Source organism: Trachemys scripta, chromosome 1, assembly GCF_013100865.1.
Source record: "Trachemys scripta elegans isolate TJP31775 chromosome 1, CAS_Tse_1.0, whole genome shotgun sequence".
Classification (NCBI taxonomy): Eukaryota; Metazoa; Chordata; order Testudines; family Emydidae; genus Trachemys; species Trachemys scripta.
Window position 1 is genome coordinate 88,932,169 of NC_048298.1, and position 53,046 is coordinate 88,985,214.

Genomic DNA, 53,046 nt, shown 5'->3' on the forward strand with positions numbered 1-53,046 from the left:
AGCCTCTAGGAGAGATGAATTAACTACATGGACAGCAGGCGCTGAGTGGGACTGGCAGCCGGGACCCCGGCTGGCAAGGGGCCAGCAGCTAGAACCCCAGACCGGCAGTGGGCTGAGTGGGGCCGGCGGCCGGGACCCCAGACCAGCAGTGGGCTGAGCGGCTCAGCCTGCTGCTGCTCAGCCCGCTGCTGGTCTGGGGTCCCGGCCCTACTCACAGAGTGAGTACCTACCTTCTCCCTGGTTTTAGCCCATTTTCTTCCTCTCTCTCTGCACTGAGCTGAGGGTGGGAGTGCACTGAGCACAGGGCTAGGGGTGAAGGAGCAGGCTGGGGGTTGGAGTGCTGGGTCTGGCCAGGAGCTAGAATGAAGGCGGAGGCTCAGGGTTGGGGCAGGAGGTTGGGGTGTGGAGCGCTTACCTGGGCAGCTCCCATTTGGTGCGAGGGGTGCAGGTGGGAATATGTGTGTGTGGGGGGTGCAGGAGCTCCCATTTGGTGCTCAAGATGGGGATGGGGATATGGGGGGTGCAAAAGTCTGGGCATGGGGTGTGTGGGGGCTGGGTATGTGGGGGGGTGCAGGAGTCAGGGCATAGGGTGTGGGGGTGCTGGAGTCAGGGCTGGGATTGTGGGGGGTGCAGGGGTCAGGGCAGGGGGCTGGGGGTGTATGAGGGGGGGGTAGGGCGGGGAGCGGGGTGGTAATTGGGACTCCTGGGCTCCGGGAAGGGGCTGGTGTCTGATGCTCGGGGGAGGAGTGCTGGGAACGAGGACTCTGGATTCCTAGGTTTCCAGCTGGGCTCTAGTTGTTCGAGGGGGTGGGGGGCAGATGGAGACTAGGGCTCTTGACTCCTGGGTTCTGCCCTCAATGCCGGAGGGGAGCGGGATCCAGTGACCTGGGGTGGCGAAAGAGGCGCGACCCAGCTGTTCCCAGAGTCCAGCAGGCGGCGAGCCGCAGCCTCCAGGCTCAGGTTCGGGCTGTGGGACACAGCCTGCCCCAGTACAGAGCCGAGCTCATCCCGGCACTGGGGCGCCAACCCCGGGGCAGCCTGCCTGAGTCCAGGGAGCGGGGCCAGCTATGCTCGGGGCAGGCGGGTGGCGGAGTTGGGACCCAAGACCCTTCCCCACTTACAGGCCTCACGGGCGCTGCGACTCCTGTAGGGACGAGTCCCTCTTCTTGTTCCCGCCGGCGGGAATACTTCCCGGACACGCTAACCCGGAAACACAACCTCCTGCCCAAAGTGACAGAGGTCAGCAAAGCATGTGCAAATGCCGGCGGGAAGGGCGGAGAAGAGCGGGCCGGGCAGGATTTTTAATGGCATGCTGCTGCTGCCGGGGACCCCGGCAGGCAGCAGCGTGCCATTAAAAACTGGCTTGCTTGCCATCTTTGGCACGCATGCCATAGGTTGCCGACCCCTGGTTTAGATCATCAGAACTGGCTTTGTCTAGACCTCAGGAGCACAGCGCAATTTCCACTCTAGTTTAGCTCTGGCAACTAGAGTTCCCCCCTTGCAGTTTCAATTCTTTACTTCTTGTCCTAAAATTGTTGTACAGAATTGCCGTATGCTGTTTTAATGTGGCAGATATACTAGGTGCTGCTGTGGTTGGTGAAGTGATACTTATATAGGTCCTTCACTGTCTGTGTAATGCTATGTATGTGCAAAAATTCGTTCTTGTTACCTACAGTGCTTAACCAGAAGCATATCTAATTACTAGGGCTCCATGTTTGTCACAGAGGTCATGGAAGTCACGGATTCCATGACTTTCTGCAGCCTCCGTGACTTCTGCGGGGGCCAGTGTGGCTGATCCCAAGGCCGCCCAAGCAGCTGGCTACAGGGCCAGCTGCTCAGGTGACCCCGGGGACAGCCACACCGGTCAGCTACTGGGGCACCCCTGCAGCCAGCCGCTGCTCGGGCAGCCCCTGGCAGCTAGCGGCGGTCGGAGTAGCCACTTCCCCAGGCAGCCCCCCAGTGGCTAGTGCAGCTGGTGCTGGCGGTGGTCCTTGTGTGGCCGGTGCAGCCACTGCTGGCGGCCCTTGGCAGCTGGTGCCACAGCTGACCACGCCTCCTCAGCAGCAGCCTCCCCAGGATCTCCCTCCCCTACCCCCGGCAACAGCCCCCAGCGCACACACCCAGCAGCAACCCCCTTAAGATTTAGTCTGGGGTATTTATAGTATAAGTCATGGACAGGTCACGGGCAGTGAATTTTTATTTATTGCCCATGACCTGTCCATGACTTTTACTAAAAATACCTATGACTAAATCGTAGCCTTTAGCTTTGTTAGTATAATTCATATTCATTATAACTGTTCATCCTTTTTAAAGAAATCTAGTTTAATCATCATACTAGATAGCATATAATGTATTGGATCTGTGGAATTCACAGTTCCCAGAGGCTAAGTATTTCCTTACATTTCTTCTAAACGGACCTGCCATTCATTCCATCAGCTGACCCCTTGTTCTCACATGATGGATCAGTTCCTTATTTTTGTGCTGTCCTATTTATCTACAGTAAGAGCAATTCTTCCCCTGTTTTACGAAAGTAGTCATGTAGAAGCATTTTTAATCGGTGAAATTAGTTATTCCTGTTAGAAAAGGTTACTGAAGCAACATTTTAAATAATTTTACATATCATAAAACGAACTGCAGTTAGGACCCTTTATATTTTAAGCATAAAATTAATATGCTCTTCTATAGTACATCCACCTAAGATCAAACACTTACAAATATATAGTGAATTAAGATGACAACACACTTGAGAAGTACTATGGGTAAATTAATACTATTTTATAGATTAGGAAACTGAAGCAAAGTAGGAAAAATGTTAGGGAAGGTCAGATAAAGTCTATGGCAAAATGAGGAACAGAATTTAGATCTCCTGACTCCCAGTTCCATGCTTTAAATGAGGAGCATGATGTTCCATGAACATTTTAGTTTTAAAAGAGAAAGTTATAGCCATATACATGTCCTCAACATAATAATGAGAAACTCTAGAGTTCTTAAAGTACAGATTTAGACACAAAAATATGCCTGAAGTACAAGAATCAGATTGTGTTGAAGTAATGTTGCAAGCTTGTACGAGTTTGAGAGATCATTACACATAGGGCATCTCTTCTAAAAAGTGTAAATTTATTCAAGTTCTAGTTGGATAGAACTTGGATGGGAAGGTGGATTTCTTTCTTCCCTCATTATATCTCATTGCATAATCCCTATAATTATGGTATTTAGGCCTGAACATGTACATACACATTTTCCACTCAAAGTCTTGTATGCTAATGTTCCAGTGGCAACTGGTGATTTTCGAGAACAGGTAAACGGAAGTGTCAAGAGGTATAGTCCACTAGAGATAGTTTACATATACATTAATAAGAGTTGTATTTTATTTCACTATATCTCACACAAGGGGAGAAAAGAAACAACAAAATTTAATCTGAGAAAAAAAAATTATGATCACTTATTTCTAACAAGTCAATGCAGGTGCACAATGGTAACCACCCATTGTGGTTGCAATCTGTGCAATGGCACAGATTGCAACCCAAATAACCTCTGCATGGCAGTCCCAGAGGCCCAGGTCAAACTGCAGCCCTAGCTGGGATGTGGGGGGAGGGTGGGTGAAGTTGGTTTAGTCACAGGAGTTTAAATCTAACACACACACACTGCAGAACACCCGGGCCCAGAGAGGGGAGAACCGAGGCCAGCACAGACAGGACCTGGCTCACTAGCAGCAGGTTTGCAGTCTGCCTCCGAGGGGCTCGGCCCGACCCCTGTCCCCTCTGGGCCCCACCTCGCAGTTCACCTTGTCCTCACCTTGAGCAAAGGCCACTGCCCGGCTCCCCCGGGCGTGCGGAGGGAGCGCAGCCGGGGTGTCACCTCCCGACAGCGGAGTCCGGGCTGCCCCCGCCCTGCAGGGACCCCGCTCCCCAGTCGCTATGGGAACAGGGCCTGGGCAGGCGCGAGGGACACGCTGACCTACAGGGAGAACCAGGACGCCCCGCACTCAAACCGCCACCCCAAGCCTCCCACCTACAGCCGGCTCCCACCGCCACGGGCCGCCCAACTGCACCCGGCTCCCCACCACCGCACCCCGCTCGCCTTGCGGCACTGTCACCTGCAGGCGAGTCGCCAGGACACAGTACGGCGCCATTTTGTTCACTGACAAAGATGATGTCGCATTCTAATTACGTCACGCGCAGCCTTTAAATAATGTCCGAGAGTGGGCGTGGCCTATGCCGAAAAGGCGGGGCCAAACCCCAGAGAGGGCGGGGCTCCGGCAAGGGACTGAGCCTGTAGAAGGAGAGTGGGTGGGGTTTGCAGGTCCTGGAAGGAAAGTATCCCAAGCAGTGGGGACGCGTTATCCGGCTTAACAGAGGGGACTCTGGGGCGGTCTCAGGGGAGAAAGTCGTGGTCTAAGGGTGCTTTATGCACGCGGCTGTGGAGTGATTTAGCATTTGTCATTGGGAAGCTTGGGCAGCTTTGTGAGAAAAGATCACATAGACCCTGCCAGGACCTGGGGGTGAAAGGTCAAGGGTGAAAGGACTCAACGGTGACCACGCGACTTAACTCGCGCGGTGACGAGAAATGGCCAAACATCATCCGGACCTGATCTTCTGCCGCAAGCAGGCGGGAGTGGGTGAGACCCGGATGTCCCTGGTTCCCTCTTTCCCGTGTCCGTTGGGTGGGGGATCCCGACACTGTCCAGGGTCACCTCGGCCTCCGCGCGGGGAGGGGCGGAGCGTCCCCCACACCCGATCCCGGCGGGGAGGGAGGGGCACTTCGGCGAGCGAGTGGGGCCCGAGTGCGGGGGGCACGTTGGCAGCGGGTGGGAGGGGCACCAGTGGGGGAGGAGGGGCATGTTGGTAGCGGGGGCACGGGACACCGGGGGGAGGGGAGGACGTTGGTACTGTGGTACCAGGATGAGTCTGGGAGTCAGAGGGACCCAAGTTCTGTTTCTGGCTCTGCTACAGACTGGCTGTGTAAGCCTGGGAGGAATGTTTCTCGCTCCCACCCCCTCCCCTTTATGAAGTGCTTTCTGGCTGGGAGGTGTCCTGTCAGTGCTGTGGGTTGTTACTAACGTTGGGGTGACTCCCACAAAAACGCATCCAAAACACTTTTTAGAAACAGTCTTGTTCTCCCATTTACCCCAGTCACCTGTCCTTCTCCAGGTAGGCCAGGGCTCTTGGCCTTGTGCCTCACCTGTGTGCTCCAGCATGCATGTTGTGTTCCCATATAACCTAATGCCTCACTGTGTGATTGCCAGCTTGTGACCCACAAAGAACATAAGAGTCTGTTATTGTAATTCTATATTTGTAGATTGTTTTCTACATTAGTTGCCTCTTAAGTGGCCGGTTTTAAATACTTTTAATTGCACCTCAATTATTAGAAAAATGAATATAATATCTACTTACTCAACAGACTAGTTTGTATGCTTAAGCAGTCATAGTTGCTCACGTTAATGACCAAATATCTTTGCTCTTTACTCCTATTATCCTGGTAGTGCCAAGAGAACAAGTGGGAGAATATTTTATCATCAGAACTGCTGATTTCTTTCCAATTGTAGGGCCAAGTTCTGCCCTCAGTTAACTGTGCAATAGATGGTGTAACTGAGGACAGAAGTTGATTTGCTAAATCTATATAGTGGTGATGGGGCATGAGAGAGAAAGAGACTAGCTTGATTCTTGGATCTAGAGCTGGCTGACTCAGGAAAAAAAAAATCTTTGCTTGCAAGTGCAAATTTGAACTGTTCTTGCTGAGACAAGGGAAACATGGAAACCTGGGTGCTGTTTTTAAAGAATCATTTTTCAGCGTAGAACTGTACTTTTATGGTGAGAGGCCTAACTCTATCTGAGATCTACTCTTCCAGCCTGGTGGGTATCTATCTGCTCAGTGGTGACTGAGTCTTTGCTGTGGTGGTCACTAGGGTATACAACTCTCTATAGCTTGATACTTACTGTAGTCATCTACTAGTGAGACAAGGTGGGTGAGGTAATATATTTTATTGGACCAACTTCTGTTGGTGAGAGAGACAAGCTTTTGAGCTTACACAGAGCTCTGCTTAAGGAGAAGAAGAGCTCTCACCAACAGAAATTGGTCCAATAAAAGACATTACCTCACCCACCTGGTCTCTCTAATATCCTGGGACCAACATGGCTCCAAGAACACTGCATACATTCATCTACGGTATTATTTATTTAAATTTTTTTTTTAATCTTATAGACAAATGGTAATACTTTTTTCAATTAATTCAAATAACATCCTGAACATGACCTGAATATGCTAGTAGCCTTCAAAATCAAACATAGACTTAAAACAAAATAGTTGAAAATAATTTTGTCTCTGAAAACCTCATCCAGCTCCCATTAATGCAATGGAAAGTTTCTGCCATAGCCTGTGTATTGGGCTCTGTTATTTCCCTGCTCTTGCTAATACCTGAAGCAGTGTAGCGAATGCAGCGCTGTGCTGGAAGTGTGAATGGTGCCATTGAATGCCTCATGGGGAACACTGAACTCTATGCTCTGGTCTTGGCAAATGTATGTCTAGAAGGATGCTTACTGTTTACTATTAAAATGTATGTATTTGCTATGTTAAGGCTGCCGTTGTACTTTGTTAAATTAGTTTAGATTTTAAACAGATTTTTTAAAAAAACATTAATTCACTTTTAAATTGCAGTTCACCTATTTAAAACAAAAGTTTTATTTGAATTGTCTCTGTCAAAAATAATTTTCTTTTTTCTGCTTTACTTATTGCAGCTATTGGAAGACTGTGTGAAAAATGTAAGTATAACATCTGCTTGTGGTGTTTTTGTGAGAGCATTGTTGTGTGGTTAGAGTACACAGCTGGGATTTAGCCTGGATTTTGTTTCCAGCTGTGCCACTGATTTTTTGTGTGTGTAAGCTTGGACAAATCACTCTTTGAAATGGGAAAACCCACATGGGTGTTGTGAGGTTAAGTTGATGAATATGTGGAAAGCACTTTGAGAGGCTTACGTGGAAGATGCCATACAAGCACAAAGCATTACGGTATGTGTCATGGAAAAGTACAGGGAGAGGGTCCTATCTGTGGATAAAAAAACAGGTTTGTGGCCAGAGTTTAAGGAATTGGGGTTGTACTGATCAGTTCATGATGATCCACTTGTATTGCAAAAAGATAACTTGGTAATTTAAAAAAGAAAAAAATCCATTTTCCAAAAATGCCTGTTACATAGTTTGATAAAGGCTCAAGTCATAATTCTGAGTGTGGGAAATACACAGCAAAAATTATCTGAAGCTAGGACATGTGAAGAGACACAGAACTAAATACATTCTTCTCCTACTATAAAAGAGGAGACTTGGGAGAATGAGAGGGTATGATCGGTCCTTTCATGGGCACAGTATAAATGAAATAAGGGTGTTAGCCTGTGTCTCAGAAAATAGTGGGAAAAGGAGCAAAGGAGGGAGAAATTTAGGGCATGGCTACACTTGCAAGTTAGAGCGCATTAAAGCAGCCCCGGGCACCCTAACTCCTGACGTATCCACACTGGCAAGGCACTTAGAGCGCCTGGACTCTGCAGCTGGAGCACTCCTGGTAATCCATCTCCATGAGAAGCATAAAGCTTGCTGCGCCCTGGCTGAAATGCTGACATGATGCATTACTGCACTGTGATTGGCCTCCGGAAATGTCTCATAATCTCCTGAAGTCAAGTGGCCGCTCTTCTCATTGTTTTGAACTTGGCTGCAGACATGCAGATAGTCCCTTTCAAAGCTCCATTACTGACAGCCAGCATGCTTATCTGCTCTGGGACAAAGCAAACCATTACTGAGGAGTGTGAGTGTGTGTGTGTGTGTGTGTGTGTGAGAGGCGGGGGGAGAGGGAGGTCAGCTGCTCTCTGAACTTACAAGACAGCATGCTGACACACTCTCTGCCCCCTAAAACACTCTGTCTCTCCCCCCACATACACACAACACACTCCCTGTCACACACCACCACCCCCAATTTGAAGCACATTGCAGCCATTTGCACACTGGTATAGATCCACAATGCACTGCTCTTTGTGGCGTTGTAAGAGCTGCTAATGTGGCCATGCCCGTGTGCTTGCAGCTGACAGTGTAAACACATGGCAGCGTTTTCCCTGCTGCGGTCTCCAAAGGCTGATTTAATTCCCAACACTCTACATCTGCAAAGTGTAGCCAAGCCCTTAGTCTGACCTTAGGGAAGCGTTTTACGAGTATATGGTCAGTGGAATAGATTCCACAGGAAGTAGTTGAAGCCTCATCACTATGGAGATAAGAATCCTTAGTGGCGGTAGGGATTAGATGACTCAAGGGGACTGGTAATAGGATATGAACCTTTCAGCTCTTGGTCATTAATTTGGATATAGTCCAGGACACTACAGACTGTCACTGGCATTGATGACTATATGGCATCTGTGAAATGAATTGTTAGGTTTCATTCAATTCTTTGTGAGGTTTCCACATCACAGAAATTGTTGTGGCTGTCTACACAAATTCGCCCTCTTTTTGGCCCTCTCAGAAGTCAAGGATCATGAAGACTGAACCTCCCTTTTCATCCTTTGGAGGTAGTACTCTAGTCTCATGTTTATGTGGTGGTGTGGGAGAAGCTTGCACTGCTGCTGCCCATGTTCTACCTCTCCTGTAGTTAAAAGACTGTCTGGTGCTGTCAGTTCAGCAAATTCTCACAAGTGCTAAATTTCGTCAGAAAGTTTAACGACACAGCGGTGGGATGATGTAATGAAGAGTTTTGTAAAATGCTGGCTGAGCAGAGTGCTGGCCCTCCTCTCTGATTCTGATTGCAAAGCAAAAAGACTCGAAAATGAAGTTTTGCAAGATACTGGCTCTTCTACTTGCTCATTCACTTCAGAGAAGTAAAATGGCTTTCATGTGTCAGCGAGAAGGAATTTCCTAGCTCAGTCCCACTATTTTAGAGTGTGTGGGGGACTTGTTTGGATAGGGAGCTATCCCCTCTCGGTGGGAATGGTGGAGAAGGAAACTCTTTAGCTAAGGACTGTGCTCTATTTGTAGGTGATGGTAAATGCGTGATCTGTGACTCATATGTGCGACCCTGCACACTTGTGCGCATATGTGACGAGTGTAACTATGGGTCGTACCAAGGCCGCTGTGTGATCTGCGGAGGTCCAGGAGTCTCTGATGCCTATTACTGCAAAGAGTGCACCATCCAGGAGAAAGATGTAAGTTGGATGCAGTGCCTCAAGATTGTCTTTCTGTCTCTTGTTGAACAGATGTTGTTTTTATTTAACAGTCATGCTTATCTTTAAAGGCAGCTGTGGTCTTGTGGAATGAGCATGGAGCTGCGACTTGGGACACCTGAGCTCTAGTACCAACTCTGCCACTAGCTTGCTATGTTACCACGAGGAAGTCACTTCACCTCTCTTCCTCTCTTTTATGCATCTGGGGATAGTGGTGCTTACCCACCTTTGTAAAATGCTCTGAGATCTACAAATAAGCCCTGTGATATTTCTCTCGTGCCTTTCATCCCACAGGACTGAAAAATAGTTTACAAACTGCATGTATGTGATTCACTTCATCCATACATTGCCTGTAGCATTACCACTTAAGATGTTATCTTACTAGGTCTCACAAGCTAAGCTTTATCAGGGTCAGGTCACTAGCTTAGAAATTCTCAAATGCTGCAAAAAGCATGTGACTACTCCAGTCAACACTGAATCAATGGCCCTGTGTATGTGTGGTGCTGTAGGACATCCAGTACTGCTGGTGTTTTCCTCTGGGTTAGACAAAAAACAAAAGTCATGGGCCACTTGTAGCCATCAAAATCCCGTGGGGGGGTTCATAAGAATATGGGTTATGGCTCTGGTGTCCTGACCAAATTCCAACTCCGGTAATTGCACTCTACAGACCTAAAACTCCTTTTCCCATTTTATTTGGATATTAATTTTTTACTGCTGTGGGGTGTTATGTACTGTTGGTAAACGTATTCCAACCTAGAAGTGGCCTCTTTCTAGTGGTCCTGTTCCCTTATGTTTCTGTAGCAGGGTCCCATAGTGCTTAATGACAGTGGTGTGAGAATGATCTCTGCACACAGGAACACAGCCACCTTTGAGGTGAAACATAGCAGTATAACCATGTACAGCAACACTACATGCAGTTAGCGCAGGATGTGAATGAATGAAATGAAACAGCAGGTGGAACTTAGAGACAGAATGCAGTGATTAAAGGTGGACACCCATTTCCTGTGGAAAAGTGTCTTGCGGGTTTTTTTTTTTAAATGAACACGAATGATCAGGACCACAGTACTGCTTCTGCAGATAGAGCTCTGTGTCTGAAGCTTTAACACTCCCTTAGTTTAGTCAAATGAGTTAATCTTACTTTCCCAAATGCTCTACATTCAGCCCCAGACAGAGTCAAGAGGAAGGTACTTCCATTAGAATGTGAAGCAAGAAAGCAAAAAATGGATGAGATGGGCTGGAGGGAACATCCTTCATGTAAAGGGGAAAGGTGCCTGGTTCCTGTTTTGTGGGGGGCGCTGGTTCCACACATGCCCCATTTGGGGCTACAGGCCAGGGTCATGCCATGTCATCCTGGCAAGCTGTGGGTTTCAGGGAGGGTTTCTTTCTTGGGGATAGAAGTATGAGCATGTGCCAAATCCTTTTGGGGGGGTGGAGGAATGAACAGACACCTGTAATGAAGCTGACAGGTTTATCACAGATGCCCTAAATTGTGGGAGGGAAGGTTTGGAAGGGCCCCACCTTGGAAGTTCAAAGTGAAACCACAAGACAAGAGCTAGAGGCTGGTTGGTGTAGGCATATATGTGGGTGTGGTGGGAAGGGAGAGGAGAGAATGATTTAATTTTTTCCCCTCTTCTATCTCTGCTCTCCTGCCCATCCCACCTCTTCTTTCCTCCCCCATAACAGCAAGTTTTGGTGCCGCAGCTTGGGTGCGGTCTCGGCAGTGGATGACATCTGCCCAAAGGCTTTCTCGTCTAATCCACTCAGGATTACGCAACAACCAGGAACACGTGTGCCAATGCCCACTGGGCCCCTCAGCACAGCACAGATGCCAACTCCAGCAGCAGCATTTTGCCCTCAAGAGGCGCACAGATGCCAGGCTGAGTGACCCATGGGCAAACGTTCTCTGGCGTGCACATGCACATGTCCCATTATCAGGGAGGGTTTTGGCTCATGTTCTGATTTGTATTTAAATTTTTCCATCTCCCATAACTCACAGCTGCACCCTTGATTTATTCTCCCTAACTTGCTCCACTTACGTCTGGCTTTCCCTCCAGCTGGTAGGACTGGGATATGGAGGCCTCCCCACATACGCTTGCTATGAGTACCCTTGTACCTGCAAAATGGGCATGTGACCTTTACAGTGAATCAAGTTCTATTCTGATGTGTCTAAAGTGTGGTGAATCTGGGAGTTGCTTTGGCTGCAGGAACTGAGGGCACAAGGAATATGTGTTGACACCTAATGGAAGTAGGTTCCTCTTAACTCAGGGTGGGGAAAGTTGTTCCCCTTGCCCTCATAAGTCATGTCATAAATCAGCTTAGAAGGATCTAGACTCGGGGCACTATACATCTCTTTCATTAAAGTGATTATGTTATTCAAACTGTTCTCCATGCTCCCCTGAGGAAGAGAATGCCCTAGTTAGTGTTAGCAAGGCTTCCCTCCTCCCCTCCACTTTCTCAGTTTTGATGGCTGGAGCCAATGGAGTAGAAGGGAAGTGTGCCTGCACGGGTGTTTCCAGGAGGTGTTTTTTGGGGTGGAAGATAGTGGTCACTCTTCATGCCCCACTCGAGCCTGTTCTGCTCTAACCATGTCCTTTTCTCTCTGCATGTTTCCAGAGGGATGGCTGCCCTAAGATAGTCAATCTGGGCAGTTCCAAGACAGATCTCTTTTACGAGCGCAAGAAGTACGGCTTCAAGAAGAGGTGATTGGCCCTTGGTGCTGCTGTACCTGCTGCAGGGTTGGGGAAAGGGTCTTAAAACATCTCTGGACTTCACTGTTATTGAGAACCAATTAATCTTCTCTAAAATGTTACAAATTAAACTATGTGTGGGGGTGGGGGAAGAAACAAAATCAACTGGGGATTAGAACCTGATAATAGCTGAGAACTGCAGATGGCGAAAGCAGGCTACTGACTCTTGCCATCTCTCAAGCGTGGCTACTGTCTGCCATACGGCTCTGCAAAATGCCTGGTGGGCAAGTACTTACATTCTAAGGGGATCTGCTCTCCTATCAAGGTGTTGCACTGTTTTTACACGTCTTGCCCACTTTTGGAATCGGGGGGTCACCTGCAGTGCTCTCCTTTCCATGCTCTCCCTTTCAGTTGATAAGAAGTCTTCTCCCCTGGCCACACCCCCAAAGTCTGAGGAATGAGTTCAAATTGCCGACCCACCGAAAATCTCTATGTATTGTTATACAGGGAGACTAGCATGCTCATGACTGATGCCCTTTTCATATGAGCACAACAATTACATGTCCCTATGTTTTCTTCAACCGTTTAACCGAAGGCCCTTTCTGTAACTACCTCTGCAAAATGTAAACCAATAAAGTTTTTTTTTTTTCTTTTTCTAACAAGGATTTCTCTCTAGTTCATCCCACCCATCGTCCTCCCAGAGTTTCCTTTTATAAGGTGATTGGGACACTAAGAACTTGAGTTGCCAAACTAGAAATTAACAATGAGCCATCTGTTCTCTGATAATGGCCAGTCATGGCTATGCTGACCTCTCTGTGAGATGCTTTGGGGAAGGACCGCTGTTTGCTTTCTCACCCCAGCCATTGATAATTTTTTGTCCTGAAGCAGGAGGTTGGCTCGCTTTGTGTAACCCTTGCCTTTGCTAATGTGTCTGGATGTTGTTTCACCATGCAAACATCCAATCCCTTTCTAAAACCTCCTGAGCTGCTTGACTCTATCCTGCTGCAGGAAGTTAGAACCTTCTGTGCTGTAGCTGGAAACCAGCTATTATATTCCAGACTAATAGCCATATACTGAAAACTAGAGCCTGCTTGTTTGCTGAATACCACCAGAGGCTGTGGACTGCTCAGCACAGATCTGGGGAAGGAGATACAGCTCATGTAGAGGTTGTACACACCTTCCCCTTCCCTCCTGACCAGGAGTTTGCAATCATGTTAACTTCTAAGGAGCTGCTTTGGTGAGCAGGAGGGGCAGAGAGAAACTAAGCTGGATTTGGGGTACAGTAGAATTTCCCACTTGTGGTCTAGGGTCCCAACAAAGATGTAGTTTGGGATGCAGAGTGTTCACATCTGAGCCTGTTGGCACAGCTAGCAGTACCATCCAGGCAGGGATCGCTATAGAGAGACAAGGAATTTCCCTTCCTTTTCCCCCATACAGCTGTGCTTGCTGTTGCCTCAGCACTCCCAGTCTCGCTACTGCTGTAGGGAATCAAGGGCTTATAGTTTAAGATCAGAACTTTGATTACTGGGTATGTAGCTCCATGTTCTGGCAGCTGTGAAAGAGTTAACTGCCTTATCTAGTGGTTCTCATCCATTGGTCGAGTGGAGGGAGAGGGTTGCTTTTCTCCTTGGCCTTGTCTACACAGGCAACTTAGGAGAAGCCTTCTACTGCCACTAGTGTGTGTAGCCTAGGTCAGTGGCAGTGCCAGACCGCAAGGATGGGAGATTGCCCTAAAACTGCTAGTGTAGATGAGGCCCTCCCTTGTGAAGCAGAGCAAGAGATACAGAAGGGTAGCACTGCAGTGAAGATTCAGTCTTTCTTACGTGATTACTTGTCTTGTGTTCATTAGTTTCTAATCCCCCAGACAGGGACCCTAGAAAAGACAGGCTCTCTGAAACAGATTCTATGCGATGAGAACTGTGAGGTTAATTGCAGGGTCTTTTAAAAAAAAAAAATTAAAACTCATTGAAATGAGTAGAAAGTGCTTGCCTTGACAGCTGTGAAGATCAAAGTCCTTTCTTTAAGCCCAGAACCGGTTCAGCAAGGGCACTGGCAGGACAAGCTTCCCCCACATGCTGCCGTCCTGTTGTGCCGCAGCCCTGCCCTGGAGGGGCCTCTGGCAGGACTTCAGAAAGTAGTCCAGTCTCAAATGGCCTAATTCAGAGGTTCCCAAACTGATCTGTGGGATGGTTGGTGGGTGTCTGCAAAGAACAGTGTGGTCTTATAATGGCACTCATCACTATAGTAGTTGAACAACTAGGAGGCACACTGCTAAACTGAATTAAAGGAAGCTAAATATGCATGCCTGGTATTCCTTTTCCACATATGTCATTGCTGTAATTACCACAGGGGTGCTATGCTTCTGTAAATGGAAGAGGAGGTTTCTGCAAGAAAATCCCTGTATTTACAATCTCCACACTAGAAAAAAATGGAGAATTCCTGGCCTATTCAATATTTAGCCTCTCTGCTCACAGTGCTAATGAAGTGTTTATAGTGTTCTGGGACATGGACACATATCCTGAGTCCTCTTTCCCCACTCCCCCCTACATGCACAATGTCACCTCATTTCATATCAGTTACCAAAAAGGGATCATAACTTTTGGTTACAAATAAGCTGGGACAGGGTCATATTGGATGGGTAAATGGCTCTAAAACCCAGCCCTAGTCCCGTGAATCATTTGGTCCACTGCTTGACAGCCCCTCTGAACCTGAAATGTTGCTGCCTTTAAAAATTGGATGTTGGCAAATGTCTAGATTGTATTAGTGTGCTCTCTCTCTGAGTGTTGGCTACAGGGATCAGATTTTAACTATCTGAAATTTTACTTAATAGGAGCAGCCATGTTTTTGTTCTTTATGGTGCTTGGTGGGAACTTTTTGTTGACATGTTCAAATTAGCAAATGTTTTCATTTCTAAGGCAGGAAAGAATTTCTGATTTCCTTTGGGTTTAGTTAAGTGTCATGTGACTTGAAAGTAAAGAATGTTCCTGGTATGGAAGTGTTAATTATGCCCAATTATACCCTGACTGACCTTCCTTGGCATTAAACAACCTAGCAAAACTAGCTTTGTTCTGGCAACCTGGAGATTCCTTCCCTCTTGTGCATGTGTCTGATTCAATAGTTCTCCTTTGTCGTAATAGCCAAGTAGTCAAGAATGCATAAATGGATCCTTAGGACAGAATTCCACTCTCTCTTTCTCCCTGTGGGTGTATTCACCTCTGGATAATTAAAGGAACATAGTCAAGAGAGAAATATTTTAAGAGTCCTTATGTGCTATTAGTAACATCTTATTAAAACTAAAACAGAATTTCAGAAATGTAATTGGCTTTTTTTTACTAATGATACTGAACCTAGGCTGGTCAGTTTCATTTCCTGATGCTTGGCTGGCAGGATGATTTTGTTTGAAGCAAAGCAATGGAATGTTTAAATTCTTAATGCACTCTTTTAATTGAATTGCTGTTAAATGAAAAGTAATGGAGATATTTCTATTCATTATAGGTTTCATAATTTTCCCAATGGCCACCCATTTTCAACCTATTCTCCTTCCCCCCCCAAAAACAAACAAACAAACAAACCACATATGCTGCACATTTCTTTTGGAGGGAGGGGAGAAGAATTAGTAGCCATGCCTACTGCAGTGTAGTATCCAACACTAACTGCCACAACAGATTTTCAAGATACACTCTTGACTGAGTTCATTCAGTCGTCTTTGACTGCAGAGATGGTGGCTGGAGGGAGAGGGTTGTGAGGAAAAGGGGGTGAAGAGTAAAGGATCCATAGAAAGATCCTGGGGAACACAGAGTATCCTCATGAAAGCAGTGTTGGGGATGAATATTTTTTTGCAATAGCCACTGGGGAGAGCAATTTAACCTGAAAGAATTACAACTGTTTCAAAAGGATTTATAGTCTTTTGTAGTCTGAAGCTCTGAGATGATTCAAAAATAAGTGTAACTCCACAAGTTAAGAGGATCCAATAATGAGGTTACATATTAATCTACTATGCTACCTTTTCTGGGGGATTCTTTAGGATGAAAGGAAAATGGAAACAGATTAATTGGGCCAGACCTTTGGCCAATCTAGTCAATTACCTTTTCTCTCCTAATGGTGATGCTGGTGGTTAATTATCTAAAAGACTGGTGCATGCTCTCTTTCTCTCTCGCTGACTTATCATCCATTTGTGTTCACTCTGAACCCAACTGTCCTGAAGGCAAAGCTTGCAGAAGATGGAAGCAGGCTATTTTCAGTAGCGGTTCACATTTCTGGAGTTTATTCCCCCAAGAAATGTCTCTTACATAGATGCATCTAGAACACTTTGCAAGACACGTTTTTATTCAGAATCCTGGGCAGTAAAGGTATGTCTACATTTCAATAAAACACCCATGACTAGCCTGGGTCAATTGACTTGGGCTCACAGGACTCGAGCCCCAGGGCTATAAAATTGCAGTGTAGACATTTGGGCTTGGGCTAAAGCCTGGGTTCTCAGACCCTACTCTGCAATTTTATAGTTCCATAGCCTGAGCCCTGCAAGCTCAAGTCAACTGACCCTGGCCAGCTGTAGGTGTTTTATTGTAGTGTAGACATACCCTTAGGTTGGTAATTGGCTGTATTTTTTCCTGTTCTCAGTGCTTAAAGTTAAGGGCCTGCAGGAGCTTATTGTGTATTTGTTCTTGTTATTTGGAATTGATAACAGTTCCCAATTTAAAACATAGAAAGTGGGGCCAGTGCAATAGTGATTGGTGCCCTATAAATGCATATAAATAGCACTGCTTCTGCATCAAATCCCCTATAACATGCCTTATTGTGCAGTGCTACATTATGGAGAATATGCCTTCCTGACCCTAGCTGGTAATTGGCTTCAACCTGGAAGCAGCAGGGCCATAACTCTTAGTAATATATTCTATCATTTTCAAGAAAATAATATTCACTACATCAAGAACAAGCCCTTGTGCTGATGCTCGCTAATATCACTGCAGCGCCTCTTCTCAAGGTCTAACCCATTTTGAAAAGGGTAAATATATGGTATGTCATAGTGCAACTAGTAGATGATGCATCAATTGGAGTTCAAATAGTTTTACCAAGCTCTGCACTGCCTTCCTCCCCAGGCTGGGACTGGGGCCAGGAGCTGCCGAGGCTAGGGCAGTCTTAGGTAATCGTTTATCTTGCTTGCGCTTAAGGTGAGCCCTGCCTACTTGACCTAGATAAACCTTAAAACAATATAGCTGTTCATCTCCACAAGGAGGGCTTGGACACACAAGGCCCCATTGTAAGGCCTTCTAGAACCTTTGAATAGAAAACTACCCCTCCCAGCAGCCTCTGCTCCGTGGCTGAGACGGCCCTGCTCGCACACGCCCCCTTCAGCTGACTGGTTGACGCAACAGACCAATCCGGAGGTGCCTCCTAACCTTGCCAGCCAATGGGGAGGCTGTTGCTAACACGCCGCTGTTATTTTTAGCACAGTCTGCTCTCGTGTGCACCTTGCAGGTTGCTCGCAGTGTGTCAATGCCTGCGCCTGAAGTGGTGATGATGAAGTCAATGCGCAAGCGCGTTGGGGAAAAAATAGTCCCTGAGCTGGGCGTTGCAACCAGAGGCTTAGAGGAGGGAAATGCGTCCCAGCGAGCAGTTAAAATCACATCCCTGCCTCGAGGTGCGGGGGGGGCTGCTGGTTTAAAAGGCTCTTGGCCTCCTGGTCCCGTGTCATGGGGTGTAACACTGCGCCAACAAGGATGCTGGCTGCAGGCCTTCGCCTCAGTGCAAACAGCGCTGTGAAGCGAAGCGAGGGGAGGTGGCGGCGCGTTGCAGATCGTCCCTCCCTCGCTCCCCGTCCGAACACGCGCTAGCGTGGGCTAAGCGCCCCGGCTAATGCCTGTGAACCGGGCACGGCGCGGGGGCTCCCCTGGGGAGAGGGGCGCTGGGTGTCTGGGCGAGAGGGGTGTGCGCGGTGCTGCTAGCGCAGCCTGCATTCGTCTTGCCTTGGTGTCACCCACCGCTCCTGTGCCCCCTCCTTAGCAGCGTGGGGGCACCCTCAGCTAGTCCCGTCTGCGTACCCAACCAGCCGGTGCGCACCCACGCGTGTCCCACTCCTAACCGAGCCAGTCAACAGCCCAGGACTCGCGGGGAGATCTGCAGTGGCAGGATCAGGAGGAGACTGGAAAATGGGGTTTCTATTGAGCAGCGTGGGGGGAATCGTTGTAACACAGCTATCTTCTCACAGCTGATGGGGGGGGACTTTTTTTTTTTTTGCACAGCAGCCTGTGGAATGGTCAGGATAGGGGATTTCTATCAACCACCTTTTAAAAGAGGGTTGTTTTTACCCCTTCAATTGAACAGATTTGATGCTGAGATTGTATCCTGGGTTTAACTCGTTTCTTTCGGAGTGTGACTGCGTTTGTTCAAAGAGCCTTTCTTCTGCTTTGAGGTCATTTTTGAAGCGATTCCTCGCTCTCCATCAAAGAGATGGATGTCTACGATGATTAGCCACCCTTTAAAACACACGCAAACCCTATTAACACCATTCGCTGTAGCTGCTGCTGGGAGACGTCAGATAATGATGCATGTGGGATAAAAGAAAAATCTTATCGGTTTTTTCCCTCCCTTTTGATGATCTTGCTCTGTCCCAAGTCCTGAAGCGATAAGGAGCTTGGGGAAATCTCAGGTCAATCCAGCCTGGCTATCTGATCCTTTCCAAATCCCTCCGTGCCCCTTTCTCGTCTCTTAAACCGGTGCATACGCCACAGCGTTACAAACCACTCCACAAACTGCAAAAACAGCCAGCTGAGCTGCCCCTGGTTTGCAACACTGTCCTATCGCATAGCTGCCTAGCCAGAGATGATCCCGATCCACCATGAACAGACCACGACAGGGAAAGAGAGGGGAAAAAAAGCTCCAAGCTTTAGCGAAGTCACAACCTGGAGCAGGGGAGAGAAAAGACAGTCACACACACACACACAGGTTATTGCCCCAGGGCGATCCGCGCAGGGACTCCCTCCTGGAGAAGGCGCGAGGCGGTTAATGGCTGGGGACGGGCATGGACAAAAGGGTTAATTTCCAGTGAGGGTTTGGGGAAGTAGTTCCGGCTCTCCCTTCTCCCCCACCCCCTTGTCCTTTGCAGGACGCGTCACGCTGGGTGTGGAAGAGGAGATCCTTGCGCAGGGTTGCTAAGGGTGAAACTTTTCATTTACTTTGCTCACTTTGGGCCAGGGCGAGGGAGGCTCCGGATCCCAGCCGAGGGAGAGGAGGGGGGAGAAACCAGCTAGGGGGCGCCCCAACCAACCCCTCCCACCCAGGCCATAGCAGGGGGGAGTCACCCACCCCAACCCCATCCGCACCCCGCGAAAAAGAGAGAGAAAAAAGAAACCGCCAGAGAAACCCTCCAGCAACACCCACCCCCGGCAGGAGCAAGGAGCCGCCCGCGCTGCAGCTGAGGACGAAGTAAGTGGGGCTGGGGCGCTCGCTGGCGATCGGGGGCACAGAGCGGCCCTGCCTCGCTCCCTCTTACACCTGCTGTTTGCTGCCCCCTCCACCCCCGGCCTGGGACCCGTATCTCCCCCCGCCCAGCCCCGCTGTCTGACTGCGGCTGGCTGCTCTGCCCCGTCGGTGCGCTCAGCGCCGCCCGTCTCCATCGGAGCGGGGAGCGGCGGCTCCCGGAGCCGTGACTGGCCGGGGAGAAATCCCCCTGCCTCAGTTTCCACCCTGCCCCTTCCCACTCTGCAGCGTGCGGGGCGGCTGGGAGCAAATCCGGCCTTGGCTTGCGGGGGGGGGTCCCCGTTTGTAGGACATTAGCTCCCCGCCCCCGTCGTTTTCACCCTTCCAAGCGTTTCTGGTGCTGGTGGCTTCTTGGGAGCGGTGGGATCTTTATTTGCGGGGGCGGGGGGGGGTGACAGTCCTTTGGCTTGTGACGCTTTGAAATGCCCGAGTTCACCATTTTGTTCTGGCTTTTGTTGTTGTTCTTGCGAGGGGATTTAAAAATGAAAGGTCCGGAGACGGCCCCTAAAGAAAAATGAGCCTGCGGTGTGGGCTGGGGGGGGCGGGATGGGGGCAGGCAGCTATTTGATCCCTGAAAAAGAAGGGGGGGCTGGATCCGCTCCCCCTTTGTGGAAGCAGCTGCCGTTGGCCAAAAGGGAGAAATGGGGGGGCTGGATGGGGTGCCGGGGGGGTGCTGCTCTCTGGCGGGTCTCGCTTCCTTCAGCACTGCTGACAACGGGCATTGTGTTTGGGCCAAGCGACGCTTCTGTTTGATGCTCTGTCGCACCCCTCCCCGGCATAGGATGGGGTCCTAAAGGCCACCCGAGGGTGGCCTACCGCAGGAACGACCCCTCCACCGCAGACCAGGAAGATTGGGGGCGGGGGGAGGAGAGATGAGACCGAGAAATATAATCCCCGTGCCCTTCGTGGGTTGAATAATTTCCTTTCCCTTTGAGGAGGATCTGTGGGGAAGATCCCCTGTTGTTGGTGGGGAGGGGGGTGGATAACAGGTCAGATCTATTCCCTCTTTGCCCCCCTCTAAGAAGGACTAAGGATATTTATGCTGCCGGGTGGGGAGCGGGAGTCCCCAACAAAGGACCAGGCCTAAAGACCTGTACGCTCAGGGTGATGGGGGCTAGTGTCTAGTCTGGAGGGCTTGGGCACCTGTAACAAAGCCAGGTCTCTGGCCTGGGCCCCCTTCTCCCGGGGAGAACAAGAGGGGTCATTTGCCATATGTTGGCAGAAGTAAAGGTCATGCGAGGCCTAAGCACCCTTCTCCCATGGGTCTGCCGTACACCCATTGCCTCCCCAAAGTCTCTGGGCCTGGGCACACTTCATGGAGGATTATTAGGGTTTCCCTTCTTCCATGCACCCTTTTCCCCCAATACATTTTGAGGCAGAGAAATGTCCTTGCCTTGGGGGGAATCACCCCGTGTCTCCTCATCCCTGCCACCCAGTTGCAGGCCTCTTCCTGGGGCCTTGTTTGGGATCTGTTAGTTTGGTGGCTGATCTCTTCCCCCAACAGCGAGGTAGCTGTGGGTAGTGACCGGATAGCAGATGTGAAAAATCAGGACACTTTTTTTTTTTTTTTTTTTGGGGGGGGGGGGGGGGGGGGGGGAGGAATGCACACAAGACAAAGTCCCTAATATTGGGACCTCTGTCTCCTCACTCCTTTAACTTATTTATCCCTGTCCCACAGCAGTGGTGACCAATATGGGGAGAAGGGAGCAAGCTGGGTGGCTTTTTTTGGGGGGGGTACAGGTGTAGCCTTAAGTCTTTAAAGGCAATTGTAATAATACCATCAAAGAGCTCTCCAGTACCCCACTTCGGAGTCTCACTCCTAGCCCCCAACCAAGGGGATGTTTGCTAATCCGTGTGGGGGGCTTCCAGGGTGTGTATGGGGAGGTGACGGGTAAATAGCCCTCATTCTCCCCCCGCCCCCGGAACGCGAGAGATCGCTTAGACCCCCTAAAAATAACCCAGCAATTCCCGATGACACGGTACATGGGGTGTGTTTCTTGCATTGGGCAATTGGCTGGGAGGGTTGAGAGCGCATGTGCCATGGAAAATTTTCTACACTGCTCCTCTGAGCAGGCGCTGGTTCTTTGGGCCAGGGTTGGCGCAAGGCATATTGGGAAATGTAGTTCAGCGGCAAAGTAGGTCACTCGGCTTGGCTCAGATGAGGGCCTGCAGAAGTGGAGGGTGAAGGACTGCAACTCCCAGGATCCTGTGTGTTAGATATAGTAAGGTGGGGGAGGCGGATTCAGAGTGTTTGTAGAAATTTCCTTGGCTGGGTTATTGGAAATGCATCATCCTCTATGAGCCTTGGCTGCTGTGCTTAAAAGGGGGTGGGGGGAGCTGGACTCCCTGCTGAGAGAGGCTGATCTGGAGAACAGGCCCCCTAATGTATGTATAATTTTGCTTGGGGGGGGGGGGGGGGGGGGTGTCCTCTGTACAACACCCACCATCACCACACCCAGGAACAGTGGTTTTGATAGTGTTTATAAGGGGAAGAGGTGATCATAGATTTTTCAATCTTGGTGTCTAGAATGTGTGTCCATAGGGCCCATTCCTCCCCATGCACACAGTCTGCAGGGATAGCTGAGTGTTTAAAAATATTTCTCTCTCTCTCTCCCCATTTTGGAGATTATGTGCCTTAAAATTGTTTAAACATAGAAAATAATTGGATTGCCTCTTATAGTCTGTGGGTGGGGGTGAGTGAGGCTGGTTAGAGACAAGACTGTTGTTTTGGTAGGGTGTGGCCTGCAAAGTAACATAGAAGGTTATCCTATCATACTGGCCTTGATTTTTTTTTTTTTTTTTTTTTAAGCCCTTTGAAATGTCACTGTGTGCACTTAATGAGGGGGCAGAATCGCAGACCTGTTTTCAGAGGGATAATTGCTCTTTATAGGTTTAAAAAAATAGATCTTGTTCCAGATTGAAACTTGTCTTACAAGGTCACTGCCTAGTATCTTCATAACCGGGAGGAATGGAGATGTTTAAAGGGTTCATTCTCATCTAATGTGTACAGTCATTTTGCCCTTTTTCTTTAAAATCTGTGCTCTGTTAAAACAAAGAGAGAGGGTTGACCTCCAGAGCTCCTGCATTTCTGCAACATAACCTCTTCTTTTTTATTTTTTTCTCCTCCCTCCCCCCCCCTTCCTTCCACCATAAAATATTTATCCAGCAAATATATGCAGGAGATGGCGGGGGGAAATATGTACATTTTTCTGTGACTGGCCTTATCATTTGCAAAACATGCTATGACGCTTTCTACCTTGGTCATCAGTTTCAAGACCTTTGCTTCCCACCCATCCCCTCCCAAAAGCCCCCTAGGTATGTAAAAGAAAATATATTTTTTCACTGCAGATGTGCAGATTCAGCTGCAACTACTTTATGGTTTAAAACTAGTAATCAGCTCCACCATACGGGTTCTCGTATTGGCAATCCTGGGTTTAAGGGATCCAAATGGAATACATTTTATTGTGCTAACAATGTAGGGAATAAATATTGCCTCTTGCTCATTTGGAACCCTCTCTTACGTTTGAAGGCATCTGCCAAGGCCTGTTGTGTGTAGCTGTCTTGGTGCATGCTGTTATTTGGTTAATGGCTTTTTTTAAATTGAAGCCACAGACGCCACACTCAGAGTATTCTCCATTTTAAAAAAAAGAAAAAGTACTCCATTTTTATAACTCCTCTGCAAGCTTGATACTGAAATTGGTTGCTGCATTTTACCCCTCCTTCTCCTTGCCTCCCACGGAAGTACTGTGCTGATTTGTTGGTGAAGATGCAGGACTGCTGAGAAGTATTGAGGCTTTGTGCTGTTTTGGGGATGATAATAAATCAAGTCCCCGGAGTGTTGGGATTTTTTTTTCTCCCCCCCTTACCTTCTTCTGAAACACCTGGTGCTGGTCATGTCAGAGAAGTAATACTGGGCTAAATGGACCACTGATTGATCCCATCTGTCAGTTCCAGTGTGCGTGTGGTTGCTGGGGATCACTGAAGCTGTTGGCAATTTCTGTTAAAGATCACTGTATCAGTTCTCTTTGCAAGAAAACTCTTTATTACCTCCTGTCCTTGTTCTGTTAAAGGGACCCTTCTCGAGTACAGTTTTTCAGGTAGCTTGTATTTTTATACCGTCGTCTCTTATTTTTGGAACTCTCTTGAAAACATGCTTGTTTCTCTACAGAAGTTGTCAAAATTTGAACAGCAAGATCCTCTTATTAACCCACTTAACTTTTGGTCTCTAATGCTCTGGATCAGAATTGTGACCCAGAGGGATCTTCCCACCAACATCCAATCTTGCTAGGATTCCAGTGAACCAGGCTGGGTGCTTTTTTTTAAAAAAAAAAAGTCATAGTAACAGAAGTTAGTTTTATGCAATCTACTTGGGATAACATGGGCTGATTAGGCCTCTGTTATTTCAGCGTGTATTCCACAGATCCACTGGCTCTCCTTTCCTCTGAAAGTCATTGAAAGCCTCCATCCCAAGCTATTGGGTGCCACCTACACACCAGCCTAAGAATGACCTGTCCTAGTTGGCCTTTCAGAAAGCTGCCTTGTTCAGATCTTCTTGGCATGTTTCTATTTTATTTGAACTTCGGCGAGTTCCCAGTGACCTGACAGAACTTCTCATGGTCCAGTAACTCCTGAAATCCAAGCTCCAAAGGCTGGCGGTGCCTTTTCAACTCTCAGCCGTCACTCTCTGCCTCTATTCACTTCCTTGCGAGGCTAAACCTGAAGGGGTTTATATCTAGAACTTTGTAGCTTCTTGTGCTAGCTGATTTTGAGGTGTTTACAGCTCCAACTGCCTGTTGTTGTACTCCTGGAAATAAACCTCCCTGAACATAAGTTACCAGTGTAATATCTTTTTAATGTAGACTTCGTACTGTCACTTTTGTCATAACTCAGTCTTCATTTAAAAACAAATTGTGCATGTCACCATTAATGCTGCATGTTTACTCCCTGCCATCCACGCAACCAGGATAGGTAAACTAGCCCTAATCAGCTTCCCTTTCTGCTTCTCTTGATCTAGGCCAGTGTTGCCTGGGTTTCTAGTTCTGCAGGGGAAGGCTTATGTCTTAACTCTGTGCTACACAAACTCACTCACTCCATTTGGCCTGCAACCTAAATGCTTGGGCTGAAGGTTTGAGAGTGTCCCTTAAGCCCATTTTGCCAACATGGATGAATGTGGTGTGTGCATGTTTGTCTGAGCAGAGCCCAGAGTAGTGGAGAGCTGACTTCCCTCTGACTAAGCTATCAATTAAAAACTGGATGTGCCGCTTCCCTGCTGAATGGAGCAGGAGTTGATAGTGGTATACTTCTTTTTTAAAAAGTCTGAGATTTTCTGTCCTTTCCCATCTCTTCTCTTTGAGGAAATGACCCACCTAGAGAGTTTGTTGGTAGCTGGAAAAAGACTGTTCATTTCTGTTTTGGCAAGTGAGTTAAAAGTTGTGTCAGCCTACAATACTCCCCATACACGCTTTTCTGCTGGAATAACAACAGGGCTGGGAACTATGCATGACAGGTGGCCAGCAATGTATGTAGTGTGCACACCCCACACTATTTACTGATCTGAATTAAACTGAGACATGAAGCTTTTTAGCTTGATTTAGCCAGACAAATCCTCTGTCGGGGGCAAGTGAGTATTTGAATGTCAGATGAACTGTCCACTTTGAGGAGATAGTAGAACTGGGCTGGCAGTTAGTGCCTCACTATCATCATACCCTCACCTCCACTCTCTCATCCTTGAGCCAGCAGGACCAGAGAATGCAAATCTCCAAAAACCACCAGCAGCCACTGCCTTCCAACTGAGTCTTGTTGCTGTTCCTCAGCAGAGAGGCTGGTGTTGCCATACAGAGTTCCTGAGTTGATCTCCACTCAGGATGGGGAAAGACTCTCATGATTCTGCCTTGATGTAATTTTTTTAAATCAGAGGCACATGAGGTGAAAGGAAATAAATAAGAGTTGAAGCAAAAAGAGATGTATTACGGGTACGTCTATATTTACTTCCTGGTCTGGATGTAAGCGATCGATCTTCTGGGATCGATCCCGGAAGTGCTTGCCAGCTCGGCGAGAGGAGTACGTGGCATTGACGGGGGAGCCTGCCTGCCGCGTCTGGACCCGCGGTAAGTTCGGACTAAGGTACTTTGAATTCAGCTATGTTATTAACGTAGCTGAATTTGCGTACCTTAGTCCGAAGTGGGGGGTTAGTGTGGACCAGGCCTAAAATACATATTAACCACTGTACCAAAACAAACTATTTGTCCAGTTAGTTTGGTATCCTGTCTCCATTGGTGATCAGTGTTGGCTAACTTGAGAGAATGGCATCATATGCACATACTGTTCAACGTACTACTCATTCCATTTAGTAGGGCAGAATTTCTTCCTGACCTCCTCTAGCAATCCACTTATGTCATGTAGCATAAGGATTGATCACATTCGTGTAGCTTTTATTCTAGGAAGTAGCATTGCAAATGCTATTTGTAGAAATGTCTAATCTTTTTGTAAATATACTAAGCTGTTTGCCTCAACAATATTAAAGTTGCCACGTTCTCTTCTCTCCCTTCATCCATCTTTTTTTCTTCTTTTCTAGGATCGCTTGGAGCCAAATCTTGTGTATGTTGTTTGTCTCTTTCAATACACTGCCCTGACTTGCTTGCTGTGAAGGGAGTATGCATCTGGAGATCAAAGTTGCTCTGAACTTCATCATCTCGTACCTGTATAACAAGCTTCCCCGGAGGCGGGCAGACCTGTTTGGTGAAGAGCTAGAACGCCTGCTGAAGAAGAAATATGAGGGCCACTGGTACCCGGAAAAGCCTCTGAAGGGTTCTGGCTATCGCTGCGTCCACATCGGGGAAACGGTGGATCCGGTGGTGGAACTGGCAGCCAAACGGAGCGGGCTGGCCGTAGAGGACGTGCGGGCCAATGTGCCTGAAGAACTGAGCGTCTGGATCGATCCTTCAGAGGTCTCCTACCAGATTGGCGAGAAAGGGTCTGTCAAGGTCCTGTATCTGGATGACAGTGAGGGCTGCAGTGCAGCTGAGCTGGACAAGGAGATCAAGAGCAGCTTCAACCCTGATGCCCAGGTGTTTGTCCCCATTGGTAGCCAGGACAACTCCTTGTCCAACTCGCCATCGCCATCCTTTGGCCAGTCACCCAGCCCCACCTTCATCCCCCGCTCTGCCCAGCCCATCACCTTTACCACTGCCACGTTTGCTGCCACAAAGTTTGGCTCCACCAAGATGAAGAAGGGTGGGGGTGGGGGAGCAGGAGCTCAACAGCAGCAGCAAAGGATGGCCAGGTCACCCACCAACAACCTGCTGAAGCACAAGGGCCTCTCCCTCTCTATGCATTCTCTGAACTTCATCGGGGGCGGGGGGAGTCAAGCTCCTCAGTCGCAGCTCTCCCCCAATGCCAAGGAGTTTGTTTACAATGGCGGATCGTCTGGAGCCAGCGGCCTCTTCTTTGAGGGTGTCACCAATGAGAATCAGGGCGGCAGCATCCCGCCGGCCTCCCAGTTCAACACTAGCACCAGCGGCGGCAGCGGCTTTGACATGGCTCAGGTCTTCAGCAGCAGCAACAACAGCCTCTTTCTGGAGAAGTCTCCCTTTGTGGAAGGACTCAGCTACAACCTGAACGCCATGCAGTATCCCAGCCAGTCTTTCCAGCCTGTCGTCCTGGCCAACTGACCGGGAGGAAGGAGAGTATTTGGGGAAAACAAGAATTAAAAAAAAAAAAAAAAAGAGAAGAAAAATGAAAAATAGAAATATACAAAAATTTGAAATCTTATAAATATAGCTTCTTGGAAAGAGAGACAACCCCGGAGTCATTGTGCTGTGCCGGGCAGCGCTCCTGAAGCACTGAATTGTTTTTTAACTCAATCCCCGTGCTTTTTCCTACCCACTTTTTTACTCCTGTAATGGGTTTGTTTGATCCAGAAATGGTAGAAACAAAGGTCACTTTATCTTCCTGTCTCCCAACTTCCTCCTCAGAGCTGGGCTTTAGTATCTTGTTCTTTGGTGTAGAGATGGCCTGTTCTGGGCATTCCCATATCCTTGGGTGCTAGGCTGCCTTGCTGAGAGGGGCGAGGGTATTTGTTTGGTTTTCAGTGCCGGGCAAGAGGTGCACAGTTTCAATGTATGCTTCCCAGAGAGGTATGTGGGGGGCTTGCTTCTTACCATGATTCCTCTCCTCTCCCAGGGAACAGACAGGGTGAGTTTACCGAGTTCCCCTTACCCTGCCTGCTTTAGACTGCTATGATCTTGTCATCCAAAACCCTTCAAAACTGCCACAGTTGATGCCAGCCTCTGTTTTGGAATAAGATTCCCCCAATCTCCTTTTCCTTGGCAGGCGGGTAAGTTGGAGCACTACTATGAAACAGCTGCTTCCTGCTGTCTTCCCTCTCTACACTTTCACCCAGAGGTGAATGCTGGAGAAGAACAGCACTGTGTTATACCAGTGAGTCCATTTATGATTCCTACTCCCACCCTCATGCACGAAGGATCTTGTCTGAGCTGGTCTCTTCAAGTTGGGCAGAGCCAGTGTCAGTTCAATAGGGTTGCTATTATATACAAGCACTACAGTAGGTGTACCCACTGCTGTTTATAGGGAGGAAGTATCAGTCCTTATGTATTGCACTTCTCTTTCAGGGGACATGGTTAGATATGCTGCCTCTCACATTCTTATGTGCTTTTCTTCCCCTCCAATGTAAGCAGCATCCACTGATGTTCCTTTGGAGCAGTCTCCAAATGTTTTGAGTTCTCTTACTCTCAGCTACCTTTGGTTACAGGCTTTCGGGGGGAAAGGGTTTCCTGCTTTTGAAGAGGCAGCACCGCTTTCTGGAGAGAGCAGGGGGTTGCATCCCCCAGGCTGCTTTCCTGATTGATAGCTTGAGGGATGTCACTTCCTGTTTTCTCTTATTAAAAGATATAATAAAGTGTGACCAAACTCCCTTTGCTTTCCTTCTGGAAGGATGGGGAAGGAAGGGGAGGGGCAGGTGACTTAGTACAGAGGGGAATGCCCAGGGGGGATTGTACTCAGCCCCTAGTGTTAACTGATCAATCCAGGCAGAGAGACACAGTCTAGAGGGGGCTCGCTGCAGAATAGGGACTAATACTTTGAAATGACTGATGGTGTGGGGAGAAGAAACTGATATTCCAGGACCTAGATGAATAGTTGTCCCCTCCTCATTATTGGGAGTAACAAAGAACTAGGAATCCTAAAGCTGCTCCCTAGTTTTTCCCTTCACACACACACCCCAAAAAAATGCTGGAACAAGGGAAGGAGTAGGACAGTAGTGGCCTTTGATAGTCTGCTTCTGCATCTTGTTATTCCATAGCCTGCCTCCATGATGTGTGGGAATCCCTATTTCTCCCAGGTGGGGCAACCTAGAACCCCCTGGGATTGGGGACTCCAGGTGGGAAAACTGCCTCCTGGGGTGTCAGCCTTGGGCTAGGAAGACCGTGAAGAGGAAAGGTCTGAAGCAGATGCATCTAGCTTTGGGGCATTCCTTTTTTAACAATCTTTTCCAGCTCTGCTGTCTCCCATGTTTGTTTTTAACTAAACCTGTCTCTGGAGCTTCTTCCGAGACTCACCTCAAGTAATTAAGGGATAAGATCCAGTTTACTTTTCCAAAACTTCACTGTCTATCAGTGGGAGGAGGCTTTGAACTCCCATTTCTCCCCACCCCCAAAAACCCCCGAGTTGATGACGCTCCAGCCCTCATGTCTTTGTGTGTGTGTGTGTTGTGAATGAATCTTATTTGGGTTAAGGAGACTGCCCTGCCACAACTGACACTACCCTGGTCTCAGTAGGGGGCTTGTTTCTAAATCCCCATCACTATTGCATTAATGGGAAGAGCACTCTTCTGATTGGGTTGAATCCCAACACACCATTTCCCAAAACAGGCTGCTTGCCACTTATTGGCTGTGACCCAAATGGCGGGTGGGTGGGAGGCAAGGGCAGCCACTACTAAGCAGTCTATCCTAGCATGAGGTGTGAAACCTGCAGGTTGAAGATGGAAAAACTAGACTGAGACTCGGGGGATCTGTTTAGCTGATCCTCTTTCCCACCAACTTTACTACTGCCACCCAGTTCCTCCCCTTTGAGCGTACTATAGACTGCCAGACTATTGCACTGGACTAAATAACTCTCCGCACCTCAGGGGACCGGCTGGCTTCGCAGCCCAGTTTCCTTTGTTGTTTCCACCCGTCTCATCCTTCAGCAAAATGCTGCCACAAGTCACTGCCTTTGTGCACCCTCTTATGGCGTAGGAAGGGAGGGAGAGATGGAACATCACCAGCCACCTGCTATGTGTGTGTGAAGCTTTGACGCTGCTTTAACCTGCTTACACGTATTGTAACTGCTTTAAAAATAGTGTTGCAAAGACGAGGAGGGAAAGGGGAGGGGACCAACCTCTTTGTATCTTAAAGGGGAAAAAAGCGTGCTTCAGAAGCGTTTCTCCAGCACTGGTGGCAATTAAACTAATGGCCTTTTTTGGTCTGGTTTTGGATTTAGGCGTTCAGCTTCGATTTTATTTTTTAAAACCTGCACTAATTAACCTGGTTTCTTAGGAAAAGAGAGCAAGAGAGATTTTTTTTTTAACTTTTATTTTTTATGGGTTTGTGTTTTTTTGTTGATGTCCGTTTGTATTGAATAATTTGCTACATTTGTAAAATGTAAGAGGTATATATAATATATGTATATTTCTAACGTAAAAAATGTAATTTTTTCTTTGAGATTTTTTCTTAAGAGGAGAGAAAATATTTTTTCAGGAAAAAAAACTTTAAAAAAAAAAAAGCAGTGAAAATTCCTTTCTCCATCCCCCAGCTCCCTCCTTCCCCCTCCCTAACCCCTTGTGAAGAGAGAATCAACAACTGTATGATCTTGGAGACAGAGAGAGAAAATGTGTGAACACAAAGAGGACAGAATTATGTATGTTTCTTAATGTAGAAGGTTCCTATGTTTGTTCTGTTTGTTTTTATGAGAAGGGGTCTACTGAGAGGGGGATCAGGGGGTTGCTGTTTTTTTCTTTAGCGAAGGAGGAATACAATCAGAGTTTTGTATTCAGAATGTTGTGCAATATTTTGGAACGGGACATTGGCGTGTCTAGAGATTTAGTTAAAAACAAAACAAAAAGTTGATCAAATCTGTACAGTTTCTATTGTTCCAGATTTTTTTAAGTTTGTATTAAAAGCATGATATATAATAGCCTCTCGTCCTGTGTTGTGTTGTGCGCTCAGCGGGGGGGGGAGAGGTGCATGGAGGAAGTCCCTGCTTTCTGGTCTGATGTTAGACAGCAAAATTGCTATTGTGCTAACACCCTCCTAAAAAGACCATTGGTCCATCTCAGCCCATCTTTCATCTGATGCTACATTGGATAAAAGCTCTGGCTCTCAACCGGTGCAGTTGGTGGTAAAACTCTAGTAAATCTAGTAAAGCTCCCTATTGTGCTTCCTGAAGTCTCTGTTCCATAGTAGCTGTGAAGGGGTTTCCACATCTCCTTCTAGATCCATCAGTGCCACAAAAAGGGTCACTAGTGATCAGCAAAAGGAGCCACCTCTCACAGCTGATGGGGAGTGAATGCTATGTTGCCTCTAGCCCACATTGCCGTGGGGCCCCTTGTCCCACTCAAACTTAGGATTCCTCCTAGTGAATCAATATCACATCAACACTGAAGTTTGTCAAAAATACAGGCTCCCCTCGACTGACAAGTGCAGAAGTACATACGTGGCTTGCAGCCATATCACGCTGAGCTGTAATCTTCCCTGGTTTCATAGACTGAGCAGGCCCAGCCCCACTCACGTTGGGCTGAGAGGCCTCCAACAAAGAACTTGGGTTGCTGCAGGAAGTGGAAGTATAGATGGAGTGCCCCAGCGTACCCTGTGTTGGAGAGAAGTAAAACTGGTTGGTCTAGCACCCAAAATGTGCTAGACAGTCTCCAAAGATGAGTGAAGAAAGTCTCTGAAGCAAAGAGCACCCAGGCTAAATCCTCACCCTGTAAGATTGTTCAAGAGCCTGTGGCATTTCTCTGAACAGTATGGGTCTGATTCCAGGAGGGAGCTAATTGTAGTCTGCTTATCTCAAACCCACCCTTCAGGTTCCAGTTGGAGTCAGTATATTGTGGGATTGCAACATGTTTAAACAGTTCCTCCTTTCCATACCAGTGAGACAAGGTGAGCTGATCCCTGGATATGGTGTGGATCCTTTTAATTGTAAAGAGCTGCATAATCTTATGATACTTTGGTGACTTGAATCTGTTGGGTACATAATTGGGCTAGTGGAAACTGCCCACCACTTGAGTTTACCAGAACCTAATTAATTTATTCTTCCTTTCCTCTGCACCAGAGAGGGGGATGGAGTTAGTCCCATGCAATGGCACACGCAGAGCAACCTCTCCCTACCTCCCTCCCTCAAAAAGCTGTTGGAAGAATGGAGTCAAAGGAGACTTTGTTCCCTGCTCCTGCTAGGATCTCTTCCCCACAGATCTGACTACCTGAGTCTCTCACTAAGAACTCTTGATTGGATTAGTGCCAGGTAAAAGAATTGTGGGGATCTGTACACTATGGAAATTGTAGCCACCCACATTTCAGGTGGGGGACAGGGCGAGCCTTCTGAAGGTTGGGTGGTTATGGTAGAAGAGCGTGGGGGATGGAGTAAGTGCCAGTTTTGGCCTAGCTGCCTCTCTGTCATGGCAGAGACAGGTGGCAGAGGTGTTGCAACCTGACACAGCTTTGCAATGCCACTCAGGTTTGTTTGGGGTCCCCCCCCCTCCCCACCCCCATGGTGGTTGGTGGCCCTGTGAGACTGCACGGAGTGCACATTGCTTGATCATTGCATTTCAATTACAGACTCTAGAAGTCAAGCTCCTTTCTCCCCTAGCCTGGATACTGGGGGACTGACACAGACCCAAGTAACAAGACCATGGGGGAGGGGGGGGTGTTGTGTGTCTGTTTGAGCCTTGCAATCATGTTTTAAAATACATTTGCAGACTGGGGCTGAGTGAAGGGGGGTGACCCTAATAACCCCCACATAATGTCTGGTGAATAACCCATGGTGGAGGGGACAAGGTGATGGCAAGGCAGGAAATACAGAACCTCTCACTTTTAGGCAACAGGTTCAAATGGAGCCCCAGGCTGGCAGGGGCTGAATGTAGTTGCCATCCGCTAGCTTTTGGGCCTATATGTGGATGGGGAGAAGGGCTTGTCTCACCTTGCTTCTAATGGGACAGGAGCCCACACTGGCTTTCTCAGCAATGGGGCCAGGGCCTGAATGATTTGAGGGGGCCAAACTCCCAACCCTCCCCTAGCTGCGGTCCCTCTAGGTTAGGTTGAGGTGCAGTTCCAGAGGCAGTGCGTGCTGTACAGCTCATGCTGGATTGGAGAAAATTTCACACTCCCTCCTGGCATTTTAGATGGCTGCCTCTCAGGGGTACTAAAAAGACAGCGTGAGTGCAGAGATCACTTGAATGGGGCAGTGCTTGGGGGTGAGGAGGGGGAATGATTACCTTGAGTTTGACCCTACATATGGGTCAATAACATAGCTAGATCCCCAAGTGCAAGACATTGGTAACTGGGTGGGAACAGCAACAAGATGGGACGTGTCCCCTGAAATCACTGGGTAGTTTCTCCAAAGCATGGGTGTGGGGCCGTGTTTAGACACTCATCACTGGGGACTCCGTTATTAAAAGATGGAGCTTACAGCTTGAGTCATCGAGAAGGAGGGTTCCCACCTGAACGGAGGTGACAGCTTCAATAGAAAATGCCAAGCTTCCCACTGGTGTGTGTCAGCCTCTGGCAGCAGTAATCTCTGACATGTCAGGCTGCGGGGCGGGGGAAGGAGGAGGAAAGCCGGCTGTCTCTCATGGGTGTGAAAATCAGACTGTGCTATAGTAGCACTTGGGATTTGGTTGTGCGTAGGAGCACAGGGACGCTGGGTTAGGCTTGCTCTGCAGACAGGGAGCGTATGATTGCCCTGAAGCCTCTCAGTTATTTAGATGATTGGATTCATATAACGGGTACAGCGCAGGCTGTGGCAGCCGGCATGGTCCCAACATCCCTTCCCTTGCCAATGTGCTTGAGCCCTAACATGGAAAAACAGAGGAAGAGCCTATGACCTATTCAGTCCTTGGCCTCTTTAGAGTCTCCTATGTGTCTGCAAAACAGCACAAGGGACTGCATTGAGGACACCTGCTCCCTTGTTGTGCATAGATGGTAACTGCGTTCAGGTTGGGGGCTGGGTTGGAACTGGTCAGCAAGAGGAGAAAGGCTGCATAGCCTAGGTCTCCTGGCAAGCTCCATTCCTCTCCTTAGCTGCTGGCTCACTAGATTCGAAAATCAAGGACTCTCCTCAGTTTGACTCGAATTACCACTTGCCCTCTAAGCTCTTTTCTCACCTTCGCTCTCCATGCACTACTGTCCATAAGCCCAAAGCCTCGGAGGACTACGTGCGCGCTCTATCCTCACCAGTTCCTTCCTCCGTGCTCAGCCTCAGTTTGGTTTGCTAAGCCAGAGCAGAAACTTAAGAAGTCAGAAAAGCTCAGCCCTACTTAGCAATGTGTGAAAACTTTTGCTGTGTCAGTGCGTGCAACTTTCCCCCAATCCCTCTGGGCAGGCTCCAACACAAACAATGCATGGATCATGCTCACCCTGACCCCTGCCACTGCCCGCTTATGGGGCTACCCTTTCACTAACCCCGCCCCCAGGCACACACCCCATGACGGTAATGATTTCACCACAAGAAACCTTTGGTGCTTGTTTAAACTGACAAATGGACTTTGTCCCCAGTGCCACTATTAAGTTTAGTGCCCTGCTAGAATGAATACTGCTGCTTATTATTATTATTATTGCTATTATTGATCGGGCTGGGGCGGTGCGTAATGCAGTGGCAGACTGAGGCATGCCTGTAGCCTACAGCAAAGGAGACTCTCTGTAGTGCATGCATGGAGGCAGACGTATTATGGCCTGACTTTCAAAGGTGCTAAGCAGCTGCTGTGTTCATTGCCTTTAGCAGGCATGGTAGGTACTCAGCACCTCCAACACTCAGGCCTTTGTGGGAAGAGTTCAGTCCTGGATTTCACTTCGCCATTGAAGGGGGGAATTCATTTCTTCTTCGGGGAGGGGGAAGGAAGTGAATAGAAGGTCCCTGTGCTCTCCTGGAGTTTATGCAACACTAATGCCAGGGGAACTTGTTTTTCAGTTGAGTGATTTTATTTTTGTTGGCAGCCCCTGACGTGGTACTGGCATGGCGTTCAGATGGAAGGAGGCACCGCCACCACCTCCCTCACCACGGGTGCTGTGCGGGGAGTTTAAAGCAAGGACAATGTTTTCAGCTGAAAGGAATCAACAAGCAAGAGCTTGGAGAGGATGGGCTGGGCTTTCTTTAAGAAATCCAAGCTCATATGTATTAAATGCCCTAGATAGCATGGATACAGCATGCGGGTCATGTGGCTGGCTGAGCCAGCTGTAGGAAATGGTTCCCCCTATAATGTTACTGTCTCTCCATGTTAAATGCTTTAAGTCTCGCATAGTGCAAATGAAGGTTCCCACAGCAGCATTAACTTTTGTATTTCCTGCTGTTCATGTCTTCATCTGTGCTGCTGCACGTTGCATTAGTACAGGTTTTGGCATGTCATTGATGTTTAAGGTAGGAAAGAACAGGAGGGCTGAATGGGAATCACAGCAATGCACCATGCCCTGGAAGAATCCATCAGTCCAGTACATTCTACAGTTCGTCCGTCTCCACTGCAGCTTAAAGGAGCAGCAGCCCTCCACTTTCATGCACTGTTCACTCCATGGATGCAGAAGAAACATATCTGCAGCATTATGGAGTAATGCTAGCAATTCTGAAGGTGAATGGGAAAAATAGCTAGTGCTTTATGCAGAGAGATTAATTCAGATAGGCAAGCAGAAGCACTGAAGTGTTCTGAGTCAGCCTGTGCCACTCCCAGCCCCAGCAGGAGAGTGAGTGACAACATAGGCAGCCAATGAAACACAAGAAAGAAGCCTTTCCAGAATACTCTGGGGCTGGAACATATCCTCAGAGCCAGGCATGATTACCTAGCAACTGGGGAAAAGTGAACTGATCAGCACTTTGGGGAGCACAGTCTCCTGCTTACCAGTGCATTTAGTCCTGGTGAAAGGCTGAGAGGTGTGGAGACTGCAGTGCTCTGTGTATCCGTCCCACTGGACAGCTATAGAATGGCAGTGATGCTGCTGTGTGCTTTCCACTTTTTGGAACTCCACCTGTGCTCCAGTAGAGGGCAGCAGGTGCCATCTTGGGCCCAGGAGTGCCACCAGGGCGGCGGAAGGTCCCGCCCCAAAATGCCGCCCCCCCACAGAGGTGGCGGAAGGTCCCGCCGCAGAAATACCGCCGCAGTCGCCGCCCCCCAAATCGCAGTGCCCTAGGCGACCGCCTAGGTCGCCTAATGGGTTGCGCCGGCCCTGCCTGGGCCCCTCTTTTTTTCCCCCTCACCCTGCTGCAGGAGTCTCCTACATGGCTGATCTCAATCAGTAGTGTCCTAGGGAGAATGACTGAATGAGCCTTCATAAGCTAGTCGGAGGGAAAGCGTGTTGGGGGAAAGGGATTGGGGTAGGAGCATGTGCAGGGGAGGTTGGGGAGGAGACAAACATGAGAAGGTAACATCGTGACAGGACACTCCAGAGGCCTAAACAGAGGAATCCAACCTTGAGAGCAAAACAGCATCATTACAAAAACAATTGCCCTTGGCGATATCATTAAAAATTACAGCCCCCTAACTCTGTGGACAGATATATCACAGAACAGGAAGTGAAGGTTCCTAACCTTCCAAAACTCCAAGCAAGGAGAAAACGTGGCTCAAACATTACGGAAGGCCTAAAGCACAGCACTGGAAGCCCTGCCAAAATGACTCCCCTAATCCTCCAGTCTGGACACTTGGTCATATGGATGAATCAATCCAATATTAGCGCCAGATAGAAAAAGGTCATTTTATCTTCATAGGAAATAAATAAATCACTTTTTTTGTTCAAAAACAATTGTTCTTTAAACAACAAACATTTTTCCCATTTTTTTTCCTCGAGGGAAAATGCCTTTTCCAATAAAGTCAAGTTTTGATGGGAAAATGTTGATCAACTCTGCCCAATGCACAGAAGTGGAGATGCCCTCAAACCCAGAAGTTACAGAGGTGTTTGGAGGAACACCAGCCAACTGTTCTGTGCACGTTCAGTAAAAGACTAATACAATATCTGAACCACAACAAAGTAATCCATGAAAGTCAAACTGGATTCCTCCTTGACTAACAAACCACTGATCACATCTTGATCATACTGATGCTCATTAACCAACATGCAAAAAAAAACACAGATCAGGGGAAGCGCTTTGTCTGCCTTGTACAATTTCAGAAAAGCTTTTGGCGCTCAAGTGTGAACCATAAACTGCTATGAAATGGAATTGGTGGAGCAACATATGAACTAATTGTCCATCAAATGTATGATGTAAATAAGCAACGTGTGAACAGAGACCTCCAAGCAAGAAGAGGGAGTTAATTGAGGCCATAACCTCATCTTGAGCCTTTCCAATATACACACCCGTGACTAGGAAATCTTACTGGAAAAATCTCCAAGCCCAGGAATTCTACTGAGATAAAATGCCTATTGTATATCAATGACCTGGTCATATTACTACATAGGCAACAAGGTTCCCCCAAGAAACTTACACCTGCTAGAAACCTATTGCATTACAAATCATCCTGGAAAAAACGAAATTCATGATGTGTCATAAAATGCCCCCAAATGACCAAAACCAACTAACATTTTATACAGAGACATAGAAGTTGAACCCTAAATTATGCATGCTGCATGCATCAGAGAGCTTTGACTGGCTATAGAAGCATTACAAGGGGAAAAAAAAACAAACAAGAAAACGCAGGTCTTCAACACCATTAAGGAACTGCTAGAATAGATACAACCTTCCAAGAAAGTTACTGCTAAAACTACATGACAATCTAATTCAATTCATTCTGCTCTATAGAAGTGAAGCCTGGGCCCAGTTTTAACAGCCAATAACACCATCAGGACAATACCCCAGTAGGACACCTGCATATCTAGTTCTGCAAACAAATACTCCATGTATCCGGGATCTCCACCAACAATAACTACAGAGCAGAACTGAGTCAACCCCACTGCTAATCAACATGCAAAAAAGAACGTTCCATTTCTGGGGCCATCTCAGCCAGAGCTAAAAAACTCCCCCTCCGCCACAGAGCACTACAGGAACAGAAATTAAATCCAAATGAAAGCATGATACACTCCTGAATGTCACCATTTCTTCAGCCTCACAACTCTAGTCTTCTAATTCATGGAGCAAGCAGCCCCACCCAAAACTGAAAAATGCTCAGGAAGTTAAACCAGTACTTCAAATACCAATATACCAGTCACTGGGAAGAACAAATCCAAAACAATGAGCAGTGAGCTACTGCCGTAGATTCCTGCACAGAACTATCAGATTGCCTCACTATGGTGAAATGTGCAAAGCTAAGGCAGCCACTCGGCAAATACAGAATCAGTGAGATTATGGAGAAGCAACAGTACAACCTAGGCCAGTGGTTCTCAACCAGGGGTACAGGGGCCCCTGGGGGAGTCGCGATCAGGTTTCAGGGGGGCCACCAAGGAGGGCCAGCATTAGACTCACTGGGGTCCAGGGTAGAAAGCCAAACCCCTGCCACATGGGTTGAAGCCTAGGGCCCTGAGCCCCGCTCCCCCAGGGCTGAAGCTGAAGCCTGAGCAATGTAGCTTCGTAGGGGCCCCAGTGGCATGGGGCCCCAGGCAATTGCCCTGCTTGCTACCCCCTAATGCCGGCCCTGGCTTTTATATACTGAAAACCAGCTATTGTGGCACAGGTAGGCCAGGGAGTTTTTATAGCGCGGGGAGGGGGGGGGGGGGGGGAGGGGCTCAGAAAGAAAAAGGTTGAGAACCCCTGACCGAGCCAAAGAGACACATTCAACTCCAGCGTCCAAAATACAAAGGAGCATAAGAAAGCTATTTCTTCAGATAGTCACGACTTCTCTTAAAGCAATGGAGAACCTGTGCTAACCCAGGGAGAACCTCAGAGACGGTGTCACGCTCTGTAGCAATTGGCTACCTGACATGGGCATTAAGAGACCAGGGATCAAACCCCGAACACGGTGTCCAGGGCAGATGGTATTTTCCTTTGACAAAGACCTGAGGAGTCTGTCTCTTCTACACACTGGCACCACTTGCACAGCTTGTCGTGCCAATAAGGTTTTAATGAATAGAACTGAAATTGCTGGAGGGACGTGTGTATGTGTGTGTAAGAGACAGAATGTGTGCGCGCGAACCGAGCAATGGTTGAATAGGAAAGAGTCTGTGTTGCCATAGGGGCGTGAGGGGAGGGAGTGATGGAGTGTGTGGCCAGGGGGGGGGGGAGGGGGGAAGAGAGGAGGGAGTGTGTGGCTGTGGGGGTAGGCGGGGAGGGAAGGGAAGAGGAGAGGAGGGAGCGTGTGGCTGTGTGGGGAGGGAAGGGAAGAGGAGAGGAGGGAGTGTGTGGCTGTGGGGGGTGGGAGTATTAGGGGAAGAGGGGCCATGATGCTCTGGCGTTCTGCACTGTTTGGAAGTGACCGGGAAGGGGGGAATCTCTCTCCCAAATTTAGCAGGTGACATCAGCTGGCGGGACAGCCTTCTGATCCGTTTAGAAAAGGAAAAAGAAGGCTGCAAGCATGATGAGTGCAATCTCTGGCCTGCTTCTGCTGTCCCCTGGAACAGGCCTATAAATAGAGTGTTCTATTCTGGCCCCCTTGACGTCAGAGTCCCAGCTCCTTACCTCTGTGCTGGGCTCCAGGAGCCTGCAGGCAGAGCCCTATGCTGGAGCCTGCTGTGCGGATTAACCCTTCACCTGCCACCTGCTCAGTGATCTGCATGGCACACACATTTATCCTTTGGCTTCTGCCCCACTCAGACTTCTGGCTACCTGCATTAACTCTTTGCTCTCCACACTGCTCTGTGCTGCCTGCCCAAGTAGCTGAGTGGGGAGAGGGGTTTTCACATGCCCCGAAGAGATTGGAATGAAACCTTTCCTATGCCTCGCAGGCTGCTCACTCCTACAAATGGATGTGGGGGTGGGCACTGACTGTCCAGCATCCCCCGACAGTGATCATTCAGGGTAACAGAGACCTGACTTCAACCTGAAACAGCCACAGGCACCTCTTTATTGCCCAGCGACTAAGCCCTGGCTACCAAAACTTCCCTGTGCATTCAGGAAATAGTGGGTTCCCCCAGAGACTCCTCCTGCACCATGAGACCCCACAACTCAAACATAAATTCACGTCCCACTGCCCCCATTTTGTGTAGTTTGTTTTCTATATCCCAGGCCCTATACACCAATACACAAGTCACTAGTAATAACCCGCGCTTCTCGTCTGAGTAACCAAATTCCTCCCCACAGCGCATCACTACTCATGTCTTATACCCTTCAGACTGGAAGCACAGATTAGGTGACACCACTGCTTTCTGGTTTGCCCCCAATAACTATAGGGGCCCTTTTAGATTGAACAGCATTGGGTCAGCATGCACAGGGCTGCCTGGAGGGGGGGGGCAAGTGGGGCTATTTGCCCCGGGCCCCACAGGGGCCCCCACGAGAGTTTTCAGGGGCCCCCACAAGAGTTTTCAGTGGGTCTTCGGCAGCAAGTCCTTCAGTGCCGCCGAACACACTCGGAGTGAGTGAAGGACCCACTGCCAAAAACCCGGAGCTTCTTCCGCTCTGGGTCTTCGGCGGCAATTAGGCGGTGAGGGCCCCTTCCACTCCGGGTCTTCGGCGGCAGTTCGGCGGTGGGTCCTTCACTCGCTCCGGGACGCGTTGCCGAAGTGCCCCAAAAACTCGGAGTGGAAGGACCCCCGCCGCTGAAGACTCCAGGCCCCCTGAATCCTCTGCCAGTGTGGGGTTCCCTCTGGTAGATTTTTGGGGCGGATGTGTGTGAAATGAAGGGGAGGGTTTCATGGGTGGGGAGCCCTGTGCCACTTTCAGGTCCCTTCCTCCATGTCTCCTCCTGGAGGTGTGGGAGGTTTTGGAAAAGGGAAAAGCAGGTGGAGAGCGTGGGGACTAGAGGAGGACAGGTTTGTGGGGCTGAACTTCTGGCACCACCTGGTGAGTCCTGGCTCTTGCCTTGGCACTTTCTCATTTTGTTGCCAAGAAGGTGAAAACACGTTTCTCCCTGGGCCGTTCTCAGTGTGTTTCCTGAGAATCCCTGACAGCACATAGATACTGCAGTGACAGGCATTCCATACATGCTGCTAGAGCCATTAGCCCTCCTGTCCAGGTTGAGGGCACACTGCCCTAGGGATTGCTTTGGGAACCGTGCATGCCCATCCACCGCCTGCCTGAGGCACTATCAGCCTTGCATGTCAAGCTGTAGTGAAGCCAACATTCCCCCTGGGACAACAGGTGCTGGATGAACTGGCAGGTGCCAGGAAACCATGAAGACATAACATTTGGGGCAGGAGACAGTGAGTCGGCCACATCTAGCCGGAAAGAACCAGCAATTGGGAAGTGGCTAGGATTAGGAAATCCAACCTGAGCAGCAAGTGGAGAGCCCCCTGTAGAGGCAAGGCAGAGCAAGCCTGAGGGCCATCAACAGGGAGGAGCTACGTGCCACATGGAAGCAGCAGCAGTAGAGAGGCTGTGTGGAGGAGGGTCACTTCAATCCTGCAGCTGCTGAGACATCCTGAAGGACAAGAGTGTCATGGATGACAGCCCAGCCCAGCATGAAGGCTGTCTGGTCAGCTATAAATATGTGGCATGAAACACTGGTTTGTTATATGAAGCGGGCTTCTGGGGGAACCATATTCTCTTTGTGGCCCACATCAGGAGGTGATGGGAAGACTAAGGAGAAGCTTGGGAGCCAAGAGCTGGTACAGGAATCTACTTTATAACGGTAGAGAGTTTAATAGTGGGAAATTGTGGAATAAAACTCAGGGAGGGCCTGGTTACTTTGTTTGTAAAATCATTATGGCCAGATCTCTGCCCCATAGCCTATCTGGACAGGATATAGATCCCTAGGCGCCCAAGCTTAATCATGAGGGAACAATGTCAACACAGTTGTACTGCCCAGGGCAGACGTAATGAACTCACTGGAATGGCTCCAGAACAGTGGGGAAATAACTCCTCTAGAGATCCTTCTAATGGCCAGACTACACCCAGCTCCTCATTCTAGGCCAGTCCTCCTTGATGCCACAGACATATCATAATAATAGCAGCTGCCACCAGCCGTTTCAATCTGAGGTGCATAGAGTAGACTCTGTGGTCTGCTATTGCATGTATAGCTACAAGATGATCAGGCAATATAATGTCAGACAACCAACCCCGACTGGTTCCGGATGATGAAGTTATACAGGAAAAGCAAGGGGATGGTCAACACACCCTTCATCGTACAAGTCTCCCTAGATGGCAAGCTACAGCAGCACTTTCTTTGCTGTGATCTTCAGGTGACCATGTAAGATGAGTTTAGCCAGACCTTCCAAGAAAATGTATAGCCCACCCCAGTTCTCCGCAGTCCATCCCCTCTTACGCAGCTGAATCTTCTGAATCATTGGACACCGTTGAGATAATCTCTAGTTTATGGAGTTTTGGCCAGTGGTAAAGTAGGGACCAGGATTCTTGGGTTTTTATTCCCAACCCTATCACTGTGTGACTTTGGACAAGTCACTTAACTTCGTTGTACTTCAGTTTTCCTACCTACAAAATGCGGATGCTAAGGCCTATCAAAGTCACTGGCATGCTGCAGCACAGGAATGCTATTAAGCATTCATATTTTGAAATAATTTTCAAAGGCTACTATGGAAGATGCCATAGATGTGTGAAGGGTTGTTGTTGTTTTACTGCTGGCTGGGTGAACCCTGGTTGAAGCTGGTGGGTGTAACAGCTGCCCTTCATTGAGACTAGATGGAAAAAAAATTGAGCTCCTTGGTGACAGATACAGTGTAGCTGAAACAATAGGAGCCACTGCCCAAAACACAGGCCATGTGCAAGGCTGGAGTAGGAGTTGAATCAGGTGGCCTGATGGGTTTTCCCTGAGGGCTGAATGCAAATGGAGGGAACTGGGTATTGTTTGATGGAACTGTGTGTGTATATATGAGAGAGAGAGGCAGAAACACCATAGAATGAAACAAACAGAGTAGGAAGTCCCAGAGACGCACCTGTAGCGTAACCCCCGAGTAAAACTAAGAGGGATAGCTTTTGGGTAGAATGCAGTCCGGAAAGATGCTTGGAACTGTGAGAAAAAAAACTCTCACCTGCTGTTTGATTCCTACTGTGTTCAGGGAAACAGAACTTCGTACATTCTTTGTAACTGAACAGGACTGTGTCAAAGAAATACCTTTCTGTCTACCATCAATTTCTCCTCCCAATGGAAACAACTCACAAGACCCCAAGTATTGGCCAATCTCTTGTGTTTGTGGTCGCTCATTATCTTTGATTAAAAAACATAGCCTCTTATTAGCCAGTGGTGTATATATAATAGTATTAATTACACTTGCACATTGTGGAAGCAGTTCCTTCCTGTCAGGTCTTTCTCTGCTTCCACAACATATATGGCCTTATTTTCAAACATGCTGAACACCTGTGGTTTCTGTTGAAGTAAAAAAATGAATCCTATTGAAGCTCTGAAAATCAGGCAAATACTCTCTGTTTTTCCTGCATTCGAGACTCACAGGACACGGCTGCCTATGTGAAGCAGACACAGACGTATCTCCAAGTCCCATCCCTCCCAAGTTCCCATCATTGCCATACTCCTCAAGGTCTTGATTCTACCTCCTCTGAAGTCAATATCAAAACTCCTATTGACTAGGGTTGCCAATTTTGGTTGGACAAATTCCTGGAGGTGCCATCACATGACATAATCTTTAATTAAAGATTAATCTTTAATTCCTTGAGACTCCGGGACAGCCCTGGAGGGTTGGCAACCCTTACTATTGACTTAAATGGCAGGAAGATTGGCTCCTGTGTGCTCACAGAGATATAGGACTGAAGTGGGCTGAGTGGCAAATTAGGCAGCCACATTTACTACTGGGTCTAGTTAAATAGCGTCTTACTAACAATCCCTTAAATTTCACTAGCACTTTTCATTCTGAAGGATCCTAAAGCACTTTAAAGACATGCATCCCCCATTGAAATGTAGTTGCATAGTGGAAGGAGCTACGTGTGTGTGTGAGAGAGAGAGGTGGCAGCCATTTTGTACCCATAATCACTGTCATAGGAGGTAAATAAAGAATGACTAATTGAAAATGCAAAGAGAAGTTTGTCATCAGAGTGTAATTGGCCAGTTGCTGTTTGGCCAGGCAACAGGGATTCACAGCTCTGCTACTGAGAAACGTTCTACGGGATCTTTAATTACCAGGAGTGAGTAGCTCAGTTCTATGGCTCATCTGAAAATAGCTCATGAGCCCCCATCACCATGCTTGGGCAGAGCTTCACTGAGGCCTAGAGAACATATATAATCACCTAGTGAGCGATCAGCACCACTTCCAGCAGCGACTGGCTTTTCTTTGAAGTCTCATCCAAATATTGGCCAAGGTCAATTCTTCCCAGCTTGAAAAATCACCTGCGATCATAGCTTGAGTTTGTATAGTTTGAGTTCAAAGCTTGAGGCAGGGTAAAGAAAAATAGCAGGAGGAGACCGTACCCAAAGACCATGCTCTATATACCCGCCCCCCACTTCTGCTTATCCTGAGACCATTGTAAATGCTGTTCCCTAAAGTAATTCAGAAAAACAAAACGAGTCTCTAATGAAAAAGAAGATCAGAGAAGGACCCCAGAGTGTCTGGAGAATGCTTGGGAGACTGTTACGTAGGGGATATTACGTCAGGTGGCTGTCAAGTAGGAGATATTACGTCAGCCACACAATGAATGCTGTGTAGAGACTATAATGTTGGCTGCTGTACTGCCAGCTGCAGTATAACTTACCACCATTGGAAGACTCCTCCTAGGGCAGGGGGTACTCCAGACCTTGGAGATTCCCGCGTGAGCAGGCATTTCTATAGCACATGGACTTCAGGCAGCAGGGGGAACAGATGCAGAGCAGAAAACACAGGCCTCTGTAGGGCTAATTTAGATGAGCCCTTCCTCCCCTTCCCAGGAGCAGGGTATAAGGCTTCCCACACATGCTCCGTGCAGCTACAGTCCCTCCTTTGCTGTTTCTGACCCTGCTTTTACAGCTGCACTGCAGCAGCAAGTACAGGAGGTTTTATCTGGTGGGGTTGAGGGCAGGGAGGGAGGTGTGTGTGTGTGTGTGTGTGTTTGAGGGACTCTAGTACCTGCAGCCCTAGCATTTATTGTGGGCACCAGCCACCACTGGGAGTCTCTGAGGAGGGAGGGATTGTGGGGAAAGAAAAGAGAATGAAGGAAAGCAAAGGAGAAGAGGAAGCCAAAGAGCAGGAAGGTGGGAGAGGTGCAGAAGGAACATCAGCAACTCTCAGCCTCAAATAGGACGGCAGGAAAACAACTGAACAGAAGGAGGGAGGGAGAGCTAAAGATGAGGCCAGAAGAACATCTCCCGTAGCATGGCCTGGCTCTCTCTTGCCACTGTCATCACTTCTTGGCAAACACTTGGCTCTTCCTGTAAATGTGTCATGAGCAATTGTGCTAATAACATCCCTGACACCTTCGTGACTATTTATAATTACATGAGGCAATGATATTCAGGAGGGACATAACTCCACATCACCCGCTTCCCTCCTGCGAGTCTGGGGCGGGATCGGAGCTCCCCGAAGAAGACCTTTATGGTGGCAGGTGCTTATGCAGGGCAGGCCTTGTACGCAAGTAGTCATCTGGGGCCAAGCTCTTTAGGAAGGCCTGTGACACATTTGAATGGTGCTGGCACTATCTCTCTCTCTGGCAGTGAGACCAATTGAGAGGAAACTCATGGCCAGAGCCTCAGCTGTGGCAGCTAAGGCCCTACAGATAGGATTGCCAGATGTCAGGTTTTAAACTGAACACCTGGTCAAAAAGGGACCCTCCCCCCCACCTGGTGCAAATGAGCAAATAAGTGAGGGTGGGAGAGAATGAGCAACAGAGGGAGGGGGGATGGAGTGAATGGGGCGAGGCCTCGGAGAAGGGCCAGGGCAAGGGTGTTCGGTTAGAAAGTTGGCAACCCTGCGTACAGATAGTAAGAGTGACCCGATCCTGTGTGCATGCCTCCCTGAGCTGGGGAACTCCCCCCCTCAGTGGACATTTCCCCTGCTGTGAGGCTGCTCCTGGGTAGCAAGTCCTTCCTTAGCAGGGTCGGCTCCAGGCACCAGCCTGGCAAGCAGGTGCTTGGGGAGGCGGCTCTGGAGAGGGGCGGCACGTCCACCTATTCGGCGGCAATTCAGCAGACGGTCCCTCACTCCCGCCCGGAGCGAAGGACCTCCCGCCGAATTGCCGCTGCAGATCGCGATTGCGATCGTGGCTTTTTTTTTTTTTTTTTGGCTGCTTGGGGCAGCCAAAACCCTGGAGCCGGCCCTGTTCCTTAGGAAATCTAGCCCAAAAGGTTTCTGCCTAGCCAAGTTTATCTGCAAAGGATCATCCTTCGTCCTCTGTTCTACACACAGTTCCTCTCTGTTTAGAGCTGCTCCTTCCTTTATAATAAAACTTGTATCCACCTCCCAGTTCCACCTCCTCTTTCTTACTACCGGCTTGGCCAGTCTCACAGAGGCCCTCGGGCAGACTTTGCAATGGATGCTGTGATTTCCTCTGGCTCTCAGCAAGTGTGAATGCTCAGGCCACTTCCTGGGGAAGTATTGACCTTCTCCAGGGCAGGGCATGAGGTGTGGGAAGGAGGGAGTGTGCTAAGGCCAACCACAGAGGGTTTTGTGATCTCCTCTGACTCAAGCCCTTGGGAGCTCTGGGGCTGGCCTGGAGATTGAGCAATCCTGTTTATTGCTGATACTAATGTAAAGTGCTTAGCTCTGCAGCCACAGAATTAACTTCCTAGCCTGTGATCATTCATGGAATAGTAGCCACTAAAGCCAGCCCTACCGAGTGCTGCCAAACCAGGGAGTACACAGGCCTGGGACTTACTCACTGCTCTGGGAGGTCGGGTTGAAAGGAAAACTGTTGAGAATAGTTAGGAGATTTCACAGCTGTTTACAAACTAAAGTATGAATTTTCCTAGAAAGCCCAAACTGGCAGCAGTGCTGATGTCTGAGGCCAGCTCCTGAACCCCACTCCAGCAGACGTGGGATCCCCAGGTAGCACTGAGCCAGACCGGTGGCTTCATGCCACCCCTCCCCCCACCACCGCAGCAGAGTGGGTGTGACCAGGGCAAAGAAAACCAGCTGCTACCAACTAGCTCCTTAGTTTGTAAACCACAGCAAGGTAATACTCCGGGAGGCCTGGCTGGTGTGTGTGAGCAGGGAACACTAGCACCATTTGAGACTGGACTGAACTGCGTGTTGGGTCAGCGCCTGTGAAGTGCAGAGCACCTGCAGTGTCCATTGACCAGCAGGTGTTGCTAATGCTAAGCAAAGCTCAGTATTCCCCTGTGTCTGGCTCTTGGATTGTAAACTCCAGGGACCAACTGGCCCTTCTTCCAAGCCTGTGCAGAGTTGAGCACACGGGCAGTGCTCAGCAAACACACTTGGTATAACCACATACTAATGAGTCAGCAACCCAAGGCAGGCTGGCTGCATGAGTACGGAATAGGAGCAGGTGATCTTTGGAAGAAGAGAGCAGACATGTGGCACTGTTCTGGGGCAGAAGGCAGCTGTGAAAGTGTTTCAAGGCCACACAGAGGGTCTGAGAGGCTCATTTTTACATTTAGATGGCACCAGGCTCCTCGCTTCCCCACCACTGCCCAGCCAGCCTGCCTCTGTCCATGTGTCCTCACAACCTGCGCTGCACGGCGTGCATCTCCTACTTGCTCTGGAATTTCCTGAGTCATCAGTAGGCACAGCTCCGGGTAAAGCTGGGAGGGTGGGAAAGCAGCACATGACAGCAGGGCAGCATCCCAGTCCAAGAATGACTGGCATGAGGAGAATGCAATGTCGTTTTTCTCCTTCACAAGAAGTGGGAGCATTTGGCCCTTTAGCCCTTCCCCACCAGCGATGAATGCACTCATTTGTGACCACTAGTCGTCTTCTGATAAACCCTGACCCCCCCCCCACGCTATTCCCCAAGCACCCTGACCCTCCCCAAAATTGCTGATTCTCCCTTCTTCCCCACACGCCTCAGTTTCTGATGCCTGCTAACCCGATCCTCTCTGACTGCTGATTTCTCAGCTTCCCCAATAGTGCCTTGGCCTGCCCCTCAATGGCTAATACTCTGATACTCCAACAAACTTCCCCACAACTGCGGATCTCTCCCTTTTCTTCCACCCTTTCCCCGTATGCAATGGAGCCTCTCATTACCTCGTGACAAGAAATCCAACCTCCACCACAGCTGAGCTTCCTGCTCCCCCACAAAGCAGCCTGATCCCCTCCCGATCACTCCACTTCCTGCAATGTTACCCCCCAAACACTTCAACCTGCTCTCCCCTCCCAGAACGCTCCCATTGCACCCATCCCCCAACACCCATTGGCAGCAATACGCCCACCTTTGCCTCTTCCCTAGCCCCACTCCTGCCACATCCCAGCTGCTGGAACCTTTTCCTGCTATTCACTGCCCCCATATCCTGCCTCCCAAACCCTTAGCCAGTTTCCAGGTGTCAGGCACCTGGCATCTGCTCCATATACACAGGCTTGGGCAGGGGCTGGAGGGACAGATTGGGAAACACGCAGCGTAAATGTCACGTCTGTCCCTGTTCTGAGGCTGAAGTGACGCCTGTGTGTCTCCCCTTATGTAACTCATGGTATATACCGGCGCTGGGATGCCTCAGGGTGGATTACACATTGTGAGTGACAGCCACAAAAATTAGAAGGGGCTATTTTTAAATCTCCCCTCCCCCATCTCTTCTTTCCCCTTTAGCCCCCATCATGATGTGCAGCTGTCCCTTCACCGCTCCCGACCCCACACCCAGTGGAGATACAAGGTACAGCAGGCCTTCCCCCATGCGAATATAATAATTACTTCTCATCTCAACAGCACCTCTGAGCCAGGAGGATTCCACAGGGCTGCAGACTCAGCCACTCCAGAGAGCTCTCTGACTCAGACTGCTGGTCTAGCTGCAAACCCGTTTGCTTCCAGCCCTCCTCTCCTCTTTCCTTTTGTCTCCTGGCCTCCTTGTCTTTCCCCCATCCCTCCACTGCCCCGTCCCCCTCAGCTGGCATTCCCTCCCCCCCATCCCCTTCCTCTTCACCAGCAGTACTGGCAGTTCCCATTCTCTCCTGCTGTAACATTAGAAAGGTCACTCCCTCCCCTGGGTTATCACTGGGGGCTGAGCAGAAGGATGGCGAGGGAAAACTGCAGTGTCATGTGAGAACATGAGGTCAAGAGACGGAGGGTCTAGAGCAGAGAATGCTGGGTGTGTGCCAGGCACATCCAGGTCTCCCATGAGGCACCACAGGCCTGACTGAGCACAGTGCTGGGGTGCCTCTGAGCTAGTTCCCTAGCAGATCCGGACCCCAGGGAATTCTCCATGAGAGGGGGGAGGAGATTTTTCAAGTGGCAAAAAGCCAGTACAACAGCCCTACACCACCCTATAACAGTCCCTGGGGTAAGGGGCCTGCTGGGAGCTCTCTCAGGGAATGGGTTCATAGCCAGAACAGTGCTGGCTGCTGTTACAGCCCCACTAACCTGTGCTTCCGTTACAGGGCTGGAAGCACAAGTTAGGGCAGCCCTGGGGCTGATCTAACCTGCAGTCGGGGGCCCTGACCAGCCTCCAGACTAGGGGAAGTACAAAGGTTGCATAAATCCACCTTGCCCCATTCCCCATGTCCTTTACCCAGCTCTGCTCAGGCACAGTGATGAACTCTGGGCCTCTCTTCCCCTAACACGGTGAATCAGAAAGGAGCAATGGGACGCAAGTACCAATGTAGCATACGGAGTCTGTGGGAGGGCTGTGCTTTCCCTGGCTGGGACAGAGACACTGTCCAGCGCCTAGCAGAGCGGGGTCGTGGTCCATGACTAGAGCCCCGAGACACAAATAACAAATTATAATAACGGCTCCTATGGCTCAGCCTCTCCCGCACCCCCTTCAGCTCATCAGAGATGGAGGGGTGGTTTCATGGGGAGCCAGCACCTCTGTATGACCGCAGGGAGATTGAGGAACATTCTCAGAGGGTTCTTGACCTTGGTAGGCAGGTAATGATGCATCCATCCTTCTTGAGCCTTCAATTCCCTTGCCTACCACCCCCTTCTCATGTATTCTCTACTGATGTACATAATTCCACCCCACCCCTGCCCAGATACTGTCCTGTAGCCTCTCCCCACAATGCTGTGCCCCTGTTCTCCAAACCCTTCAGTGATTCCCCCTCCCAGTCACAACCTTTTCTGCCTCTCCCCCTCACCTTGTCAAGCCTCTAAGTCTAACCTAATCCCAACTATCCTCCTTCCCTGTCCTAAAAGACACACACACACAGAGTGTGTCCATTTATGTGTCTATCTGTCCATCCCCAGGTTGTTTTCAGGGGAGATAGATTGTAGAGCCCCCAATAGAGGGACTGTTGCTTGAGCACTTGAACATGGGCCTCCAGACTCTGTTGTGGCTCTAACACCATTATTTCTGAGCACCCAGAGCAGCCCTTATGAGCCCCTGGGCTTTTCTGAAAGTGCTAACACCCCCTTACAGCGCTCACCCCCCAGGCTCCCAGACAACTTGGATGTGCCTGCCACCAGCTTTGAAAATCCCATAGCCTCGGATTTGGGAGAGCCATGTTCAGTTCCCTGCTCTGACACAGATAGTCAGTGGGACCTTGGGCCATTCATTTAGCCTCTCGGTTTGCCATCTGTCCAATGCACTTCCCTATCTCCCAGGGGCATTATGAGGATAAACCCATTAAGTATTGTGAGGCATTCAGATACTACAATGATAGGGGCCATGAAGCACCCTATCTATATACATTAGATAGCCACTCACAGGCCCAAATAGCCATTTGGGCCTGCCCAGACTACAGAATACTTTGTTCTAAGTGACCAGCCCAATGTCACCCAGTGAGACTTGGCCGTGCTGTGAAATACACAGATACCATAGCCCCATCCCAGTCTCCCTGTTTAAATAGTCAGGGTGCAGAGTCCAAATCAGAGAGTCAACACATGTTCCAAAAATGGCAGTGCACAAAAACTGGGCCACTGCCAATTTTGTTAGCCGGGCCTGAATGAATTCATCTGAAGGCACTGCCCCTCGCCACTGGTGCATTAGATAAGATACAAAAGGTGGGAAGGGATAGATATGCTCTTGCCTCAGGCCATGAGTCTGTAACAGAGATTAGGAAGAAACTGCTTCCATGGGCAGGTTATTCGATAAGTGTCCATGGACGGTGGGAGTTTCCACCTTCTCCTGACGCACCTGATGCTGGCCAAAAAAGGATAGTGGACTAGATAGATCTCTGGTCTAAACAGCTATAGCAATTGGTATGTTCCCAGTTCATATTGCGTGTGACATAAAAGGCTTATTTCACTCAGGCGAGCACGTTCCTGAGGGTTGCCCACTCATCTGAATGAGATTAATCAGGGAAAGAATTTGATCAGAGTGCATTTGGACTCTTGCCCAGTAATAACCCAGCACACAGGTCCAAGAACAGAAAGAAAATGAAATCTTTAAAGGGAGCGTCCTGTTCCTTTAAAAACCCACGCAGCCCGCTGACTTTGGCCTGAATTAATAGCTCTGGGCAAGGAGGTTTTTTTTTTACTCTCATTTTCACTTTAATCCAATATGAATAACCCTGGGATCCTTGCGCAATCGTGAGTTTGAAGGGCTTTTACTTATTTTTTTAAAGAGACAAGGTCATCCCATTTGTTATGCTACCACAGAGCCATCTAGTGACCGGCCTTTGGAAACACAGAGAGATGTGTCTTAAAAAGAGATTTAAAACAATAAAGTAGAATTGGTAGGTTCGAAGGGTTAAGTGGCAGACGCTTGGAAACCAGGAGCATCAGGCTGATGGAGGGAGAGGAGAGGGCGTACTGCAGGGATTGCAAGAGGTTTAGGCAGGGTGGAATCATCAAGGCACTTGCTGGAGGTCTTGTCAGCTGAGGTTTTGGGATGAGTAGTTCAGCATTGAGCAGCTGAGAGGGGATCAGGATGGTCATACAGAGGATGTGGGCAGATTCAGCAGCGCCGAAGGAATCGCCAAGCTAGTTAGTGGGCAGTAGGGTGACCGGATGTCCCCATTTTATAGGGATAGTCCCAATTTTGGGGTATTTTTCTTATATAGGCTCCCATTGCCCCTCACCCCCTGTCCCAATTTTTCACACTTGCTGTCTGGTCACCCTAGGCAGTCTCAGGGTCTGGAAAACAGGCACCAAGTGGAAGGCAGCTGTAGGATTAGGAAGCTTAAAAGAGGGTAGCAACCACAAGCAGTTTCTGTAGCTGGTACTGAGGTCTGGCTGCTGGGGGTTACCGGTGGGATGAGAGAATTATATTGCTGGAAGAAAGAGGGTAGAGATCAGGGGTGCATGTGCCTGCACATGGGGCACATGTATTCATTTACAAGCAAGTAGCCCTTGCAATATTCTAAGGATAGCAGGCCAGTTTCTGATCTTGTTGCTCATTCCTGTTACAGCAGTGTAACCCCGCAGGCTTCAGATTTACATACCCTAGAAAGTGAGACCCGAATCAGCCTCTCCATTTCCAAACAACAAGCAGGGCAAACCAGACCTTGGAAGCACTGTGGAGGTAACATACTCAGCCCCTATTGCGTGGGTGGGAAGCACGGAGGGAAGGACACACTCCAAGTGTCTCCACACTGCAAGGACTTCACCCTCCTGCTGGCTCCAGCAGCACTGAAGTCCTCCCGGAGCTTGAAGATGGGCTGTGGAACAGAGTGGGTTGGGAAGGGGAAGAGGGAGCCAAGCTGTCAGGGGCAATTGTCTTCAGGGCTTTGAAAGCCTCCTCCAAATAAAAGAACAGCAGAAAATTGGGGTAGGGAGCTTCAGTTCATTTGGTAGTTGATGCCATTGGAACTTCACAGATATTGACTAAGTTCTCTCTGAGACAGCGAGCGAGAGACAGAGAAATGGGGCTCTTCCTGCCTCATTATATCTGATATCACTAACCCAGAAGTCATTTCAGGCCACATGGTCTGGGCACATGACTAGGAATCAGAAACTTCTGAGTTCAAATCCCTGTCTGACTTTGGGCAAGTCACTTAAACCTCCTCCTGCTTCAATTTCTCCACCTGCTAAATGGGGAGAATAATTTGCCCCTTCAGAAACATTTAATAAAATCATTTGAAATGTATGAATAGAAAAAAAAATCTGTTTCACCAAAATGTTGTGACAAAACCTCTTTGCCAACCTCACAAGGGGGGAATATAAGGTGGCTGGTTACAATCTCCCCGAGGGAGAGATGATCATCACTCAAAAATAAACTCAAAGTACTATTTTAGCCAACTAATCTTTACAAATGCCCTGATGCTGCAAACTGCTCTATGCAATGATCTGCCTGTGTAGAGCAGTTTGCAAGATCAGGGCCAAAAGTCCTGAGAGGTTTTTATTATTACTACTATCTAGATTATAAGATCTTCAAAGCAAGGACTGTGTGTGTGGGGAGGGGGGAGGGGGGGTCAGCATGGGAGGGTGGGCTGTATGCGCAGGCCCAGATCCTCAAAAGTATTTAGGTGCCTCTCTTCCACTGATTTCAATGGGAGTTAA

The 53,046-nt window shown here is 48.8% G+C and overlaps 3 protein-coding genes across 3 annotated transcripts in view; 2 read left to right on the plus strand and 1 right to left on the minus strand.

Moving 5' to 3' along the window:
- The window catches only part of ACO2 (aconitase 2), a 31,253-nt gene extending 27,072 nt beyond the window's left edge, over positions 1-4,181 (minus strand). The window contains exon 1 of the mRNA XM_034775355.1: positions 4,097-4,181. Coding sequence (XP_034631246.1) covers positions 4,097-4,132 — 36 coding nt within the window. The 5' untranslated portion in view covers positions 4,133-4,181. The remainder of the gene's footprint in view (positions 1-4,096) is intronic.
- A 299-nt stretch (positions 4,182-4,480) lies between these two features.
- On the plus strand, positions 4,481-12,539 carry PHF5A (PHD finger protein 5A). Its single transcript, XM_034775444.1, has 4 exons — positions 4,481-4,618; positions 6,735-6,758; positions 9,003-9,169; positions 11,801-12,539. The coding sequence occupies exons 1-4, from the start codon at positions 4,567-4,569 to the stop codon at positions 11,888-11,890; spliced, it is 333 nt and encodes a 110-aa protein (XP_034631335.1). The 5' UTR covers positions 4,481-4,566; the 3' UTR covers positions 11,891-12,539.
- Positions 12,540-19,038: 6,499 nt separating this feature from the next.
- Positions 19,039-30,543, plus strand: TOB2 (transducer of ERBB2, 2). Its single transcript, XM_034775436.1, has 2 exons — positions 19,039-19,299; positions 25,928-30,543. Exon 2 carries the CDS (start codon positions 26,007-26,009, stop codon positions 27,021-27,023), a length of 1,017 nt encoding a protein of 338 aa, XP_034631327.1. The 5' UTR covers positions 19,039-19,299; positions 25,928-26,006; the 3' UTR covers positions 27,024-30,543.
- Positions 30,544-53,046: the final 22,503 nt, after the last annotated feature.

Bases quoted from the DNA above. Each gene is read 5' to 3' on its own strand.
- PHF5A (XM_034775444.1), top strand. From the start codon at position 4,567: ATGGCCAAACATCATCCGGACCTGATCTTCTGCCGCAAGCAGGCGGGA. The intron at 4,619-6,734 runs GTGAGACCCGGA...TACTTATTGCAG, and splicing joins CCGCAAGCAGGCGGGAGTGG to CTATTGGAAGACTGTGTGAA. The intron at 6,759-9,002 runs GTAAGTATAACA...CTCTATTTGTAG, and splicing joins TGGAAGACTGTGTGAAAAAT to GTGATGGTAAATGCGTGATC.
- TOB2 (XM_034775436.1), top strand. From the start codon at position 26,007: ATGCATCTGGAGATCAAAGTTGCTCTGAACTTCATCATCTCGTACCTG.